Below are 72,089 nucleotides of genomic sequence, written 5' to 3' on the forward strand. Positions count from 1 at the left end.
CCAGTATCTTAGATATTTTCTTTTTCAATGAAAAAAGAGACAGATTATCAGACTTCTAGCTGTGAAGCCAGTGTTTCTGATCCAGATACCTTCTGGGCTGCAGAGGGAGTTCTGTTAAATCACTAGCTGGAGCCCCAGTTCCATTCTCCTAGCCCTGAAGCCTCCTCGACAGGGTTCCTTCCATACCTGGTCAGCTCGGGTGCCTGGGTCTGGCACCCAGGTGGCTGAGGTCGTGGCTGGGCTGGCACGTGGGTCAGCCTGAGTGCCAGTTCCCATCCCCAAGTTCTGCCTTTGACTAGGCTGCCACCGTCAGGTGTGTTTGTGGGTGATGAAGTGAGTTAGGAGAGGAAAGCCGCAGTGGAGACTGTGCAGCATTCTGGGTACTTCCTCCTGATCTCCCCCTTCTCATGTTTTATGATTTTCCATCAGCAAGGAATACATCATCTCCTGCAAGTGAATTGGATTGTCCTGTTTTTCCGAAGGAAGAGAGAGCGTAATAGCTCAGAATTTCGTAAGATGTTTTTGGTACCATTTGGAGGTCAGCCAAAGCTGTATTGCCAGTGAGACTTTTGCACTTTCTTCCAGGCACAGGAGAGTTGCTTCTGGCATCAGGATGTGACCCCAGAGAGGCACTTTCAGGGTGACAGCATGCTTCAAAGAACATGCCGTCTTGGTGGGTATGTGAGTCTGTGGGTGTGGGTGTACTTGGGGAGTTGGTGAATTTGGCTCTCAGCATAGCAAGTTTCCTTTTTCTCTTCTACTTACAGCTGATGCATTAGACCTTCACCATAATTGCCCTCACTCTTGATTTTCCTCAGGCCAAGGCCTTTGGGAGCCTGGTGGGCCGGGGTTGGGTTGGAGCCCATGGCTGTGGGTGTGGAGGCATCTTCACAGGCATCGCCCTGCTGGGCCCGGATGACGATGCTTGGACCACAGACGAATTCAGCACTTGCCGGACACATCAGGGACTTGCTCCTTCACGTTGATTTCCCTCCTTTGGCGAGTCAGTTGATGTGCCACCTCCAGGGTGTTTGTCTGGGCCGAAGGCCTGGGTTCAGCCTCATCTGGAATAACCAAAGGGTCTTCTGGGTCTGTTGAAGTTTACGGGATCCCTAAGGGATCCCTAAGTATTTTAAGAACCAGAGAATGACACAGGAAAGGACACAACGGGAACAGTTAATTTTTAAAACAACTTTATTGATGTATGATTTCTATACCATAAAATGTACACATTTTAATACTATCCAGTGATTTTTCGTAATTTCACCAAGGTGTGGAGACATCACCATAATCTAGTTTTAAAACATTTCCATCACCCCAATATTAGATTCTTTGTGCCCATCTGTAGTCACTCCCCAGATAACTGCTCTTCTACTTTCTGTCCCTGTAGACTTGCTCATTCTGGACCTTTCATAGAAAGGGGCTAATACCACGTGTGGTCTTTCGTATCTGGCTTCTTTCACTTTGCATAATGTTATTGAGGTCTGTACTTGTGGCATACTGCTGAGTAGTAACGCACTGGATGAGGGCCACTTTCTTTATCCATTCATCGGTTGATGGCCACTTGGTTCGCTTCCACTTTGTTGACTGTTGTGAATGATGCTGCTGTGAGCATTTCTGTCCAAGTCTCTGTGCGGACATACGTTTTCATTTCTCTTGGGTAGACTCCCAGGAGTGGAAATCTGGGTCATATGGTAAATTTGCATTTAACTTTTTAAGGAATTGCCAAACCGTTTTCCGAAGTTTTCCCAAGCTGCATCATTCTGCATTCCCGCCGGCAGTGAATGAGCAGAACCGTTCATTTCTGATCTTACTGCGAACTGGACAGTGAAGGTGTTCATGAGAGACCACTGCAGGTGAAATCCAAAAATTGCCCCCGGCGTGTGGGCAGCAGGCCCTCAGTGGGATCTTGACAACACACCAGAAGGGTCTTGACCCCAGTTTCCACATAAGCTTCCCCAGCAGATGTCAGAGCTTCAGCCCAGAGGGGCCACTGGCCCTTACTTCCACTTCCCTTCCCAGCTCCAGCCTTGCTAGCCACACTCCCCTGCAGCCCATCTCATTCCAGAGAGGATTCGCTCTTATGAAAAAATGTTCTGCATTGCACTGGTGCTAATTTAGCAACTTTATTGGACAATGTGATTTACCATCCGTGACCTGCTTTCAAATGGATTCATTTACCTGCATTGATTGGTATATGTTAACTGCCGCCAGCAAATGCACAGCAGTCCTTAAAAACTGTGTAGCATTTTGCTTTCTGGTAATGATAGTTAACTCCATCCTTGATCGCCAATGACATGGTACTCCCCTCTTGGAGATGGACTTAAATTGCATAACTCTGTTCCTTGATGATGAGAAAATAAATTACTCTTCAATACCGTATTCTGCTAAGAACTTCTTAAATTTGCGTTCTTTGGTAGGTGTTCCTTCTTTTCTTTTCTTTCTTTTTTGTTTTGTTTTGTTTTGTTTTTTTGCGGTATGCGGACCTCTCACTGTTGTGGCCTCTCCCCTCGTGGAGCACAGGCTCCGGACGCGCAGGCTCAACGGCCATGGCTCACGGGTCCAGCCGCTCCGCGGCATGTGGGATCTTCCCAGACTGGGGCACGAACCCGTGTCCCCTGCATCGGCAGGCAGACTCTCAACCACTGCGCCACCAGGGAAGCCCTCCTTCTTTTCTTTTTGGGTATACTCTCCTCGCTATTCAAAGTGCTGTCCTTGGACCACTGGCATTGACATCAACTGGGAGCGTGTTAGAAATGCAGAATCTCAGGCCCCACCCCCAACTTCCAGAATCAGAATCTCATTTTAACAAGATCCCCAGGTCATATTCATGAACTTTGAAGTTTGCAAAGCGCCACTCTAAATCTGGAGTCATCAGAATAAGACCCTTGGAGCAAATCTGGCCAGCTGCTTGTTTTAGTAAAAAAAAAAAAAAAGTTTTATTAGAACACAGCCACGCCCACTCTTTCTGTATTGTCTCTGGCTCACTGGGAGTCGAACTGCAGAGTTAAGAGCTATGACCGAAAGTGTTTATGGCCCGCAGAACTGAAAGTGTTTACTTTCTGGACCTTTACAGAAAAGGTTGCCGACCTTTGCTCTGGAGATGGTTTTATTCTTATTTACTTATTTTTATTATATAATATATAATTAATTGTGATTTACTTATATTTTTGTTTACTTAATTTCTAAAAATATGTTAGTTTTTCTTATTTTACTTTTTTCATCTTCCATTTACTATAACCTTTGGGTCATTCCACTTTTTTTTTTAACTAAGTTGTGAGTGCTGTCCATCCCCAGGTTCTCTTAGGATCCTGCCTCTTAGAATAAAGTGACAGAACTTAAATGAAGCTTAGGCTTCGGGTTTCTCATCCACAAACTGGAAAGCTCTGAGGTGCCCTGATTTCTCAGATGCCATCCCACTCTGCTTGAAGAGTGCTCTGGGTAAGCTCTGTTTTATGTCATTTTATTCTTTGCAAAAGAGGAGATTATTTGTGAAACAGGAAGGCCATATTTGTTATTTTTTGTAAAGGCTTTAAAATGGAGATACAAAGTAGAAGAAAGAAATGAATTCCTTTGTCAAATCACAGGGTCTGGTTAGGGTGGGAAAATCTCACCAGAATGGTCATGGGAGGCACCCAGAAAGGGAAGTGGGCAGGACAGTCTTCGTGGGGTGCACCCTATGCACGGGGTCCCGCGCTCAGGAGGGCCCTGTGCTTGTTTCATGCTCTGTTGTCACCATCTTGAAATTCTTAATAACTTTAAAACCAGGAGCCCCCACTTTTGTTTTGCATCAGGCCCTGAAACTTAGGTAGTTGCTGGAAGCTAGTGATGGGGTTGGAAGACCCGCCCAGTGCCTGGTTCCTGGAAGCTGAGAGCTACGTGTGTGCCGTCCCGTTAGCCAGCACTGAATTATCCTGAACCAGTGATTCTATCACTGCCGAGCTGTCATCACCAGCCCGGCGTGTGTCTGGCTCTTTCTCTTACGTTACTTTGTGCCAAGGGAAGAAAGACCACTTTGGATGATTTCTTAAATTAAGCACTTCGGTAAATCTGCTCGAGCAGAGGCAACTCAAAGTGAAGTTCGGATTATCTCCAGTTAAGGTCGGTATTTGAGCCTCACAACTCGAATGTGATTGCTTTCAGGGGTTGTATGTTGCACTTTTCCCTGCAGAGCCAGTGAGAGATGCCGCTTTTCTGACAGGGGTGCTTCTTAAAGAAATTGGGCTCCCACCCGGTTTAGGTTAAGGTCTCTGGGGACATCTAAGCAGTCGGGGTTTTCAGGCCACAGGTCACTGGTGGAAGCCTCCCAAGGGTGCCACTTTCACCTGGTCCCTGTGGGGAGGAATTACATCCAGTGACCCTGCAGGTGGCTGACTGAGTCTGAAATAGCAGCCTCCCAACCCAGCAGGGACCAGAACAAGGAACATTGCTGTAATTTCTTTCTTCCTCCCCTCTGAACGATTGTTCATAAGGAGCCTTTTGGAAACAAAAAATCAAAGGAAAGCAAGAAAAAGGAGACTTAGTTTGGTGAACCCAATGGAAAACTATACTGTCCAGCCAAGAGGTCCCCAAAGGGTGATGAGTGAGCCGGACACTGGGGATGTCTCAGAAGTTTAGACATGTTGGTGACAAGATGCTTTTAGCACTTTTTGAGAGACCAAAGGACATTTGATGATCATAATTATAGCCCTAAAATAATTATGTATTTGTCATCACAGGTGTGGTCATTTATTGAGCATCTACTATGTGTCAGGGCCTGGGCCGAGTCATGCATATCTCTTAATTCTTACCCTGTGTGCGGCCCAGCTCTTTGTTACAGATGAGAAATCTGAGGCTCTCAAGGTTTGACTTGGCCCAGAGCTCACAGCTGGTCAGTGACAGGGTCAGATTTAAGCTCTGTCTGACTCCAGAGCTTGGGCCAGGTTCCCTAAGCTGCCCTCTGACCTCACCGCCCCCTCTGAAACCACTACAGCACTCCCTCCCCAAAGTCATGTCAGGAGCTGGTCCTGGGTTGCATTAAAAGAAGTTCCGGCAGATTTGAACGTCAGCACTTGTTTCCCAAAGAGTAGCTGAGATGAATTTAGGTGGTAGACAGGTGAACATTTAAAAGAATGTCTTTATTGTATTTTAAGGAAAAAGTATATTTTTTACTGGTATATTAAACCTGTGATTTTAGAGAGAACTAACAGTTTCTTTTAAAACACGAATGTAAGAAAAGAAACAGTCTTTTAAATAAAAATAGTGTGGGCGAGATGTGTACGGCCCACTGGTTCAGCTGTTCTAGAGACCCAGAGAGATTTAGCAATGCACCCAAACTCGCAGAGCTAGGAAGTGAATGGATTTGAACACAGATCTTTCTGGCTCTAAAGTCCGAGTGATATGCACCAGCTTCTCCGAGGAAGAAAAGGAGGAAGGGTGTCCAAACATTCTCTGGGGTGGGTGGACAAATTTAAAGCTTCTCAGGACAGGCACAGATGGTAAGGCCGCTCAGACCTCCCGCCCCTTCTTGGGAGGCAAAGACAGCTTCAGCCTCCGACATCTAGTTTCCTCTGGGTTTTGGCTACGGGACCTGCTTTGACTAAGAATTGTTCTTGGGACACTGTCACCATGGCACGGTGAGCCTTTAATCATCCCCTCAAATAACGGTGATCAATATTGACTCCCGCTGAGAAGCCCAGAAGGGTGAGGTGGGGGAGGGACGGCACACAGGACAGTCCCCACAGAGACACTGCCCAGCGCCCGGGGTGGCGGGAGTCCCCTCCTTTCTACCGGAGGCTCATTAGTAGTCAGTCCTCACGCAAGGACCTCGGAGGAAAAAAGTCATCTTAACAGGTTCTGAACAAGCCGAACCGGCGGTCGTTGTTGGACGGTGACAGGAAGCAGACTCGGCTGCCCTTGCCCTTGGGGCCGGGCAGTGACGGCCGAGCGCTGAGCTCTGCCCCGGGTTGGGCTGTTTCACGTGGCTTCGATCAACAAGCACCACCACTGAGTGAGCAGACCCGCTGGGCAGGGAGGGCTTCAGCCCGCATGTGGGGTTTGCAGCTTACGGAGAGAAGGAGGAAGGACTAGATTCAGTGGGCAAAGCCCAGCGAGGCGGCCAGGAGAGCAGCGGGAAGGATAACGGCAGTTGGCTGCGGTCATCACATTCTTCCTTAAAACTCATAAGTTTCCAGGGGTCAAGGTCTCAAATCTGGACAGCTGGGCTTGGGGTCAGTTCTGGTATATAGGGGCCCTTTCTCCTTGCTGGGATGATAAAGGCACCCTTTTCGTGGAGGACTAGAGAGAGTGTCCAGCTGGGCGAGGGCCGTCCTCCCCGGGCACAGCTTGGTGAGGGGCACTGGCTGGATTTCAGCCACCACTTTGCAGTCCGCACACTAGATGGCCATTCACAGTGGCCTCGAATGAACTTGTTTACAAAACAGAAATAGACTCACAGACATAAAAAAAAAAAAACTTATGGTTACCAAAGGGGATAGCAGGGTTAGGGGGGAGATAAATTAGGAGTTTGGGATTAAGATATACACACTACTATATATAAAATAGTAAACAACAAGGACCTTGAGTATAGTACAGGGAACTATACTCAGTATCTTATAATAACCTATAATGGAAAAGAGTCCAAAAAAGAATATATAGATATATTTGTATAACTGAATAATCACTTTGCTGTACGCTTGAAACTAACACTGTAAATTAACTATACTTCAGTAAAAAGAAAAAACGCAAAATATAAATATAAAAAAAATCTACAGGTACTAGTTCTCTAGTATAGTTTAACAAGCTCGCTGAAAACCTAGTGGCTTGAAACAACCGTTCTGTCTTGTTCATGATTTCGTGGGTGAGGAATGTAGGAAGGGCTCTGTCGGGTGGTTTGTTTCTGCAGCTGGGGCTGGAGGACCCACTTCTAGGATGACTTTTCCATTCATGTGGCAGGTGTCTTGTTCCTCCTTACCTTGTTCCTCCTCTCTGTCCGTGTGGCATCGTCTGCCAGAGACTCTTGTGTGGCTTGATTTTCTCACAGCTTGATGGTCTCAGAGGAGTGACACTTCTTCTGTGGCCACTGGCCTCCATGAGGCAGGAAGTGGAGGCTGCCAGAAAGCACAGCGTCGCCCTTGCCAGTTGTCCTGCTCAGAGCAGTCCAAGGGCCCGTGCAGATTCTAGGGGCTGGAAAAATAGATCCCACCTCTTGTCAGGATGGGGAGAGAGGGTGTGGGGGGCAAGGTCGCCTTGCAGAAAAGCATATGGGACGGGCGATACTGCATTCATCTTTGGAAAATACAGTCTGCCACTCCTTAATTGGCAGGGATTTTTCAGGGACCTCACAATGATTCTTGGACTCCCCTCAGCCTCCCATCAGAAGAACAATGAGCAAGACACAGGCGTATTCTTTTAAGATCAGAATATATGTCTAATTCTTAATTGTGTTAATGGAGTCCAGTTTGATCTGAAAGATGATGCTAATAAGGTAAACCAACTTGCAAAGAGAAGAGAACCCCAGCTGTGAGCACTGCTGTGGGGGAAAGGAGGCCAGATGCATGTCTCTGGTGGTTCAGGAGCGCCGTGGCAAAAGCAGCTGGCTTGGGTTTGGTGAGGTCTCAAAGATGGGGCCATTTGACTTGGAGCAACTCAGCGCCTGTCCTGGTGTTTAAATTCGAAGTGCATTTTACTGAGTCAATCAAGAAAGATTCAGTTGTTGAAATGGAGGCAAATTCAGACAGTAAATTGATGTTTTCAGTGGAAACTTGCTTCCAAGCCAAGCCCTTGGGTCATTACTGGACATTCGCCTCCCTTTAAAGATATGGTGTGACAAATAACATGCACGCCCATTCAATTGAACATTTGAACCCTTAGCTAAAAAAAAAAATCTGAATAATTAGCCAAGCACATTTTTTTTGGATGTTGCTAAACTTTGCAAAGAACGATGGAAAGAGATGTTGCATGTCAGTTATAACTGGAGAGGAGTTATCCCGTTCTCCTGAGGTGTTCCACGTGTAAGGGGGCTGGGGCTAGAAGCCGTGGTTTGCAGCCTCTTCTCTGCCACTTACGAGCTGTGACCTTGGGCAGGTCACTGGTACTTACTGTGAACGTCACTTTCTTTACCTTTCAAATGAAAACAGTTATACCTATGCCATCCACTTCTGAGTCTGATCTAAGAATAAAATGACACCATAGTGTTTTTTAAAATTGCTTTGTGAGTTCAGAAATCCTTTACATATTGAGTCATCATTGCTAATAATAATTAGCGTAGCAAATTTCTGTTGCCTGAGAATAAACACAAACATGCCTTTGTGGCTCATTTAAAAATTAAATGTATAGAGTCTATAATTATTTTAAAATACAGAGGTTGAGAAGTTAACTGTATAACTCTGACATCTAGAATTTGGGTACAACTCAGAATTTGTGCACTGTGCCTAATATGTTCATAAGTCCGGTTATTGTGCCAGTTTGGGCTAACACATGTAGTACTTTCTGAAATTAAAGGCTTGAGTCTACAAAGACAAAAGAGTAAGGAAGCCATTAGACAATGTTTCGCTGCTTTGCATAAACTTCACACAGCAGTTGAGCCCTATTGTTGAATGGACTAATGGTAATGAGTGGATTACTCCTATTCTAATAGACATAGATTCAGTTATTTATTAACAAATAATTTACTGAGGGCCTATGAGGGAAGTTCTCTTTGCCATTAGCTGCCTCAGTACTTTCCAGATGTCGTTCTCATGGGACGTTGCTCTCATGAGCTGGCCAAGGGCATCCCATACTCAACTCAAAGAAAGCAAGCTCACCCTCCCCCAATTTACAGACAAAAGAAGAGGTCAATGGATGAGATTTTCTCTACATTAATTTTTTTTACTGTATCTTTTTCTTACATCTTTAGCACCTGAACCTACTTGACCATGCTAAAATATGGTGAAAGATGCCATCTACAATGCAGTATTGAGTACTGAAAGTCATTTTCCATCACAGGTGTTGCCTGTTTCATTGGTCACTCCCAAATTTAAGGACCACTGGATTACACTCTATCCAGGGATGGGCAAATCTGGCCCGCTCTCTGTTTTGTAAATAAAGTTTTATTGGAACACAGCTGTGATCATTCATTTACATATCATCTATGGCAGCTTTCACCCTATGGCAGAGTTGAGTAGTTCCAACAAGAGGCCTTATGGTCTGCAAAGCTGAAAATATTTATGTGGCCCTTGACAGAAAAAGTGTGTCGGCCTCTGTGCAAAATACCATGGTGAGGGCGTGACGACACAAGAGCAAGCTCTCTTCAACTCTGAACTTTCCCCTGGCTTAGACAGCTGCTGAGGCTACCATTTTGTTGTGACAGGACTCGATTTGAGCATTCCATTTTTCCTCCCAAACCTGTAGCAAAAAAGAAAGGCAGGGGGAAAAAATGACGTTTTCCTTTCAAGGGAACATGAGGTCATGGTTAAAAAAGAAAAAAGAACGGGGATTTGGAGTTCTGCAACCTAGTTCAAATCCAGACTTCACCATTAGTTAATTCACATATTCAAGTTCGTATTTAATCCACAGATAATATGTTTATTAAGCACCTACTCATAGTTGCTGCCCCAAGAATGTACACCTAAGGTGTACATCATCCTGGATCCTATGGGATCCTGGTTATCTATTGCTGTGTAACAAACTTAGTGGCTTAAACAGTTACTTATTATTATCTTTTCAAGTTTTTGTGGGTTCACTGGGCTTAGCAGGATGGTACTCCCTTGGTTTTTCTCATGCGTTACCATCAGCTGTGGGCTGGGGCTGCCATCACAGGTTTGGCTGGGATGGAGCCCAACGTGTCTCATTCCCAGGGCTGGCAGTGGGTGCTGGCTGTTGGCTGGGAACTCAGCTGGAGCTGTAGACTGGAGCACACGTGGCTTGGGCTCCTCCAAGCATAGTGGCTGGGTTCCATGAGGATGCTTCCCAAGAGTGAACGTTCCAGGAGTCCCAGCAGGAGCTTCTTATAACCTAAGCTCAGAGCTCCCAGAACATTACTTCCACCACATTCTATTGGTCAAACAAGTCACTAAGGCTAACTCAGTTTCAAGGGGAACGTGACTGCACCTTTCATTGAGGGGAACATCAAAGAATCTGTGGCCTCTTGAATCTGCCACATATACATGCAGTGGGGAGCCAGCACACAGTGGCTCTTCTGTTAAATTGCAACATAAAGAAGCCCTGATGATAAGAGAGCTTTTAATAGGGTGGTTTGGTCTGGAAGAAAGCCAGAGAAGGCTTCTTGGTGGATGAATAAACTGAGATGTGAAGGTCCAGTGGAGTTAACCAGATGAAGAAAAGAGGACAGGAAGCAACCTGTGCAAATGTCCTGGGGCAGGACTGTAAGAAGGTTGGTGTAGCTAGAGCTTAGAGTGTGAGGGAATTGCAGTAGGAGTTAAGTTTACTAGCTTGGTGATGTCACAATTCCTCATCTCTCCAGACTTCTGTTTTCTCACTTAGAAAACAGGATAATATTTGCCACATGAGGCTATTGTGAGGATAAATTAAGAATGAGTCAGTAAAGCCTTGCACAGTGGAATATTTTTTCCTCTTGGAAATGGCCATTAGCAAATGAGAAAAGCATCCCCCTGGCCCCTCTTCTCCACCTCCTTGTCACTCATCATCTCTCTCCAGGGTCAGAAGTGAGCCTGCAACTCATGCCTTTAGAGTTGCAGTGGATCCATGAAGTCTCACCTAAACTGTGAAGTCCTGGGGCTTGTGAAGAGTCCCAGTGAACTGAAGCCATTGCCTGGCCGTTATTTGTTTTAAAGTGACACCAACCACCGCCTCAGCAGCACATGTGGGTACTGCACAAAGGGTACATTTCTTTGCCTGCCCTCAGTGCTGATTTGCATAACTTTTCCCCCAGCCTTCACCACCCCTCCCCGACCTGACCAGCTGTAGTTAACACGTGAATTCACTTACAGTGCACGGGACAGCCCCCAATAAAAAAGTATGTTCTGGTCCAAGATGTGAGGAATGCTGAGTCTGAGAGACCCCACTCTACTCCCATTCTCTATGGCTCTCCTCTTGTTACTAATTCGTCATCACTCTGGCTCCCTGGTAGTTCCGCCAACACGCTGACCCCCGTCTTATTTCAGGGCCCTCGTACCCGCCTTCCTTCTGCCTGAATGTGCTTCCCCAGGGACGCCTTCCCTGGTCTCTAGATTTCAGTCAGCCTCCACAGCAGCTCTTGCTTCCCCTTCATGGCTCTTTTCTCTGTCCGCAATGCTCCACTTGTGTCTGCCGCCAGCCACCATCCCCTATGACCCTCCCTCCCACTACCCTATAAGAGTCGTAAAGACTTGGTGTCCTCAGCTCCCTGCCCAGAGCCTGGCACAGAGCTCAGTATATATTCATTGAAGTTGGGGGACAAGGAATGGGAGAGGTTGAAAGTGGGGAGAGGAGAGGACTGTTTTTAGAATCAGAAATCCTGGCTGCATGCACCAATTTCTAGCTTTGTGATTGGGGAATACTTGCCCAACCTCTCTGAGCCTCGGTTTTCTCATCTGTATAATGGGGATGATAATCACTTCTACCTGGTTGGCTTGCTGTGTGAGGATGGTTTTCAGTGTTTGTACCAGATGTAGTAAGTGCTGAATCAAGGGTATACACATTGGGATGATCTTTCCTCCACAGAGGGCTGGCACCGATGCCCTGAGTGCCTGATTTGAAATGGTAGCAGTTAACACCCGGACGGCACTCTCTATGCGCTGGGCACCTTCGCTTATTAACGCGCTTTCGTTCTCACCCCGCTTCCGGTGTCACGAGTCCCACTGAGGAAGGGCAGTTCAGGATGGGAACAGCTGAGCCGGGCCCACGGTGAGTAGGTGGCAGAGGTGGGGTTCAAACACATCCAGGCCATCTGGCCCCAGAGTGTTAACCAGGACTCTGAGCTGCCCGCCTAGGATTTGTTTCTCACCTCACTTTGTGGAAATGTTTTTTTTCTCATTTCTCATTGCGTGTGTCAAGACTTCCTGTGGTTGCAGTCCAGACAAGCTGATTAGTCAGATGGAGTCGAGGCTGGGGGTGCGGGGAGGGCAGGACACTCATAAGGAGACCCACAAACACGCCCGCCCCATTCTGTGGCCTGGTCTTAGTTCATGAAGGTGACTGAGTGATGACCTGGAGAGGCCATGGAGAGAAGAGTTTCATGTTACTCACTGTTTCCCTAGAAATGAGATGCAGGAAGTGGAAGACGGGAAGGAGGGGACCGTCTAGGCCAGAGCCTTTATTGGGGTTTCTGAGGGAAAGGCGAGGTGGGGCAGAGTAAACAGCTTAGGATTGGCTAGTTTGATCATTCTGAAGGGCTCTGGGCTATAGGACCTGTAGTTGCCTAAAACCCAGCCCTGGGGCGATTTAGGGCAGGGGAAATATTGTCTCATTAAGGTCGTTGTTGAGGGTTGCAGACGAGAGGTCGGGTGGTGTGTATGTGGACCCAGGGCTGTCTCTCAGAGCTGGCTCGCCCTGGGGCGGTGGGGGGGGGGGCAGGGGACAGTCTCTCCCCGGGTCTGTAAGGCCATCACATGCTAGAGCATCAAGAATACAGAAAGTAAGAAAATACAGTTAATATAACTGGCCCTGTGCTGGGGATGCCAACTAGACAAAGAAAACACAGAGCATCACTTTCCCTTGCTAACGTGTGGGCACCTGGAGTGACACTGGGGAGTCCAGCCTGGGCCCCCTGAAGTGCAGAGCTGTGCGGTGTTGATTCATCTTGTCATCAGAAATGCCACCTCTTTTCTGAGTAGACTGTCAGGTCCCAGAGGCACAGACAGGCCAGCTGTCGCCATGCCGTTCTGCGGGCTGCATGCCTTGAGTGCCTGCTGTGTGTCAGGCTCCGGGTGAGGTGCTGCGGAGCAGTGGTGAGCAGTTAGGCTCATTCCCTGATCTCCAGATGCTCGCAGTCTAGTGGGGGAGGGGGAGGTTAGTGAGATTTGGCAACAGGGAGATCAGTCTGGGAGATCATGGAAGTCTTCTTGGAGAAAGTGACATCGTAGTTGAGTTTGGAAGGGTGTTTTGAGAATGTCCGGTGGAAGCCGGAAGAAGGGGGAAATGGATGTAGCAACGCCCAAGTACACTTTTCTTCTAGCTCTGAAGGACCTGTGAACATCTCTGTGCCAAGAACCAGGACCAGCGCCTCCTTTGGGGGTTCAGATCTGGCCTTTTGCGAAGGTTGGATTGCTTTGTGGGGTGTGCTTTGCCTCGTGGTCTATCTAAGCTTGAGCGATAATGAGTTTCGGGGAAAAGAGGAGTGTCATCACTGTATGTATTCACCCCTCCAGCCACACTCAGCCCATATTAGCCACTGGAGTAAGTGACTAAACAGATACGAATATTAAACATGGGCTGGATTGCGAATCAGGTGTAGGATTTGACAAGTTTTATACCCCTCCTTGCTTCACCCCAACAGTAGGACCATCAGGAAAACAGCATTGCAGCTGCAGACACACCCCTGTCCAGGTGTTTCTTGTCTGGGAAATCAAATGTGTTTAGACCTCCTCGGAGCTCCATCAGTTGGGCCACCTTCCAAGACGGCGGATGGTACTTGACAGGGAAAACCAAAGTTTGAGACCACCCTATTTCCATCAGGGCTGGAAAAGAACTTTGATTACTTCGATTCATGAGAGCCTCTCTGCCCTTCCCTACTCCCCTGAGAATTGATAATCTCAACGTGAATCTTTTTTCCCCCAATCCTTGGTATTTGTAAGGTTGGAATTTGGTTGTCATGGCATTTAATCTGTTTACATGGGTTTTATTCTGGCCTCTAAGTACACTGTGGGCAGTGGGGTCGAGTCCAGGCAGGGTTAAGCCTGGGGTTCTGGAATCCTTGGGTTGTGTGTGTGTGTGTGTGTGCGCGCGTGCCCGCATGCTGGGTGCTTCTCACATGGATGTGAGTGTTATGGTCTCCACACCTCCAGAGGTGCTATTCATGTAGTTTCTCACGTGAGTGATTCCCTTCGACTAGGGGTGAACTGTAGCCATGAGAACGCAAACTCCACCTCATCAGGATATGGACCTTCACCTCCAGGATCTGTGTACAGCATTTGTGGGGGGCGTTTGGGGACCCAGAGAAACAATCTTGCACGTACTTCTCACACATGCCCTTCACGGCAAGTTGGTGTGAGATAAGAGGCTCTGGACACCTGCGCATTAAAAACATGATTATATTACGATGGGGGCAAATCTAGTTCCCCCTTCTGTATCCTCCCCCCCGCCCACCCCGAAGAAGTTTGAAGGGCTTTCTAAAAGTCATGTGCCAGTGGAAAGGAAACATCCTTTTAGCCTTAGGCCTCCTTGCCACCTACTGTTGAGAGCCAGGCTGAGCGCCAGAGTAGATTTCATGGTTTAAACAGCTAGATCAACTGTGTCCGTCTAAGTCCGACAGAGGCCTCCAGGCACTAGGGTTTTCTTCTTGGATGGTCTCAGGAGCCCTGACTCTGTTTTACAGCCAGGTAAGCAGTTGGTTACCCTCACAGATGTACCCTAGTTACACTCTCTGACCCAGAGCCGCTAGAGATTGGAGGTCTCGGAAAAGTCACCCTCTTGAGCAGTTACCCTCCAATCCAGAGCCAGCCAAGGAGTGTTTTTATCCGCTCTTCAGATGTGATTTTTCTCAATTCAGTGTCACGAGGCCTCGTGGCCAAAAGACTTCTTCAAAAAGTAATAAACTTTCATCAAGTGAGTTGACAGGGATGCCTTCTAAGCAAGTTCGTGGTGGCAGGGCACTTTTAACAGCCCGCGGTGACACTGCCAGTATTCCTCTGAGAGTGAGATGGTATAATTCAATTTGGATATATTATAATTAATAAATTGGGGAGCAGATTGCATTAAGTAGATGGCTCTTGGCTTTAAGGGTACTCTGTCAAGAAACTAGCACCGCGAAGGGGGTTGTGATATTATTATTTTAATTTTTATTATCAGCATCAATAATAGCAACTCCAGCTAATATTTTGCACACATTTATGTTACAGGCGCCACTTTGAGGGCTTGGCTTTAATTCACTTGTATTCTATAAACCTCACAACTAGCCTGTGACAGGCGTGCTCTTGTGATGCGCGTTCTGCAGTGGGGGTTGGATTCATTGCCCGAAGTCCTCCAGGTCATGAGGGCTAGATTGCAGGGTTCAGACCCAGGCAGGTTGGTTCCAGCGCTCAGGTTCTTTACTGCTGAGTGGGCAACCCAACGTCTTTATTAGAATATTTACATCAGGGTCTGGAATATGCAAGAAGCCTTATGCAAGGCGTGATGGTCGGCAAAAGAGAGCCGAAGTGTGGTGGACCCGGTGGCCCGGCGATGTTCAGGTTTTCTCTCTACACACTTAAGGCTCTAATGTACCTTTCGTATCAGCATTTCTGGATTTCACGCGGAAGCAAATGAAATGAGGAAGCGGGCCCAGCACTCTGGTGTGAAGGGCAGCAATGGAGGTGTTGGCTGCAGGGCAGCCAGCCCAAACTCATGGTTTGGGTTCTGTGCCCGGCACAGGCGGTGTAAACTCGAGAGCAGCAATGGCAGGGTCTGTACGGGCCGGTCCCAGTGTGGTTGGGTCATCGTCTCCCCCAGCAGAGCCTCCAGACTTGACTCCCGTTGTCCCAAAGGCCCTGCAGATCACCTGGTATCATTTAGTGCATTCCTTTTGAATCTGTGTTTACAACTGCAACCTTATTGTACACACACCCTTCAGATATCAAAACTGCAAACACAACTGAGTAACTCAGGCGGGCATTCTTTCTCAGTCTGTGGCCACCCATCTGGTCTCCTAACTAGAGGAGCTAGGACGGTAACTGTGGTTCAGAGTGAAGGGCACGCACATCGTTGCTCATTGGCTTGTGCCCAAGGGGGCTTTGAGGGGCTGTGAAGATATGGGGAACCCAAGCTGTTGGATTTATGAATTCTTTGGTCCTAATATGTGTGTTTCAGTTTCCTCCTTGTCTTCAAACTGCCGGCCTCTCTCAAATCCCTTTCTTATTTTCTGCTTTCCAGTAAATTTCAAAATAGAATTAAATTGCAAGTTGGAATTTGACCCGTTACTCTTTCTAGCTCTGAAGGAGGAGGTCTGGGCTCACTTTGGCAGCTCCTCCTCTTTCTGTTCACTTTTAGAAGGTGGTTCGGAAGAAGGTCTTTGTAATTTTCATCTCTTTTTCCCCTTGACTAAGGCTTTCTCTGGTTTTAATGTGTGTCATTATGGGCAGATCCTTTGGCCCAGTTCCTAGAGCCCAACTTGGGTCCTGAGTACTGTCTAAATCTGGCATCTGAACTCAGAACAGGCCTGGGGATGTCGACCAAGTGCCTCCCGATGTCCCTCCCCACCAAACATCTGACGCTTCTTACTCTTCTAGCTAAAAACATATCAACCAGGGTTATTGTGGTCCCATCTAGTGGGTTTTGAATAAACTGGAGGAATGTTTCCAGTTTGAGGCTGGAAACTGGGTACGTGGTCAGGAAATTTCTGGGTGAGCTATTGTGATCACTCAGATGTGGAGCTTAGGAGTGAATGTCAACCACTCAGGAAGCCGAGATTGGTTCTAGAAGATCAGTGTGGTGGCCTTCCCGACAGCTTGGCTCTGAAGACTTCATGAGAATTTGTGATATATTCGTAGAGACCATTTAGTAAGTGCTTACCAAGCGCGTGTCACTGGGCCCAGTAGGGACTTTAAAAAGCAAGATCCCGTTTATTCCTTAAAAAGAAATCTGTGTGATTTCCGTTTTGCAGGAGAGGTAACTGAGGCCCTGAGAGGCTAAGTAACTTGCTTAGGATCACACAGCCTGTACTGGCAGGATTAGAATGCATACCTGCCTGATTCCCAGGACCGGGCTCCACATTGACCTTCACAGTGCTTGTTTCAGCAGGAGTCCCACAGATGGGTGGTGAGCAGGCAAAGAAATGAATGAATGAACGCGGCAAAGGGTTTCAAATAAAGAGGATGACTTTGAAAGACTGCGTGACTCTTGCAAGAAGAGACACTCTCCGTTCTTTTGTTTTCCTTTCGCATCCCCACACCCAGCCCAGTGTCTAGCATATTCTAAGCACACCACATAATTTGTTGAATGAACCCTGAATTCATGAGCAGAAGAAAAGGCCACTTCTTTTCTTTTCTTTTGAATTAATGATTTAGCTGTTTAACATCTTCCTCCTTGTCCTAAAGGGCCCTGTGGTCCCTTTTGACCCCCAGCTTCTAAGGGCTGTTGAAGAAGGTTGGCGTGAACACAGCTTCTTTTCCCCAGGACCTCCTTCTCCCCATCTGCTTTCCAGATGAGCAGATGACTCACCAACTCCCTGCAGCCTTCCCAGACCAGCTTTTTTGTCTTCTCCGCTCTCTTTCCTAGTCTCCTGGGCAGAACTCTTTTGGCCGCAAGTGATGGAAAACAACTCAGTGTTGTTCAGACCCTAAGGGGGAACTTGGGAACTTGGTCCCAGATGGTGGTTCACAGAACCCTAGGAGAGAATTCACTGAAGCACAGAGAGGGGCAGTGGTGTGCTCCAGATCACCCAGCTATTAACTGGGGGGAAGGCTGGGGAGAGCTTAAGGATTTTGAGAATAAACTGCATTAGTGTGGAGACTCTTTCATTCACCATGGTGTGTGCTTAAAACAATAACCCCCCGCCACATAGTAGGTGCTCAATAAATATCGTTGACTGGATGAATGAGTGAATGAATATGTGAATAGATGAAGTCGTAGTCTTAGAACCTCCCTCCTCCCCATGGTGGAGTCGCGGGGGAGGGTAACTGAGACCATGGAGGAGGTTCGGGAGGGCCGTTGCCAGCCCCGCTCAGCTGCCTCCTCCCCATCACGCCAGGCCCCGCCGCCTGGCTTCTGCTGGCTCCCGGCCCCAGGTTCTCTCTCTGCCTTGAGTCCATATCAGCCCCTGCCGGTGATGCAGAGCCTGCTCGCCTTAGTCCTGGCTTGAGTGTCTCCGGGCTCCCAAAGGCCCCACGGTGAATGAATGGGCTTTCAGTTCTTTTATCAGCCTGTCTCGGCTGTGACCACAGCAAGCTGTGGCCCCTGAGGAAGATGACAGAAGCGAGGTCTACTGCCAAGGGCTCTCCGATGCCATCCCCGGGAATTCCAACTCCCTGGGGCTCCCAGCCGGCGAGAACAAGGGCCTGCTGTACCCAAGCCCCCCAGTCTTTGGGTGGGGTGAGTGCTGAATGGAAAGTCAGCCGCCTGGGCCGCGTGGCTTGGCCTCCGTGAGCAGGGATGTTTCATAAAGTGACTTTTCAAGGCCTTCTCCCTCCACCGGGCCTTGGCAGCCACGCCGACTCTGCAGAACTGAGCGGGCCTTGTGTCTGTTGGGAAGAAAGACGTGAAAATGAGGGCTGGAACGGACGCGGGGCTCCGATTCCAGGAGAAACAGGGCTCCGTGTCGTGCTGCCCCTGAGGCAGGGCCGACAAGCGGCACATTCATTCCCGGGCAGGAGGCTCTCCCTGGGTGGCATCCCATCCCCCTGCACAGCCGCTGTGGGACAGCGGGGTCGCCGTGTGAGAGGTGGAGCTGGGGGAGCCCTCAATCCTGACTTCTCGTCTGAGTTACTCCTCCGGGAAGCTCTGTGCTCATGCTTTGTATTCTGTGTGAATGGTGCCACCTGGAAGTGTGCAGAGCGGTGGCCCTGGAATGGAGACGGGTGTGCTTCTTACAGACTGAAGGTTTGTGGCAGCCCTGCGTCAAGCAGGTCTGTCCGTGTCAGTTTTCCAACAGCATTTACTTACTTCGTGTCTCTGTGTCACGTTTCAGTAATTCTTACTGTATTTCACACTTTTTCATTATTATTATATTTGTCAATGTGATCTGTGGTCAGTTATCTTTAATGTTACCACTCCGACTTGCTAGAGGCTCAGATAATGGTTACCATTTTTAGCCATAAAGTCGTTTTAAATTAAGGCACGTACTTTTTTTTAGACTTTATGCTATTGTACACTAGACAATAATAAAGTATAAACATAACTTGTACTGGGAAACCAAAAAATTCGTATGACTTGCTTTATTGCGATTTTTGCTGTATTGCGATGGTCTGGAACTGAACCAGCTGTATCTCCGAGGAAGCCTGTATTTACGCCTGTCTTTTGTGTGTGGACACAACGCTTCGTCTTGTTTGTGTGCACATTACTGTGTGCACGAGTGTGGCTACCTAGATTCAGATCACAGCCGCGTGACCTTGACAGAGCAACTTAACCCAGTAAGCCTGGCTTTTCTCACCTTTGCAAAGGGGATGATGATTGTTCTTACCTCACAGGATAGTCACGGACAGTAAATGAGGCAGTGCCGGCCCCCAAGTAAGTGGTGGATAAATGTCAGTTCTGCCACTGTTACCGTGTCTTGACTGTGTGTGTGTGGGAGTTTCTCTGTGGCTCACTTCACATTGTCAGCTTTGACAGGAATTGTGTCAGCTTTTTCTCTTTCTTTCTGAGCTAAAGGTCCAGCACTTTGAGTTCTGAAGGGGAAGTGACAGCATCAGAGGCTCTTTGGGTCTCACTGAGGCTGCCCAGCCTGTTCTGTCTCACTGGACAGGGGACAGGTGTCCGTCCCGCTGGTGCCCTGTGTCCTCCTCAGCTCACTCATGCTTGTCACCCTCTCTCCGAGCCCTTCTACACACACACACACACACACACACGCGCGCGTGTGCGAGACTACAAACACACACGCACTCACGTGTGCGCGGGACTACACACACGTGCGGGACTACACAGACACACGCACGCACGGGAGTACACACACACGCGCGCGCGCGCGCGCGCGCGGGATCTTTCTGATATCACTGCAGTTTCCAGGGGGCCTTAAATAAAATTTTCCATGGCTGTGGTCTCAGCTGCAGAGAGAACGTCTTTGTCCTGATCCATAGAGTGGACCCTCCTTACCCAGCCTCTGGCTCCTAAGAGCGACTCTGGTGTTTCAGGCGGCCTGTCTACCCCCAGGGCTTGAGGTCTGGGAGGCCAGCTCTCAATGAGACCTTGTGTCTAAAGTAGAGACCGGGGTGAGCTATTCTGGGATGGGCCTCTGGGCAAGGGACCTCTCGCTTCCTCCTGCTGTGAGCAGCCTTCCTGGCTGTTCATCAGAGATGGATTGGTGGGTTGGTTGAGCGTCTCCCCGCCTAGACTGTAAACTTGACGAGGGCAGTAGGCACCAGAACTGTGTTATTCTCCAAGGTACCTAGCACCTAGCACAGTGCTGGTACATGGTGAGCTGTACCCACTGTTGGTTGACTGAATGCTTGATGTACCTCCTGGCACCTGTCCTTGCCATCAACATGGCCATAGACTAAGAAGACTGTGAGCGCCAGGGGAGAGTTTGAGGTTGTGATTTCCTTGTTGCATAATGAATGTGAACCCCAGAGAGGACCAGTTAATTTGATGGCAGCCCCTGGGGGAAATCTGTTGACTGGTCCTTGGTGCCTGGATTTAGAATACAGTGGTTAGGTTTTTTTCCTTCCCAAAGAAATATTTGCTTTATCTCTGACAGTGTGTATTTTATTGGCATAGACCAGGAGGATGTTGACCTGCAATGTGAAAACATAGTTTCCAAAGAGACTCTGTCAATGGCTTAAAATTAATAAAGGCTCAGCGGTGGTGGGTGGGGACGGGGAGGGCAGGGACCTGGTGATTGAAGTGCTGCCATTTTGCTGTGGGTACACAGTGCTTTTCTTTTAAAGGTAGGTTAAGGGGATGAAAATCTGAATTGGCCTATCTATAAACAAGTTATTACTTCAGCCGTGAGATAATTTGTTGAGAAAATGCCATTATTTTCCCAGTCTAGGTCCTTGGGAGTCTCTGGGTTAGCACGCTGCCAGTGTTGCTCCTGCACGTAGAGGCTGAGAAGTCGCCGAGTGGGAGAATGAACCTCGGGTTAAAGCCTGTTTGTTCTCAGATAAATCGAGTTTTCTGTTTTCCACGGTGTGATGAATGGGGAGAAGGGCTTTCGCTGCTGCTTGCAGTGCGGGGACCTGAGTTGTCCACCCTCTCCCTCAACTCTCAGGATCCTTCTGGCCGTATCGAAACTTCAGGCGGCCCTGGTTCTGCTCAGAAAAATCCAAGGGCACCCAGGTCCTTATTCTTCTCAGGGAGGAGGCTCAGAAAGGGTTCTGAGACTCTCAGCTCCTTGACCCCATGCTTTCCCGCCACCTTGAGGAAATCATCTCTTATGGATTGAACTGTGTCCCCCCCAAATGCGTTATGTTGAAATCCTAACCCTCGGTACCTTGGAATGTGACCTTATTTGGAAAGAAGGTCATTGCAGATGTAATTAGTAAAGATGAGGTCATTCTGGAGTAAGGTGGGCCCCTAATCCAATGTGATTGGTGCCCTTATAAAAAGAGGAAATTAGGACACGGACATGCACACCGGGTAATTCATGTGAATGTGAAGGCAGATGTTGGGGTGATGCTTTTATAAGCCAAGGAACCCTGAAGATCACCAGCAAGCCCCCAGAAGCTCAGAGAGAGGCATGGAACAGATTTTTCTCACAGCCCTCAGAAGAAACTAATCCTGCTGACACCTTGATCCCAGACTTCCAGCCTCCAGAACCGTGAGACAGTACGTCTCCATTGTTTAAGCCGCCCCATCTGTGGTGCTTTCTTACAGCAGCCATGAGAAATGAATGTGTCATCCAGGCTTGGCTGACCTAACATCCACCGCTAACTCCCCACCCCTAAAAAAACCACTCCTATCCACTCAAACCTCTATATCCACCCTGTGCCCGGGGTGGGCCCTTAACTACCGCTTGGTCTACCTAGATTTCAGCCCAGGCTGCCCTTCGCACTTTCCAGAAACACAATCCGCCTTGTATTGTTCTGTGCAGGTACCGGCCTCCCTGTGAGATTCTGAACCCCAGAAGCCCAACCAGGCCTCTCTCTCTGTGACCTGCTTCCAGTAGGTACCTAGTCAGTGCTGGTCAGATTCATTAGATTGTTGACCCTGACCCAGATCTGATACCTGTCCACTTGTCCTTCTTTTTCTGGAGTTTTAACCTCTTTCCTCATTAATCCCTTGGTGAGCATATGCTCCTTAATCTTTATGCAGCCTACGTGGATCCAAGATCTTCTGCCTTCTCTAATGTCTCACGTATGTGAAAGACCCTGCAAACTGTAAAGTGCCCTGGAAAAATCGCAGTGATGATGGATTCTTTTGTTCGAATGTCTGAAGAGGGGCAGTGAGCTGGAGTCAGAGGCCCTGGCTCCTGTCCAACTTTAGCATTTCCCAGCTGGGTGTCCTTAAGGAAGGCACTTAACCCCTCTGAACCTCAGTTTTCCCATCTGCACAGTGGTAATGATTACCTTGTTTATCTCCTGGATTAGTAGGGGACCGAAGAATATGTATGGGAGACCTTTGACAGCAATGGAGAGGAGGCCAGGTCTGTATAAACTGGGGGCGGGAAGTGGGTCCTCCAGTGAGCTGGAGAGGCTCTGTAGGAGGGCAGGCCCACAGTGTGCTAGATACTCAGAATTTTACAATAGAAGCCAGAAAGGCAGCTTAGCATGATATAGCCCAGTCTTCCAGTGCCATCTCAAGTACTTTTAAAGCCATACAGCAGGTTTGCAGACTGTTTCTGGTCCTATGAGCCACCGTTTGGTGGCCTCTGCTGTAGAATTTAATATAAGTAGGGGTTGGTGGCAGTCCTTGCTTGCTTTCTTTTACCCAAACCTTCAAGAACTCTGTGAAAAGCAAGAATTAATACTGACTGAGGAAAAGTTAGGATGTCACCTCCTTCAGGAAGACTTCCCTGATCTCATTCCCACCAATTTGAATTGGATGAGGGGTTGGTACACCTTTTCTTAAAGGACCAGGTAATAAATATTTTAGACATTGAGAGCCGTTCAGTCTCCTTGGTGACTAATCAACTCTGACTCTGCAATGTGAAAGCAGCTATATGTAAATAAATGGGCATGGCTGTGTTCCAGTAAAACTTTATTTACAAAAACAGACCACCAGCCGGATTTGGCCCATGGACTGTAGTAGCTTGCTGACCCCTGAATTAGATGCCTCTTTTATACATTATCCTAACACTCTGACCTTAGCCCCTTTCAAGCAGTCTACTACTACAACTAAGAATAAAAACATTAATGGAGCGCTGTGTGCCAGGAGCTGTTCTCAGTCTGTCATTTGCAATTACTCAGTTCTCACAAGTTTATGTGGAAGGTTTAGCTGCTATCCCCGTTTCACAGATGAAGAGACTGAGTCTCCGGGAGGTTAAGCGGCTTGCCCAGAGTCACCCAGCTCACAAAAAGCTCAGCTTTCACAGTGTATTAAAGTGAACTCTCTGCTTCTCTGGCTCACCCAGCAGAATGGTCCTCTTCACCTTTGTCTCCTCGGTGCCCAACACGGACCAGCTCAAAGGATATGCTCAGGAATCACTGAGCAAGTGACAGGCATTGTTTCAGGTCTTGCAGACCTGTCCAGGAGGGGGATAAAAATGCCACGTTTCGGGCTTCCCTGGTGGTGCAGTGGTTGAGAGTCCACCTGCCGATGCAGGGGACACGGGTTCGTGCCCCGGTCCGGGAAGATCCCACGTGCCGCGGAGCGGCTGGGCCCGTGAGCCATGGCCGCCGAGCCTGCACGTCCAGAGCCTGTGCTCCGCAACGGGAGAGGTCACAGCAGTGAGAGGCCCGCGTACCGCAAAAAAAAAGCCACGTTTCCAAATAGACTGCAACAGTCCGCCTGTGGCAGGAACCTGCCCCCAGACTTTTCCAAGCAGGTCCCTTTGCCTCCCTGGCACCAGGAATCTGGCAGCGACTGCTGGGGGTGGAAACCCTAACTTGGGCTTGCATGGGCCTGATTTTGAACATCTGGTTCTCTTAACGGCCCTAAAATCTGACAGACCTGTGACAGGGTTGATCTCTCTGCCTCGTTGCCTTGAGAACCATCACAGCCTCCTGCCCCTGATTGGAGGGACTTGTGAGCGGAATCTCCCACTAACCAACAAACAGATGAGCGTAACAGAGAAGACGCCGGAGGTCTGGGTGTGTCCCTGAAGACTTCCGTGTCAATGTGGTAAATTGATTCTATTTGAAAAGCCCTTCAGGTATTTCACCATGTTTAAAGAAGTTTCCGACGGGAATCCTCTGGACTATAAATGATCTCCTGGTAATTTCCCTGCTTTAGGAGTCTGGCTTCGGTTTAACTGGGGCACCTGTATTGTCCTGCATTTCTGCCAGCAGAGCTCCAAGTGTCCTAAAGAGTAGTAATAGTGAGTACGATGATTTTTATTGAGACCTTCTGTTTACCAGGCACCCCGCCAGCTGCTTTCTGTACACTGTCTCATTTGACCCTTTCGACTTTTCTATTAGCTTAGGTGCTGACCTGTGGGTAGATTGAGGCATGGGAGTTAAATAATGTGCCCAAGGGCACACAGCTAGTGAACGCTGAGACTTGAGCCCAGACGGGCCAGCTCTGGGGCCCAAGCTCTTCACTGCCTGTTGTGCTGTTCCCTCTGTGCGCAGTCTTATTAGCTTCCATAAATGATGTCCTTCTCCATGGTCAGACGCAGAGGCTCGGGAGCATGGCACACACCGGCCAAGGTCATGGCAGAAATCAGTGAGGATGGAGTGACCACCTTCTGTTCTCCCGAACACCTGCCTCCTTGGTGGAATGATGATTACCCCTGGGAGTATCACTACCTGTGTCACCCAGCATTGTGGCCACCAGCTATGGGCGGCTGTTGAGCCTTGAAATATAGCTAGTATGATGAGAAATTTAATTTTATTTGATTTTAATTAATTTAAGTTATAAATCGGATACAGTTATTGGAAAGCTTCTAAACACGTTTGCAACAACTTGGGCCTGAGAATTTGTTTTTCCATCTGACATTTTTACGAACCAAATACGGAGCATGTATTTTTCATGAAAATTTATCGTCTAGATTGAGATGTGCTGTAATGTAAAACACACACCGTGCCCTCCACATTCAGCTATTTTCTCCCTTAATGTAGCTCAGCCATGTTTTCTTCCAATGAACATTTATTCATTGGACAGAGATTTCTTGAGCACCAGCTATGGGCATGCTGAGTGTGCAGCAGTGAACAAAATGAGAAATCAAAAACGAAGAAAAAATTCAAATGATAAGCATTGTACGTAGAATTAAAGCCAGATGATATGATGGAGATGCCGGTCACCAGAGGGCCCTCTGGGGAGGTGACATTTGACCTGACATCTGAATGACCAGAGAAGCCATGTAAAAACCTGGAGAAAAAGCATTAAGGGCAGAGGGAATAGACCTTAGGCTGTCAGGGAGGGTGGAATGTTCTAGAAACAGAAGGTCGTCAGGACCGAAGCACAGAGGAAGAGGGCAGAGTGGTGTGAGATGAGCCTGAGAAATAGGCAGGACTCAGGGCGGACTAATAGCAGTCCAGAGTGAGGGGTTTAGATTTTATTCCCAGTGAGATGGGAATGTTGGATGGATGAGTCGCTATTTTGTATGTTATTTGGTTTATAATTTTACAGAGGTCCCTCCGGCGGCTGGGTGGAGACAGGACCCCAGGCAGGGAAGAGGTGTTGATCTGATGTGACCTTGACTTGGACTAGCATGATGGTGGCCGAGACCAGCAGTGGATGGTTCTGGACACTGTTCGGTGGTGGATTCTGCCGGACTTGCCAGCGAACTGGAGCTCGGTTGGCTGTGGGGGGCACGTGAAGGACAGAGGAGTCAAGGGGACTCCTGCATTTTTGGCCTGAGTGCCAGGGTGGGTGGTTCTGCCATCGACTTAGGGTCCTTCATGTTGCTTCCAACCTGCAGTATTGTTTTGATTTCCTTCCTCCCTCTGTCTGTCGAGCTCTTTCTGGTAGCTGGTAAATGTATATATAGCCTCAGCCTTTTTGGATACATCTGCTGTGAGTGGGGAAAGTGAGACTTGCTTGGTTCAGGGCTCTGCTTCCCCCCTGCCCTCCGCAAAGTCTGTTCCTGCTGTTGGAAATGACGTTGGCACTAAGAACAGACCTCTTAAACCTGGCGTTGACTTTCCTGGTGTTTTTCTCTCTGTGGGGAGATGCTAAAGATGCCAAAGAAGTGGGGGGTGAAGTGATTATTTAATTGTGTGCAAATGAGAAGCCACAGACAGAGGGCACGACGGGAATTCTGTAAGAGCAACCTGACACGATTCCATTTCCTGACTTTAGGGTCTAAATGAATTTCTAGCTGACTAAAAATACCTCAAGAGCTAGGTGGCAGCTTAAAATGCTGTCGGTAAATTTAAAACAGGTTTACATGCCACTGATAATAGCAGAGCATAAAAAGTTGGGAGAGAATTGTCGGCTGCACGTTTTAACTCCTGCTTCTCCAGCCTGTCTTATGTCCTAACCACTCTGATTATCTGGGGAGTTGGGATGGCAGGTTGTATATTTAACTTTCTTTTTTTTTTCTTTTAACTTCTTGAGGGCCAGGGACTCCATTGAATGTATTATAGGCTTTAGTTCTGTCCTGCTTAAGAGAAGATGAGATGCAAATGTCCTGGGGCTGAGTCCAGGGCAAGTTTAGTGTCAATCAGGCACGTCTCGTGCCTTGCTGCATAAACACTCCCAGGCTACATATTTATCTGCAGGACAACTCCAGAATGCCTCCATCCCATTCTCTACCTTCCAGCTCTAAGAGCCATCCTTCTAGATTATCCTGGAAATAAACCATCATGAACCAAAAACTAAAAGCAGCTAGTGCTGATGGAGTTTGTTTTAAACACTTTACGTGCGTTGTCTCATTGAATCCACACAACAGCACTCTTGAGTGTTGACAGGGTTGAATTTTACCTGAGCCCTGTGCTCCTGGGAAAGAGCAGAGGGCTCTCCCCACCACTTTGTGTTTTTGAAAATTGCTTACTGCAAAGAGCCACCCTTCTCCGTTTGAAGTATACGATGCACAGGTGCCCCCTTGTTTACCGGTGAGAAAGCCAGGCGTACCCTCCGCATTCCCATTCTTTGTCTCATAAATGATTAGCTGAAATGCTCGTCACCTCTGATCACGCAGAACAAAATGCTCGTTAACCAAACTTTGCTTAAGCTTCTCTCCTTCCGCCAGCCTCAGCCTGAGCCAGCGGACAGCCCCTCCTGAGAACAGGCTGGCTTCAGGATAAAACATCCTCTGCTCTATCAATCCCTCCACCCTTTCATCTGGTTTCCCCACACCCAGTTCTTTCTGGTCTGTTTTACTCCTGTCTAGAAAAGAAAACCCCCAGCTTTTGAGATGCTTGCAGATCTTACGGTTCAAAGCAGCCTTCTTATTGCAAGAGTCCCCATCCCCTTTTTGCAGTAGCCCCTTTCTCACCCTTGCGGTAAAGCCTTCAAGTAAAGCCTGTCCTTACTAAGTCCAGATTTGTTTTCTCTTGGACAGTACCCGTTACAAAGATCTCAGCTTTGCAGAGGAAGAAGTTGAGGTTCAGGGAGGTGGTGAAAGGCAGAAGAGGGAGCTCTGGTCTCTCTGAACCCAGATTCTTTGCCTGTGCCGCTGACGATTTACCGAGGCTCTGTTCGTGAATTTTGGACTTCATCTGAACTCCACCTGGCCCTCAACGTGCTTAGTATCTAGCTGGAAACTTAACACAGCGAGTTTGTGCAGCGTCTTTGTTTTATAGCTCTTGGAGGAGAGAAGAGCGTGCAAGATGCTGACTGTGTCCCTGCCCTACCCCCATCCCCCATGCTGAGCTCCCAGCTGGGATGTAGGAGGAGGTACTTGGCCCTGGAGGATGGGTCCGTTGGGACGATGTGGGGTGGCAGGGCTCTCCCATAGGGGATCATCTGGGATGAACGTGTGGGTGTGAGAAGTAGGATGAGGAGAAGGGCAGCGGCAGTGGCACCCGTGGCCTTGCCTGCCAGGCTGCCAACTGCACCATCTCTGGGCAGTGGGGAGCCACGGCAGGCCTTTAGGCAGGTGCGTGTCATGATGAAAATGACAGTAATAATGATCGTGCTGATAATAGCCTGCTCCTCCGTGTTTTTATAGCTGCTCTCCCAAGGTGCCCTTCTCCACGAAGCTGGGAGCGCTTCGCAGATGTTATCTAATTAATCACCAGCACTTCCCTGCCGAGGGAGGCGAGGGGGAGCTAATATCCCCATTTTTCAAGGGAGGAAAATGAGGCATGAGAAGCCCTCAGGTAGCCTCGTAAGGCGGTGTCAGCAATGGTGGAGCCTGTGCCGAGAGTTCCTCGTTCTCCCTTTATCCCCAAGGCCCACAGCCCACCTCTGGGGAGTAGAGGCTCCCAGGAGAGACTGGTTTGTGCTCAGAGAGGTTCTGATGTCAGGATCCCTAACATTAAGGACGGAAGAGAGGGTCTGGGCATTGAGTGTTTAGAGGTGCTGGAGCATGGACAACAGGGGGTCACATCTGGCTTTGGGCACAGCCTGGACCCTGCTTCTGCTCCCCGTCTTCTGCTCCCACAAAAGTCTCTCTTAGGGCCTTTATCATCTTTCTCTGTATCTGTTGGCCTCCTCGGCGATCTTCTGTGTCCTCCTTGAGGCAGGGATCCTGCCTTTTATAATATAACCTCAGTGCTTGGTTCCTGGATGTAGGCTTGAGTATTCACTCAGCCATCCACTGGCTGTAGGAGAATCACCTTCCCTCTCTTAGCTTCAGTTTCCTCATCTACAAAATGATGGTAACAATGACACCCTCTCCACTGGGTCGCTTTGGTAGCTAGATGAAATAATGCATGTCGTGTGCTCAACAGCACCTGGTACATTACAGGGACTTACAATGACATGTAGTAAATTGTCAGTGTTTTTATAGTAGGGGCTTAAGAATCAACATGCTGGATCACTGCTTTAAACTGGCTCATGGATACAAGTGCATCTTCTTTCATGCAGTTGACGCACAACCAAAATACTGGGTAGGAATAGGGTTCTTTGAAATGGAATAGTTTTCTGTTGTTGAAGCCCATTATAATTTTAAAGAAAGCATGCACACTTTTACATTTCTGGTTGGGCGTAATCAGGCCTTTGCTTCGAGTTCCTGGGCCCCTCTACCTCTCCATCAAGTATTTAGTAATCCATAAACAAGGCTTAAGCCGCTATTTAAAGCAACTCTGCTGTTAATCCTTTTGTAAGAGCAAATCCTTTTGGAATGTGAATAACCGTCTCTCCCCTGCCCCCCAGCTCCTCCCTTTGAGTCTCATTGTGTAGAATCTGGTTTTCCAATTTTATTTCTTTTTAGTTAGGATCATTCATGGATTGAGAGTTTGAGATTCCGAGCTGGAAGGTGGATGGAATTTTAAGAGTGTCTAGCCCAGAATTCTCATTTAAAAGATGGGAGGATGGGGGCCTGGGCCCAGGGGGCTTTACCCATCTGGGTAGTAGCAAAGCAGAGGCTCAGCCCTGTGTCTCCATAAGCGTTTTTTAGCTGCTACATCAGTGACTTTTTCTTTCTTTCAATTGTCATATAATTATTTTAATATGTTAAATGATACTGTTTGGTTTTTTTTTTTTCCTATAAAGATCCTAATACAAATAGTACTCATCGTGCTTACTGTGGACCAGGCACTTTTCTAAGCACTTGCTGTGAATTAACGTTACATGTTTTAGTTCATTTACCCCTAACATATGGAGGTAGCGCTCATTAGTCTGTCTTACAGATGGGAAAGTTGAGGAAAGAGATTTGCTCCCTTTTCCAAGGTCACACAGCTAACAAGGGATGGTTAGCTCCCAAGCTCATTGATTACAGGGGTCTCTCGATTGCCTAACTATAGTGTCAGAAAGTTTTATTTTTAAAAATAGACATAATTCAATTTAAAAAAATGAGAGTTGGTCAAAGAAAATACTCAATTGTACAGGTGGCCAGAGAAATATGGCAAGAATCATGAAACTGTCGTGTAAGCTTTGGAAGCGTGGACATGTTACAGGCACCATACATGATGTCAGAGAGGTACTAAGCAGGTTTTCAGTAAGGACTTGTGTGGTGCCAAGTACTGCTGAGGCTCCAGAAACACACAGCTGTTTGGAAACAGACCATGTCTGTTTCCTGCCTTCCCTGGAGTGTATAATCTAGTGGAAGAGAGACAATGCACAAGAGAACAAATAAGATATTGCACCTTGAGGGGAGGGTATTACAGTGCTGGGGAAAAGCAGACGCGCGTGTGCGCGTGCGCGCGCGCGTGTGTGTGTGTGTGTGTGTGTGTGTGTGTGTGTGTTACGGGGACAGGGACAGAAAGCAGGGGCCTACTTTTACCAGGTGACACTTCAGAAGAGACAGGAAAGTGACATGAGCGTGCTTGTGTCTTCACCTGCTTTATCTCCTTGTTCCATCATTTCCTCTTTGAACTGTGAGTAAATGCAGAGACCTTGCAGGCCCAGGTCTCTCGGCAGCTCCCGCAGCCTTCAAGGACTCTGCAGTCACCTAAAATCAAGAGTTCTTCCAGGCCTGAAGCTGGGAAAAGGACGCTCGCCTGACACCCGACTGTCAGGTGTAGATTGATATGCTGAGCCACGAGTGATTTATTTTTAGCTTTCTCCGTGAGAGAGGCGGCGAAGACATGCTTAGTTTATTATTAAACAGAACCATTTATTCATCTGTGTCTTTACATATTGGTGATGTCAAAGAGAAGTCAGGTGGGTTTGGAATACTGAGTTTTACTCAGACTCAGATCTGCTCCTTGCCTCCAGCTAAACCAACAGCGGGAGGACTGTTTCTGGCCAGATCCCTTCTCATAGGGCAGGGCTAAGTCAGATGCCTTCTGAGCGGGCAGGTGATGAGAACGAGGGTGGCGGTCACAAGGGAGCTGAGAGCTCCCACACCCCATTGCAGGTGGACACTTGCTTCTTAGCTCTGGCTGATTGGGAATGCAGACCCAGCATGGCCAGATTTTCTGATTTTTCAAGCGAGGTGGGATACCCAGAATTTGAATGCATGGTGTCTTCCTGAATTTTAGATATTGGCAACCAATTGAAAATTTTTAAAATGCTTCATAGGCCAAAACCAAAATCCATCTGAGAGTCAAAATATATCTGGCCGCTCAGTGTCTTTTGTCTGAGGGACCCTCAAAACCCAGGCCTGGCCAGCTGAGAAAGCCAAATGGGTGCAGTCTTCCAGAACTTAGTGAGAAATGAGGAGGAAGACATTGGCAAATCACCTGTTCGCCTGGGACTGGCTGTCCAGTGCCACTTCCTTCGCTCTGATATGCTTTCATTCTGAGACGTTGGGCCCAGAGCTGGCTGGTCTTTGGGGTCCGCCTGGATGAGCTCTGATGCATAAGCTGTCCTTTTAGGTGACTTTCCAGTGATCGAGGACATTTACCTTGTGTCTTATCTGAGCTGAGGTTCCATGCCAAGTGTTTTCCATATGTTGTCAGCTCAGGTGACCCTCACAATATCCCCTGCAGGTAGATCCTAATGGCATCCCACCTTATAGATGGGAACTGTGGGCTCCAGGAAGCTGAGATCCTTTGCTTAGGGTCACCCAGCTAGAATGTAGCCGAGTTGGAAAACTCACCCTGGTCCGTCTCCAGGGCCGGAGACGTTGAAACATTCTCACAACTCTCTCCCTTTGACATAAGCCAGTTCTTAATTCACCTCCTAAAATTTAAATCTTCCTTTTGTTTAAACCATTTGTCTTATCATTGCCGTTCAGAGTCTGAAGTGCATGGGCTCATCCCCCATGGAATTAGAAGTTCAGTTCCTTAGTTGCACCAGCCACATTTCAAGTGATCAGCAGACACAGGTGGCTAGTGGGCGCCGTATTAGATAGCCCAGATATGGAACATTGCTACCACTGTAGAAAGTTCTATGGGGCACTGCTGCCTTAGACAACTCCTGGACCCTTGCTGAATCTTTCCCTCAGAGGAGCTCTGTGTGTGCCTGTGATGGGGGTGATAGTGCTTGCCTACCCTAGAGGTGAAAAGAAAAGGTACCAGGACTGGCATCTTTACCTGTCCCTTTTTGCAAACTTATGGCTGAAAGTGGCTTCTGTCACTGTGAATCCAGCCTTAGAGAGGGCCTGACATGCAGTAGGCTCTCAATAATAATTGACAGAGGGGTCTGGCACAGTGGGTAAGAGCATATGTAAGAGCATGGATTCTGGAATAATCCAGCCCTGGTTCAAATTCTGGCTTCTCTGTGCCTCAGTTTCCTCATCCATTCAATGGGAAGAACACCAGTGATGTCCTCATAGACTTGCTGTGAGGATTTATGAGGTAAGGTTTACAGAGAACTAAGCACAGTGCCTGATGCATAGTTAGAGCTCATTAGATGATAGCTCTCACTGTGATTAGTTGAGTAAATTCCTAGAAGTCTTTTATTTTCTTTTGGTATTTTACCTGGACTTAGAACTATAATTCATAGACTGTCAGAGTTAGAAGGTTAGAAATTTTCTAATCTAACCCCTTCATTTTGTTTTATTTTATTTTATTATTTTATGTTGTTACCTTTTTTTGAAGAAGAAGAAGAAGATGTTGGGGGTAGGAGTTTATTAATTTATTTTATTTTTGCTGTGTTGGGTCTTCGTTTCTGTGCGAGGGCTTTCTCTAGTTGCGGCAAGCGGGGGCCACTCTTCATCGCGGTGCACGGGCCTCTCACTATCGCGGCCTCTCTTGTTGCGGAGCACAGGCTCCAGACGCGCAGGCTCAGTAGTTGTGGCTCACGGGCCTAGTTGCTCCATGGCATGTGGGATCCTCCCAGACCAGGGCTCGAACCCGTGTCCCCTGCATCAGCAGGCAGATTCTCAACCACTGCGCCACCAGGGAAGCCCCCATGTTGTTATCTTTTATAAGTTCTCTTTTGTTTAGTTGTATAGCATTAAATTTTTTTTTTTTTTGGCCACGCCCTGCGGCATGCAGGATCTTAGTTCCTGACCAGGGATCGAACCCGGGCCCCCTGCATTGGGAGTGTGGAGTCTTAACCACAGGACCACCAGGGAAGTCTTGGCATTAAATAGGTTTTTAAAACTTTTTTTGGTCCAGCTTTATTGAGGAATAATTGACCTGTGATAATTGACTTGCACATGTTTAAAGGTACAGTTTGATGAGTTTTGATGCATATGTCCACCTGTGACACTGTCACTGCAGTAACTGGAAAATGAACATCATCCCCAGGATTTCCTTGTGACCCTTTGTAATGCCCGCCCCGCCCCCAACCCATTCCATGGCAACCGCTGATCTGCTTTGCGTCACTATAGATTAGTTTCCATTTGCTAGAGTTTCGCATAAGTGGATTATAGGGTACGGACTCTTTTTCGTCTGCCTTCTTTTACTCAACATACTTATTTTGGGATTCACTCGTATCAACAGTTCATTCCTTTTTATTGTCAAGTAGGCTTCCGTTCTATAGATGTACCACAATTTGTTCATTTTTTCATATTTGGAAATTTGGGTGACTACTTACATGGAAAGTTTACAGAAGAAATAACAAGTTATTTATAATTCCCTGGCTCCAGTAATCCCTAATGCATTTGCTTTAAAAAAATTTTTGTTTTGTTTCTCGGTAAAACCTCTATCTGATTCCAAAGTCAAATCTACAAAACAAGAGGCATTTGGAACAGTCTCTCTTTTTACCACCAAGTACCAATTTTTATTGGTTTTTGTCTTCTATTTTTTTTGTCTTTCACATATTTTATTATGGAATGATATATGTAACATAAAACTTACCATCTTAACCATTTTAAGTGTACAGTTCAGTGGCATGAGTACGTTTACATTGTTGCACACCATCGCCATCACCCATCTCTAGAACTTTTTCATCTTCTGCAAACCCAACTGACACTCTGTAACCATTAAACAACAGCTCACCGTTCTTACCTCCCCAGCCCTGGCATCCACCATTCCACTTTCTGTCTCTGTGAATTTGACTGCTCTGGGAACGTCATATCAGTGGAATCATACAGTATTTGTCCTTTTGTATCCGACATATTTCACTTAGAGTAATGTCCTCAAGGTTCGTCCACATTGCAGCATGTGTCAGAATTTCCTTCCTCTTTAAGGTTGAATAATAGTCCACTTTATGTGTAGACCACATTTTGTTTATCCATTCATCCCTCTGTGGCCACTTAAGTTGTTACCTGCCATATTTTGGCTATTGTAAATAATGCCATTAGGACAAGGGTGTGCAAATGTGTGTTTGAGTGTCTGCTTTCAGTTCTTTTGGGTATAGACCCAGAAGTGGAATTGCTAGGCTCTATGATAATTCTATGCTTATTTTTTTTATGATAATTCTATGCTTATTTTTTTTGAGGAACCATATACTATTCTTTCATTTTTAAGTGACATTTGCTTTTTAAATAAAAGGAGTTACAAGCATATGACAAGAAAATTCACCCATGAGAGAAGGATACAAATAAAGTAGAATTCTATCTCCCCCATTTTTTCCAGTCTCTCTTAAAAGAAATCATGGCTAACAAATTCTTGTGTATCTTTCCAAGGGAAATATCAACATTTTCAAGTGTGTCTTGAGAGTGTGTGTGTGTGTAACTGAGTCATATCCCTCACTTCAAGGATGGGGAAACTGAGAGGGTACACTTGGCTTCTTGCCAGTCCCGAGAATGACATGAGCCTCAGAGAACGTTTAGAGGTCACCGCAGCCCCTGGCGCACAGATTACTTACCCACTTCCGCCTCACCACCGCAAGACCCGCAGCCCTGGCGTGGCTCCCTCCAGCCTCCACCCACTGCACCCTGTCTAATTTCACTCCAGCACCCTCCCTGGGATAAGCTCTCGTTTTCTTGCGGTAATAGTTTGCTCAGAAACGCTGGGGCATCACTGCTGGGACAGGCTGTGCTAACGCACAGGGGTTTCCATCTCTCAGCCGGCCTTTCTGATTTCAAACTGCCTGTGAGATGCTGCAGATTACATTAGAAATTAGCCGTTTGGGCTGAATTTTGGAGAAGCTGCCGCCAGATGGGAACTCTGGAGTGTTTTTTTCTATGTATGGTCTTTATGATGAGCTAACTGAAGTGAGCATGGTTTATTTTAGGAGGTAACTCCTTGGAGCAGGGCAAGGTAGATGGGGCTGCTCGCCCAGGAGAGCATTTGAGAGATTGGTAAGACCGACATCCTGCAGGGAGATCTGGCCTCTGAAACTTCTGTGGCATTAGTACATTTACACTAATGTGTAAGAAGAAGATGCACTTTGGCTGCACTCTCCTCTGTAGCTGGCAACAGTCCTGAGAGGTGGTTGAGAATTACACCGATTTAACAGATGAAACAGTTGAGACTCAGTGATTTTGCAATGTGCTAATGATTGCGAAGCGGTTGTAATAGAGCTGAGTCAGGACGGAGGTTTTCCAATTCCTTGTTTCATATCCTTCTGGTAAAAGTTAAGTTCCTTGGAGTGTCCTGTGCATGGAAAAATACTAAGAAAAAGTAGAGGGTGGAAGTGGGCTTTAATCTGAGATGAATAGGACATTGTGTAAAGAACTTGGACTTCAGAGTAAGACCCAGGTTCAGTCAGCCTCTTACTAGCTCTGTGACACTGGAGCAGTTATTTTACTGTCTCTTAGCCTCAGTTTTCTCATCTGTGAACTGGAGATATCTCCTTATGGTGTCATTATGAAGGTGAAAATGAGAATCCAAAAGCGTTAAGGCCAGGACTTCCCTGGTGGCACAGTGGTTAAGAGCCCGCCTGCCAGTGCAGGGGACATGGATTCGAGCCCTGGTCCAGGAAGATCCCACATGCCGCAGAGCAACTAAGCCCGTGCGCCACAACTACTGAGCCTGTGCTCTAGAGCCCACGAGCCAAAACTACTGAACCCACGTGCCACAACTACTGAAGCCCATGTGCCTAGAGCCCGTGCTCCGCAACAAGAGAAGCCACTGCAGTGAGAAACCCGCGCACCACAACGAAGACCCAATGCAGCCCAAAATAAATAAATTTAAAAACAAACAAACGAAACAAAACAAAGAACAAAAGAGTTAAGGCCAATAGAGTACCTGGCACATAATATATGCTTAATAAAAATAGCAGCTCATTACTTTATTTGAAAGAAAGGAAGCCTTTAGCAATATCTGCCTAGAAATTACTTTAATTAGAAGGAGGCAGCTTTGCTAGAATACTAAGATTTTAGGTTAAATTATGCAGATGTGTATATAGGGTCACCTTTTGGAAAGTGGCCACTTACTGGTGGTCTGGCAGAAGGAGACTTCCATCAGGTTTCCCTGCGAGGGCCTGGCCTCTTTGAGCAAATCTAATAGACATAATCGAGATTATAGAATATATTGTTTAAGAGGTGGTTATAATAAAATGATTTTTTTGGTAAAAACAAAAAACAAGAGAACACCCATTTGGTATGGGGACCGCAGTGTCTCTGTCTCTCTGTCTCTGTCTCTCTCTCTCTCTCACACACACATACACACACACACACTCACACACACACACACACACACACACACATATTGTCCCTCCAACAGTATACCTACTAAATGCTTGCTGAACATTCACTGAACATTTATTGTCAGCTGTATGCCATGCCCATTGGTGTGAAAACTCCTAGCAGTTGAGTAGTTATGTTTGACCTGCCCTAATTCAGCTGTGGAGAAGGAAGCAAAGGAGAAAAAGCACAATGCGAATCGTCTGAATGTCTCCTTTGTTCTTCTAAGCCTCAGTTTTTCTGTCTGTACAATGAACACAGCTGGATGTAACTGTCTCTAGGTTCTTTGTAGCTCTTTGCTTCTAGAACTTTGCCAAGGTCAGGAGTTTCTTTTCCTTGATCGGCACCCCAGCAGGCCGATTCAGAGCTGCTGGTGAGGCCATTCCACCATGTGATGGAATGCTCAAATGCTCACACTTGCAGTCATCCTGTGGTCAAGCCAGAGACAGGAAGAAAGTCATGTCTGGGCTTTGAGGGCTCCCTGATCATTCTAGTTGTCTTTAGAAAGGGAGTTAAGGATAGAGTGGACTGATGGCATGGGATTGTATCTTCCATTGCACAGAAGTTACAGTCATTCAGCCTTCTTAAGTGGGATGTGTGTGTGTCAGGTGGGGGTGAGAGTCTTTAAGGGTCTTGGGAGGGGCAGTGATCCAACTGAATGGTTTTCTAAGTCCTTCCCCAGGAGGTGGAGCAGGCTGGCTGTCCTGCACACCAGATTTGAGCCTTGGTCCCCACTACTTACCTGCTGTGTGAAGTTAATAAGTGTCTTTAGCTCTCTGAGCCTGTGGTTTCCTTATATTAATACCTATGGTTATGGTGGGTTGAGTGACCAATTCATCCTAGTTTGGGACTTTCCTGATTTGAGTACTGAACACCCAGACAAATTGGGACGGTGGCCACATTAGTTACGAGGTTAAAGTAAACCAGAGCACAGGGCACGCAGTAGGTGTCAGGAAATGGGAGCTTGCAGGAATTAGCATATACAGCTTTGGTGTGTGTGTGTGTGTGTGTGTGTGTGTGTGTGTGTGTGTGTGTGTGTGTGTGTGTGTGTGTGTGTGTGTGTGTGTGTGTGTGTGTGTGTGTGTGTGTGTGTGTGTGTGTGTGTGTGTGTGTAGGGGTAGGGGGGACGTTTTTGCTATTCATCTCTTTTAACTGAAAATGCCTCTGGCATTTTCCTAAGCCATAGAGCTCAGAGCTGCAAATTGACATTTGTATAACCTAGATCAATTTCTTTTTTGTAGACGTACGAAAGATATCAGACTTTCGTATGCTGTGACATAGCAGCACTTTTTTCACTGTCTATAACAATAACGAGGATTGAATAACTCACGAGGTTGGTAGGTCGTAGCCACCTATGGCTTAAGCTTTATGGGCTTTGTGACTCCTAAAAGTGGGAAATAGAAATGACTTGAAACTCATCTTGACTCTTCAGCGTGTTGGTTCACTGAGTTGGTTTTCGGAAATACCTGTGGAGCCGATACGGAAAGCCAAGTATATGTGATTTAGATGGTGGCACTGAAAGCTGGCTTCTAACGAAGATACGTGTCCCTCCACACTAAGCCTTGTCAGCGACTCACCATGCTCTTTGGATAAGATCCAGACTTCTTCCTCGGACCCCGCGGGACTCCATCACCCAGCCCCTACACCAGTCTTCCCACCTTGTTGGCCACTCGCCCGTTCGCATTCTTAAGTTCAGACCTCCTCTCTTTGTTTCTTAAAAGTTATGTGTTCTTTCCCACCTCAGATCCTTCACTAATGCTGTTCCCTCTGCCTAAGATGCTTATCCTTTCTCCCATCTCAGACAAGGTGCCCTTTCTTTGAAGCCCAGTTTAAGTCTCACTCCCTGAAAGAATCTTTCTGATCCGCCACAGTGGTCAAAGTCCCCTGTTTTGTGTCCTCCCTCGCTCCCCTTTGGCAGTGCTTATCACAAAATTAACTAAATCACCAATTTGGTCATCAATTGTTTGATATATGATGATTGAATCAGTCGATCCCTCCTCTGTCTCTTTATGCCTTTTGTGTTCATTGAAAAGGTGACGGTCATCGAATTTTACAGCTATTATGAGAAACTACAGAGCAGAGGGTTCAAGATCAGGGGGTCTGGAGCCAGATCTCCTGGATCTGGTCAAATTCTGACTCTAACACTTTGCAGCTGTGTGCTTTGGGCGTGTTGCATAACCTCTCTGAGCTCAGTTCCCTCATCTGTAAAATGGGGGCTAATAACAGCCCCACCCTTACAGGGTAGTTGTGAGGATTAAGTGAGTTAATACCTGACAGTGGCTCAGAATAATGCCGGGCACGTTATGTGTGTTGGCTGGTGGTGGTTGTTACCATTTGTTCTCCTACGAGCAGCAGTAATCGTCTTCAGACATGTAGCTTAAGAAAATGTTAAAGGAGAGATTGTTCATTGTTCGTGCCACGTTATGACTGTTTTATTAGCAAGCTGTGGTCACAGAAGAGTTGTTTAAAGCCTCAGCCTCCTTATCTATAAATGGGTTCGGTGCCACCTGCTCCATGTTACCTATTCACAGGGCTTGTGTGAGTTCAGAAAGATGGGGCTGTGGATGGCTGAGCCCAGGCACACAGCAGGTGCTTGGTGACATTTAGCGGTCCAGGCACTGTGAGAACCTCCTCAGGGGCTCCTCAGGTGCCACAGCCTGAGCTGTGCTTGGGCTCTGAGGAACCAGACTGTAAATCTGGGCTCCCACAATAGCCCTTCAGGGAGAGGTCTGCTTCTCTGTGATTTAAAACAAAACAAAATGAAAAATAATGATGGATGATCTAAGGTGCTGGTTTTAGATGGCAGCTAACGGGATAGAAGGACAAGTAATTGGAGAAGTTATTGCTAACAGACAACAGTAAATACAGCTGCGATTATATATTAGCCATTCTCAAATGTCTCGTAATGCAGTGAGTATGCATGAGGTCAAGAAAGAGTTAGAAAACAGATGTTGTTCACGTGCGTTACAGCCTTATAATAGAGCCCATGCTTTTTAAAAGAAATACTTGTTGGATGATTCTTATGAACCAGACATTATTTTAAGTGCTTTACAAATGTTAATTCAATCACTCCTGATAACAGGCATGGGAGGTAGGCATTATTATTATCCCTATTTCTCGTAGGAGGAAACAGAGGCACCAGGATAGTAAGTAACTTGCTCAAGGTTGAACAGAGCAATTGACTGACCCAGCATCTGAGCAGAGGTCATCGGATGCAAGAGTCCGTGTTCTCAACCACTACTCCATGCTGAAGCCACGTGGAAGAATATGACGAATGGAAGTAGAATAATTGAATGCAAAATACCCCCTTTCTTCTTGCGTGGGCAGGACCAGCTGTCCTTGGTCCTGATATCTACAGGTCTCTCCATTGATGAAACTTGTCTAGTGGATTCTGGAATACTAGCGTCGGCAGAATGTTAGCCCTCAAATCAGTGGAAGCTATACAATCTCTTCTCTTTACCTTTGACACTGTGCCCACCCCCGCTTCACGCCTTCTCCCCAAACTGATTTTCTTTTAATTGGTTAAAATGAGTGAGCCGTTTACCCTACCTGCTGAAAGCAGGGTCTTAATTAGCCTTAATTTTTGAAGTTGGCAGCTGTAAACGGTGTTGAAAGATTGAAAAGATTACTGCACTAGTAATAAGATAATTGTCCCTGAGAAATGCTGTTAGCATGTAAACACAGTTAGCATATGAAATCAGAACAACTGTAATATTTCCCCCTTTTGGTGTTTAAAGATGCTCCTGTATGAATAATTATAGCTAAGTGCAAAGTGCAGAAATGAAATTCTGCATGCTTTTATTCTTTCTCGCTTGTGTCACAGCTCAGAAATAGAAGTCTGCTTAGTGGAATCTCTCCTGATGCTGCTTCCCCGCCCCCAGTGGCCATTTGAAATTAGTACAAGAGTGGGGTGACTCAGGGGAATTCCCCAAAATGAGAGATGCAGGGCAAACGAAATCCACAGATCCCTCTGCAGCTTTTTAGCAGGGCTTTGGATGGAAGAGACCCCATATACGTGCATGTGAATGTTCACAAATGTTTGCATGTGTGCACATACATACAGGCACACAAACATACACACACACTCATATACAGAGCTGGAAAATGGTCTTGGCTACATACAGCAGAAGCAGATACAGTAAAACCTCAGTCTACCTTTTTAGACCTAGAAAAGCTGCAAGAGAATATGCTGCATCTGCCCCGACTCTGAGGGCTACCTTGTCTCTGGTGAGGTTTTGGATCCTTGGATACCTTGGGAACTTACTTTCATTTTACGATGTCAGCACATGTCATATCTTCCCAACAGACCTTATGCTTATAACGTGTATATCAAGTATACTGTGTGTCATATGAAGATGACCTCTCTGCTTCATCATCTCAGACGTCCGCCAACCAGTAAGTAGGTTGAGCTCATCTACTTCTGCTCAGTCTTTCATTCCCAAGGGACTTGTCTTGACTTGCAGTTAGGAAAACATCCTGCACCTCTTAAGTGGGCTGGGTTCAGAGCATATGCGTCTCTTAGGTTCCAACCCAACACGACTTGAGCTTCGGTTGATTTTGGTTCAACAAGAATTTGCCCAGTGCTGTCCGTGTGGCAGGCCCAGGACTTCGTTAAACATGAACACAGAGAAGATTGCCTTGGAAAACAGGACAAGTTGTTAAATAGTGTATAGCAAAGAGTGAGGAGAGCAGAAGAGCCTCACCCCTATTCGTGGGCGTGGACGCTTTTCCTCACCAAGGGTTCCTGGTTGTGTGTTTGTGTACATTTCTTGAGTCGAATTTTGAATTTTGTAGCCAAGTTTGCTTACAACCAGTCCATATCCCATCCTTCTCTCCAACCCCAGGGCCTCTGCTGAGAGCTTTGGGACTTGATATACTAGAGATTGCAAACGTCAGTGCTCACAGCAGCCACGTGGCAGCCTTAGTGAGGGAAGCATGTCAGGGGGTCAGTGGCAAGCTGGAGGGCGCGTGCCCCATTAAGAGAGACAACCTCTTTCCAGATCTGAGCTCACAGTCAGTGCCTTACGGAAATGATGAATTCCTGTTGCAAGATCTTCTGATTTTCAAAGAAATGCCAGAGCTTTGTAGTTTTACATGAAACCTCCTGAACTTTAAGTGTTGGCATCACACGTAGCATTCTTTTGAAAACATCATGCGGGCTGAACAAAACACGTCTGAGCTGAATACTGCCGATAGGCCCCCAGTTTGCTGTTTGCTCCCTGTGCGATAAACCCTCAAAGATGGTGTTCTCAGGGAGCCTGAAAAGCAGAGGCTCGGGGCTTCCCTGGTGGCGCAGTGGTTAAGAATCTGCCTGCCAATGCAGGGAACACGGGTTCAAGCCCTGGCCCGGGAAGATCCCACACGCCGCAGAGCAACTAAGCCCATGCGCCGCAACAACTGAGCCTGAGCTCTAGAGCCCGCGAGCCACAACTGCTGAGCCCGCGTGCCAAAACTGCTGAAGCCTGAGTGCCTAGAGCCCGTGCTCCACAACGAGAGAGGCCACCACAATGAGAAGCCCGCAACGAAGAGTAGCCCCCGCTCGCCGCAACTAAAGAAAGCCCGCGCACAGCAACAAAGACCCAGCACACCCGTAAATAAATAAATTTTATAAAAAAAAAAAAGAAAAAGCAGAGGCTGCTGCTGGGTGGTCAGCGATGAGTTCCCACTGCATCATGAATTTGGTCAACTTGAGACGGCAGACTTGAACTTGCATCGTGCTTCTCCAGTCTCATCCTTTCTCATCCTGCCCTATCCCCTCCCTCCATACAGATGTCTCAGTGAAGTTCGTGAGAAAAGAGCACTTACTATCCTGGGGAGATCCTACAGTTATGCCCAACAGGTCACGCGTGTGAGTGAGGGGCCCCCGCCCCCGTGCAGAAAAGCGTAGAAATCAAAGGGGCTCATTGTAGATGCTGGGTCAGCCGAGCAGCACTGAGCACAGTGGTCATCTCCTGGGGGCTGATATCAGCTTGCTGGGGGATCTCAGGCTCTTTCCTGACCTTGGCACAGGGTCTGGCAAATTTGGCTTTCTGGGTGTAGAATGGGTCGTTTCAGAAACAAAGCCATTGAGGCCGAGTCGAGGAGCGTACTCCATTCACCGCTGAAAGGAGCTCATTGTACAGGATCGGTGGGCCCCACTGGATCCCCTTCCTCTGGCCTCCCCCTCCTCCCTTTCCCCCAGCTGGGGCTTTGTCTGCGGGCCCCGCAGGATGCTCTAGGCCAGGCTGCGCTTTCTTCCCATTTTCCTGTCTCGGCAGCTCTGGGGCTGTCCTGTACAGAAGAAGAGCTGGGCTCGGAGCCCCCGCGCACGTTCTTGGCTCTTTGGGCCAACTCTGTTGTCGTGGGTGATGAGAGCGCTTCCTTCCAGGAGAGCTGGGAACAAACGGTCAGTTCACAGGCAGCTGCACGCCGCGGCCGTGCAGGAAGCAAGAAAACAGTGGGCGCTAATCACTTCTTCCTGTTCCGCACTCTGCACTGAAGCCTCCCCGCCCGCCACCCGCTGTGCCTGATGCCCACCGCCCCCGGGAAAAGTCAAGACCATTGAGCTCCAGGTAGAGGCTCGTAGATGAATGAACTGTAGTGCTCAGCTCACTTGTGCAATATTAGAGCTTGCCTCTTTCTCCTCTCAGGTCTCGGCATCCTGAACTTTTCTTTCTTGGGATCCGGGGTGAGCCTGGAGTCACGTAGAATAAGTTGTCCAGTGGATAAAATGGTACTGTCCTTTGGTGGGAGAAATAAAGTATGGTAGTTAAGAGGTGGGAGGTCACAAACTAAGATGCTTCTGGGGCCAGCCCAGGTGGGCGGGGTAGGGGCTGTAGCCAAGAGGAGGGTGTGTACCCATCGTCAGGGGGTAGCAGCAGTGGTTTAGAACCCGCCTGCCAATGCAGGGGACACGGATTCAAGCCCTGGCCCGGGGAAGATCCCACATGCCGCGGAGCAGCTAAGCCCGTGCGCCACAACTACTGAGCCTGCGCTCTAGAGCCTGCGAGCCACAACTACTGAAGCCCACGTGCCGCAACTACTGAAGCCCGCGTGCTTAGAGCCCGTGCTCCGCAACAAGAGAAGCCACCGCAATGAGAAGCCTGCGCACCGCAACAAAGAGTAGCCCCCGCTTACCGCAACTAAAGAAAGCCCACATGCAGCAACGAAGACCCAACGCAGCCAAAAATAAAAAATTAATTAATTAAAAAAAAAAGTGGTAGCAGCTACTCAGCTCCAGCTGCAGCCATGCCAGCCTGCACACCTACTTGGCTGGATCTTCTGACATTTAAGAAAAGCCAGAAATCTGGGTATTGTGAAATCACCCAATTTTTAAATGTTGGCAACTAGGTTTTTTTTAAACGATATTGTGCACTGTGTAGGTCAGACCATACCACATCCACGTATTTTGGTTACTTTATTTTTTTAACTTAGAAGATATGAAGGTTAAATGGGCCTGGCTCTGACTTTTGGGCAGGTCTTCCTGAGCCTCTCTAAATTAGGAATACTACAGGAAATCCATAGTCTGGAGACAGAAGCAAACATATAACGTCATCAGGAGCATCTCCCAATGGTACGAGCATAAAATAAAATCATCTGTGTTTCCAGACTCTATGGCCATCCTGTAGCCACCCCATGAGGTGAAATAAGGATTTACTGAAATAATGCATAGAAATTGCTAAACAGGGTGCTTCATAAAGACTTAAATGAAAGCTGTCCTAATGGCCATTGTCACCCATCCCGTCATCTTCATCCTCATTACCATCATGAGCATTAAGAAATACAGGAAAAGGCTGGGGAGGCAGGAAGGGGGCAATCAATCCCCCCAGGTCCCACCTCTTTGAAACTTCCTGACATTGAACCTGACTCTCACTGTAGGAAGCCTCTGCCCATCTGTCTCCTGTAGGCCCACCTGTCAGCCATCTCTCTTCCAGCCCAGGAAGGAGGCTCCCCTGTTCCGAGGCACAGCCTGAAGTGGGGGATGCGCCCCCTGTACCCGCTGTAGAGCTCTCCACTCCATCACCATGTGTCCACATCCTGGGATCCATTTTCCCCCAGTTTGAACCAGCAGTTCTGTGTGCACCTCTTGGAAACATTCCAGACATAAAGCACTGCTGGATCACAGTTTTCCCAGAGCTGGGATCCGCTATCTTTTGAACAAAAGATGTCCTAGTTAGAGGCTCTGGTGAGGAGCTGAAGAAGAAGAAATGAAGAAAAGGTTGGGGGGGGGGGCGGGCAAGGACACACGTAGACATTTATTTTGGCAAAAAAGGATGAACCCAGGATTTTCTATCAAGAAACTTGGATTCTAGACTGGGTTTTGCTATAAATGGTGTGTGGCCGTTAGGAAATCCACTTCCCATTTTGGATCTCATATGCCTCACCAGAAAATGATGGGTCTGATTCAGGTCAGGGCAAGAAATACGTTTCATCTCACTGGAAAGCAGGAATCTACTGGTAGTGTCTGCTCGTAGAGCCGTGTCGAAAATTTGAGGCCTATCAAATTTTCCATCATTGCTTAGTATCCACCTTGGGCATCCTATAGAGAAGCTGCTGCTTACCTACCCTACATAAGTATCTTTCCAGCATTCACAGTCTTAGATTCTGGGGCTCAGATCTTTAAACTAGATCCCCGTGGAACAGAAAACCCACTGAGCGGTGCCAGGAGCTGTAGAGCAGAGCATAGTGTCTTTGGAACTCTGGACAGTGTCTACAGGACACCTGGCAACGTTGGTTGCAGTTGGGCCACACGCCATCTTGGCAACCACAGCCAACGGGTGCCAAGTTGGCAGGTGCCGTGCGGCCTGTGCCTGGGAAAAGGTAATTATTGGGCTGAGCTGGAGATGCGCCTTGTGTTCTGAGCTTCAGGAAGGCTTGTGTACAGGCCGAGCCCAGGTGGCCGGCCTCAGAAGGACCTAGAGCCCTGGACGGGCTACCAGAACCTCTTGTCCGGCGTTGCTCAGCTTTTTCTCGGTGTGTGGCAGGCATGCCTTCTTTCTGGTCCGAAATGCCTTCGAGCTGTGAAAAACAGAACGCTGTAAAGTGACAGTAATTGTCCTCCGAGAGGAACTACCATTTGTGGCTTGCCTCCTCAACACCAGGACTAGGCAAGGCTCTGATACACCATCTCAGTCAGTCTTTACAGTGACTGTCGAGATGGTTATTATATTGTTATTATTATCATTATTATAAGTTAAATAATTAGCTGAAGATCCACAACGAGGAAATGGGAAGATCCGGTATTTCCTAAAACCATGTAATCCAATTCCCTGCTCTATAAGGCTTCCTAGCGCTAGCAACTCACAAAACTATGAACTGTGGTTTAGTGATTACGATTTACCATGTGGTTGTCCCGCTGGAAAACAGTGTAATTTAGTGGTCCAAAAGCGCAGCCTCAGGAATTAGGCTGTCCTGGTCCAAATCCTGTCTCTGCCACTTAGTAATGAATGCGTTTGAGCAAATTACTTTCCCTCTGAGCCTCAGTTACACCATCTGTAAATTGGGGCTATTAATATCTACTAATGATACCTATTAATACTCTAAGAGTTGTTGTGAGGTTTTAATGAGATGGTTCTTACAACCCACTAAAAATAATGTCTTGTGATCAGTATGAGCCCCGTGTTAGCTACTATTCTGATTATTGTCATTATTGATCAGGCATGTGACCCTAGGATAACTGCGTGATTAAGGGGGAGGTGACAATACCATTGTTTGCCAGGCAGCAGCCATACGGCCGAGAGCTTTGCTTTCTGGCAGAAATACATGTCCAGTGTCTCAGGCAGGTGTATTCAAAACGTTGTCGTTCTGAGAACTGTCATTCTGTGTACTTTGTAAAGAATTACAAAACCTCTGTAGGCACACACAGAACAAAGTGTTACATATGATGGTTTAGATTTTTGGTAACCGAAGATACACACACCGAGCTGAGAAACACAAAAATCACTGCCGAACTTCCATGAGTCTGTGGTTTCTCCTATCTTCCCAGGCTGGGGATGGTCAACTACCAACTCCAAGGGCTGGAGCTTCATTTTGAGGCTCTGTTGCTCATTTCTGGGGTCTGGACTAAAAAATGTGGAGGGAGTGCAGAAGAGCAAAGAGGGCTCTAAACTTTTAAAACCTTTAAGACAAAAGAGAGACAGACGGAGCGAGGAAATTCCACCCCATTTTAAGGTGCTAACCACATCTGTCACCATCTCTCTGAAGCAGTGAGAGTCCCCTTGCCCTCATTGTGGGGTTTCTGCTTTCTCCCCTGAGTCCTATTTGACGGTGAGTTTGCATTTTCTAACAAGGTGAGTCTGTGTGGTGCTGGCCAGCTTCACATTCCAAGTGCAGCCTTTCTCAGAGAACAAGGGCGGTCTGTGTCCTTGGCATTTCTCCCTGGTCTCCCAGTGCCGCCTGCCATGCACGTGCCCCGCCTTCATCTCAGGAGCCACGGCCGTGCGAGATAAGCTCGCTGTGACATCCCACAGGGACGTCTAGACAGAAAGCCCCATTGTGTGAGCACCCTCATGGCCGTGACCAGATCTCGAGAAGGAGTTGAGAAGGGGTCACACACCCCTGGGGAGGGAATGGTGGAGGGAGGAGGGTTGATGACAGGGTTTCTGGGGCAGGAGGGATACCGTCACCATTTAAGTGGGGAGAAAGGAAGGGGTGGAAGCCACCCTGCTAGAGGCTGAATGTGTGTGTCCCCCCCAAAATTCATATGTTGAAATTCTAACTCCCAATGGGATGGTATTAGGAGGTGGGGCCTTTGGGAGGCGATTAGGTCATGAGGGAAGAGCCCCCATGAAAGGGATTAGTGCCCTTATAAAAGAGACCCCAAAAAGCTTCCTCGAATCTTCTGCCATGTGAGGCCACAGCAAAAAGACAGCTATCTGTGAATCAGGAAGCTCTCACCAGATCTGCTAGCACCTTAACCTTGGACTCTCAGGTTCCAGAACTGTGCGAAATAAATTTCTGTTGTTTATAATCCACTCAGTCTGTGGTATTCTGTTAGAGAAGCCCGAATGGGCTAAGACACACCCATCAGGAAATTTCTTGGGGGCACAGAGCACGAGCACCAAAGTCCTAAGCATGCGTTAGACACTTGGTGGCTGGCAGGCTATCAGAGGTTGGGGTCGTAATAGAAATTTTTGGTTTTTCGCTGACTGTCCTTCTCACCTTGGATGCTTTCAGTCTTGTATTATTCGGGATATAATCAGGGGTTCTCAGGTTTTGGCCTGCGTAAGACTTGCCCAAGAGTATCTAATAAAAATGCAGGTTCTTTGGATCCTTACCCAGAGATCCTGATTCAGTAAGTTCACGCTATTAGAAACACCAGGATATTGGGTAAGGGACCAGTTTCTGGCAGTTTACAAACCTGAGCACCGGTCCAGGCTCCATCCCTTATCAAATCTGTGTTTTAGAGCAAATTGTCCTGCCGGAGCGTCAGTTATCTGATCTGTAAAATGGGGATATGAGACTTCCCTTGGCAGAGCTGCAAGTGGTTCACATGCTTGGCACAAAGTAAGCATTCAGAACAGAGTAGGTAAACTTACCCATTTCACGGCTGTCCAGTTACCTGCAATAACTCTCAGTTCAGAAGAGCTGTGGTTGAGTAGGGTTGGGTGTGGAGGGTTATGTCTTAGCCTTCATAAGCCTGGAAGAAGAAAACAAAGGGAAGGTTATCTTTGAGCTTAATTTTAACCCAGGGACCAGACAGTTAAAATAGCGGGTTTTATTTAATGTTCACGACAACCTGTGATGTCAGTGGTATCCTGTTTTCAAGGCAGGAGGTGACTGTGTATCTGGGTTCCTGTGAGACAGTCCAGGTTTACACCTGTTAAGCTGGTGTAATAGTTATCAGTACTCCTTCTCACTTACAGAAGTGGCCAGACAATACACTCTGTGCTTTACTTTCTTGCAGTAGCTCTGTAGGAGAATACAGACCCACCTGTTTACATTGTGTAAACGAGAAAGGGAAAGCTCACAGAAGCTATGGAGGTCGCTAGTCTAAGTGGTTGTTACCTGCTGACTCGCCAACCCCAGTACTTGGGAACATGATTGCATTTGGAGACAGGGCCTTTAAAAAAGTGATTCAGTGAAAATGAGGCCTTTAGGGGGGCCCTAATCCAGTCTGACTGGTGTCCTTGTAAGAGGAGGAAATTTGGGCACACAGAGACACATAGAGGCTCACGCACAGAGGAAAGAGACCACGTGAGGACACAGGGAGAAGGTGGCCGTCTGCAAGACGAGAAAAGAGGCCTCAGAAGAAAACAACCCTGCTGGCATCTTGATCTTGGACTTCTAGCTCCCAGAATTGTGAGAAGATAAGTTCCTCTTGTGGAAGCCACGTAGCCTGTGGTATTTTGTTATGGCAGCCTGAGCAGACCAAAACAGTGGTTATGCATGATTTGAATCCAGAGCTGACCCCAAACCTGCACTTTTTTCCCGTGAATGAACCTTCTTTGCCCTATGCCAGGCTGCAGTACAAGTGACCTTATCCGTTTAGGTCTCTGGCCTGACATCCAAACTCAGCTTCCACTGGGTGGTCTCCAGTGAGCCAGTTTCTCCAGCAGGCAAGGGTGCTGAGTTTTTGATCCCATGAAGAGCTCATTGCATTTCCCAAGGCACCTGGTGTTTGACAGTGACCAGAGTAAGGTCCAGTCTCTGGATGGTGGAAGCTTCCTCCTTCTATCGCCAAGCAGAGGGCTCCCGGGGAGAGCACCACCCAGCCTTCTGCAGTGTTGTCCTGGGTGTGTCTGTGCTGAGGCTGTACTATTGGGGCCCATTGTCTATATGCTGACTTGATGGGCCTCGGGGAAACTGGCTCAGAAGGCTTGAATCACAGGATTGTCTCACCTGTACACCGAAGTCATCACTCAACACGCAAGAGCAAACGCTATCTTATGATATCATCAAAGCCAAGGAGGAGAACGCCCCTTCCATTGACTAAGGCTTACGCAGGTCTCAGCATAACCAGGAAAGCCAGAAATGTTTGATGCATGCCTGGAATGAAAATGAACAAATTCTTCCTCCTCTCTGCTTTCTTTATGAAAGTTTAATTGCTTGTTAAAATTAGGGCTTTGGCCCTGATGGGCTCGAAAGTTTTTGAGCCTGGCTTCCTGGTCTTACGGGCAAGACTCGAGGTGCAGACAAGTTTCAGTTCTGCAGGAGCTGTAATCAGGCTCTTGCCTCTCTTTTAAACAGCTTTGGGATGGAAGGGCACACAGGGTCCCTTTAAACTCATTTTTGTCTCCCTCAGGGTACCTGCCAGGCATAGCGCTAGCTGCTGAGTTGGAAGACGGTAAACATTTGTGGACGGGTTTGGCTAACCCTGCATGGTTCCTGCCGTGGCACAGTGACTGCATTTTGTTTTTAGTCACGACACATGTACTGATTTCGATCAACCATGTCCACTACCTTTTTAAAAAAATACAGATACTAAAAAAGGATTCCAGTAGTTGTTAAGGTGGTACCTTTCATTTGCTGTATTCTTCCTTTAGATAGACATTCTCTAGGTTGCAGGATTACATTGTCTAAGGTGGGACGATATTCTCAGATAAGAGCTGGTGTAAAATAGTGGAGCACAGGTTTCCTGAGTGTGGGGCGCTGGGATTGAATCCGGGCTTCAACACTATCTGTGTAGCCTTGGACAGGTTATTCAGTCTCTATGGTCATCAGTTTCCCCATCTCTATCATGGGAGTAATGGTGGTTCCTACCATAAAGTTGTTACAGTGGTAAATGGAAAGATGCAGGTATAGAGGTTAAGCCAGTGCCTGGAACATGGGAAGAACTTAACAAATTATTAGCCATTACTTAACAAGTAACTTGGGAAGTTAATAGCTACTACTAGTATTCATGACTGTTCTGAACTGTGGTCAAGTAATATGCCTATGGGATAAAGTTTAGAATAAACCAAAAGAATGAAAAATGTCTTCATCTCAGGGCAAGGGCACTCTGAGTGATGATTTCCATTAATGTGGCTGTAACGGCATCTAAATGAATTCAGAAGGACTGGTATATTTAGCAAAGAGGGCTGAAGGCTAACTCATAAGTAGTGCAAGATCCTGATGGTCGAGTAATTTCTTTGCTTGGTGTAATGTACATCTTGCATGGAGCCTGGCACGTAGTAGGTCCTCAATAAATGATAGCTATCAGTTTGGTTATTTCCGGTTCCTGGGATGTATTTGCAGACTTAGGGAGAGTATGCATCATTTCGTTTCCAAGGCTGGACTGTCTGTACAGTATGTTTTGGTTCTGTCAAGGTCCATGTTTGGAGAGTGTATCTGCCACAGTGGTGCAGTATGACAGATCAACCTGAAACTCAATGACTGGAAAGAACAAGCATATATTTTCTCCATGTGTGAAGGTTGGCTAGGGGTTGGCTGATCTAGGCTGGGTTTAGCTTCAAGCTGCAGATTGGATGGGGTCTGCGCCGACTGTCTCTCATTCTCCTTGGACCAGCAGGCTACCTGGGGCACATTCTTCTTGTGCTGATGGCAAAAGCACAAGAGGTCATGCTCAATCACGCAGCCACATTTCAAGCTTCTCTTATGTCCTGACTGCTAATGGGCAAGCCCAAGTTCAAGGGATGAGGAAGCACGCTTGGCAAAGAAATGCAAAATCACAGGAACAGAGGGTGTGGATCTAGGGAGTGGTGAAAACGAGGGCCACTTATTCAACCTACCCAGTTCCCCAATTGACTTCCTCCATGTAGTCATCGCAGTAGATGATATGAAAGGGCTTTCCTTGCTTTAGGTGGTTCCCTGGTTCCCAGTCCCCACATTAAGATTCTAAAAGCACTCCACGGTAGCATCCAAGCACGTTGCAGGTTCCCCTTTGGGCTCTGGGAGCCTTTCCTCTGACAGACAGGAGTTTACTGTAAACCAAAGAGTCCCAATTTAGACAGACAGGATGGATTAGGCAGACAGCATCAATGACCTGGTTCCACTTCGTTAGCCTTTCCAATTAAGGAGGATGTTACTGAAAGTGAGACCTCACAGAGGTGCTGTCGTACCTTGAATCCTCTGCACTGAGCCTCCGTAGGGAGAGTCTTATATTTCAAATGTGCACAGAGGAGGGGAACACAGCTTTCTTGGCAAGTGAATCCCAAGTGTCAATGACATGGCCATTTGTGAGTTACTTTGTCTTCTTCTTGGCTAGGTGATTAACATGCTGAATAGATAGCATTTTTGCTTTTGTTTTTCAGAAGCTTTTTAATGAATATTAGTCCCCTGACCCTGAGCCCAGAGGGTCTTCCTCTCCGTTGGAACACCAAATAAAGAGTTGGTGCGACACTGTATCCAAGGATCAGGCTCTGGGTTTTGTCAACACAGTTGTCAGAGGTTCCCTGTGGTTTCCCAGGAAGGTTTTTTCCAGTGGAGTTGTTCATAGGGGTTCAGGATGGCATTCTCCCCTCTCCACCCCACCCCACCCAGTGGGATTCTGAGCAGTGAAGAGTAATCCCCAAACAATAGCCGAATGGGCTGTGAAGTACAGCTTAATTAATCTGGGCACGCACCCAACACCCTGTGCAATGCTTTGCAAAGACCTGGCTTTAAAAATGAGGCTAATGTCTGAGTCTGAGAAGCAGCTTCTTCTCTTCTAGTCAAAATCTGGATGGTAGGATCTGAATAAGGAGAGGGACAGGGCTTCCCTGGTGGCGCAGTGGTTGAGAGTCCGCCTGCTGGTACAGGGGACATGGGTTCGTGCCCCGCTCCGGGAAGATCCCACATGCCGCAGAGCGGCTGGGCCCGTGAGCCATGGCCGCTGAGCCTGCACGTCCGGAGCCTGTGCTCCGCAACGGGAGAGGCCACAACAGTGAGAGGCCTGCGTACCGCAAAAAAAAAAAAAAGAGGGACAGACAGACACACGGAGACTGAGCTGAAGCACAGACTTGCCTGCTGTCACTCACTGAACAGCACGGTGGGATCTGACCCACACTGCCTGGCACAGACCAGGATGATGGCCTTGCCTCCTGGCAACTAGCATGGGCCCTGCCCAGCATGCTTGCCTGACACAGGGAAACTGGGAGTACAGGGTCCACTCTCCCTGCATACGAGTGATACAGGAGCTGGCTGGGGGGCTTCGTGAGAGATGCTAAAATAATGAACCTCACTTGAAAAAAAGTGGTTCAGTGAAGGTTCTCCCCCGTCATAGTTGCCACTGCTTTCCCCTTGAGAAGGAGCTAGTAAGGGTTTGAAGACAGAGGCCTGCAGTATTTCTCTTAAGACTTCTCCAAGTTCCTTTATGGGCCAAGGCTGCAACGTGGGAGAGAAAATGCCCCTCAGTCTCTTCCTGAGTACGAGGAATATTCAGTGCCAGGGTGGAATGTGAAAATTAGAGTGAGACGTTCTCTTGGCAACAGTCTTTGAGCTGCACCGTTGGAGAAGTGCTGGGAATTAGAACAGGAATCAGGAGAGAGCATTCCCTCGTCTTGAAGGAAAAGTCAGTACAGACCAGAACGCAAAATGATCCTGGGGTCAGGACTCCACGCTCATCACAATTAGGTACCAAAGAGAAATGAACAAGAAATGAGTGACAGTTCACCTGGGGTAGGGGTTTAAGATGTTCCGCTTTCTCTACACTTCCTTCTTTTAAAGTTGTGGAAAGAACACTTCACATGAAATCTACCCTCTGGGCAAAATTTTCAGTGTACAATATAGTTTGTTAACTCTAGGCTCTGTGTCGAACAGCAGCTCTCTGGAGCTTATTCATCTAGTGTGAACAAAATTTTGTACCCGATAAATAGCACCTCCCCATTTCCCTCTCCCTCCGGCCCCTGCCAACCACCCTTCTACTCTCTGCGTCTATAAGAGTTTATTTTAGGTTCTTCATATAAGTGGAATCATGAAATCTGTACTCTCATGTTTATGGCAGCCAAATTTGTAATAGCCAAAACATGGAAAGAACCTACATGTCCGTTGACAAGTGAACGGATAAAGAAAATACATAGTATGTACATGCACAGAGGAATTTTTTTTTTTTCTTTGTGGTACTTGGGCCTCTCACTGTTGTGGCCTCTCCCGCTGCGGAGCACAGGCTCCAGACGCGCAGGCTCAGCAGCCATGGCTCACGGGCCCAGCTGCTCTGCAGCATGTGGAATCTTCCCGGACCGGGGCACGAACCCGTGTCCCCTGCATTGGCAGGCGGACTCTCAACCACTGCGCCACCAGGGAAGCCCTGCACAGAGGAATATTATTCAGCCTTCAAACAAGAAGGAAGTCCTGCCGTTTGTGACAACATGGATGAACCTTGAGGACACCATGCTAAGTAAAATAAGCCGTTCACAGACAAACAGATAGGGTGTGATTCCTACATCTCCTTCTTGTTGACAGCAGAGGCCAGTGAGCTGGGGCTAATTTGCACGGCTTCCTTGAAGCCTGTGTTGGAAAATCTGCTCGGATAAAGCAAAGCTTCCAATTGAGTTCGCACTGAGGGGCCGTAAAAATCACGCCCATTCTCTGTAAGAGGCAGCTTGAGGTTACTTTCCCAGAATCAGGAATCCAAGATGATGAAGCTCAGAGCTGACATAGTCCAGACAAAAATAGCCTTTATGTGCCGAGCTTCCTGTTTTCTTTGGAATCCACTTGCTGAAAACCATTACCTCCTCCCCAGCTGCCCCTTCCTCCTCCGTACCCACCCTGCCCCCCACCCAAGAGTTCACGTTTAATGACCCGAGACATTACCTCCAAGCATTTCCAGTCAATTGGCTTTTGTAGCCAGTGAATGAATGGGACTTTCTCTGGCCTTCTCTCGCCTGAAAGGAGTCTTCCCCAGCCCATTGGAATGTGCCACACAGACCAGGAATTAAGCTCTTCTTTTCCTCTCAGTCCTTCCCTCATTCTTTCCAAGATCAGACACAAAGTGGTGGCCTTGCCCCTAATGGGGATTTTATATTCTTTCAGGTTTATTTCTAATCCTCTTACGGACCCATCTTCTCCTTCACATCAATGATTTGAACACGCTTTGAGATACTCGGCGAGGGGCCGTTGTTTCTTATTTCTTTACGCTGACACTTCATGGTTGTGCACGATCTCCACGCGGGTGTCCCTGTATCCCCCTAATGAAAGATTACAGCCTCCTTCGTCCTGTGGGTGTGGGAGGAGGTGTGGTGGGGGGAGATTGGGCCGGGCTGTCCTCCTGTCACGTGGAATGGGGGCGACAGAGGGGGGCCAGCTTCCCTGCCGGGGTTGCTTGATGCCGGGGCAGTAGGTTACACTTCTCCCACCGCTCACGTGTGTTTTCTCCTCTTTTCCCACAGGCCGCACAGCCAAGCCCTGTGATCACCCTGGAGGCCCAGGTGAGTACCTTCCCGTGGTGTTTGTCACTTTCTCTGCACTGATGTCCCCGGACCAGCTCTCCAGGGAGCGTTCGTGCATCCTCTTGGCTCCAGGACTCAGGAAGGCTGGACGGACACATAAGGCCATCCTCCTGCCCGGTTGGGATATGTGCGTGCACCCACGTGTGTACACACACCAGCTGATTGTTCATGAGTGTGTGTGCAGGCATGCATGTACCCAGGTTCTGAAAGCACCGTGGGAAGAACCAGACGTGTTTCTTTTGAGTTTTCTTCTGCCCTTTGCTTCCACCCAGCAGTCGCGAGGAGGTGTATGCAGGGGGAGAGGGAAGGCAGAGAGGAGGCATGCAGTGGGGGATGGCTGCCCTTTCATGCCTTGGGTTTGGAGAACTTTCTCCTGGGCAGTTAGTTGTGTGCTTGTGTCTGCTTGCGCGATGGGCCATTCTGAGGAATGTGAATCACGGTGGCATTTCTGTGCGGGGGGGGTGGGGGGGGCAGGTGACCAGTGGGCCTTGTAAGGAGGGAATGGCCCTTACTGTCTACTTTCTGCTTTCCGGGGAGCTAGGACAGCGGGGCAGCTGTGAGTCCAGCAGACCCAGGTAGAGCCCCAGAGCTGTGTCTTCTGGACCTGAGGGTCACTGAACCGCTCAGCCTCTGTCTCCCCATCTGGAATATTATTACCACAGGGATCGTGCCTGCCCTGCAGGGCTGTGGTGAGGAGGAAAGGACAGGGTGTCTGTGAAGTCATCAGTATGGCTAAGTGCTTGTGAGTGTTAGCTTTTTTTTTTTTTAAACATCTTTATGGTGGGAGTGTAATTGCTTTACAGTGGTGTGTTAGTTTCTGCTGTTTAACAAGAATGTTAGCTTTTTAAACCAGTACAACGGTGCTTTTCTGACGGGACTTGAAGGGGGTGTATCTTTGTATGGATGGTTTCCTTAGCTCTGGTCAGACAGTAAACAGAGAAGCCAGGGTGGATGCCACCAGCGCCCCACAGCTAACGGCGTGTCAGACAGGCGAACGCAGCTGAGCTTCTCAAGGCTTCTCGGTGACTCCTGCACATCCTGGGACCAGCTGCGCCCTGCTCTTCACCCTCATTGCGGGCATCTCTGCCCTGCCCCTCCTTCCTTCATCAGAAAGGCCGGACGTTGGGAGGACAGTGGATTCTCAGGGTTTCTTTGGGCTCTTGTGGCCTCTCACTACCCACCCCCGCTCTCCCCACACACACTTATGTCGGCTTCAGGGATGACCAGACAACAAAGCTGGCAGGAAGGAGCAGTGCAGGGGGACTTGGAGGGGATAAACGCCCAGTTTTTAGCCTCTGTTTGGCCATCCTCTGGTCTGGTTTTTGGCAGACTTCGGCCAGTCACCTGTCACCTCGGCCACGTTTGGCAAATGTGAATTGTACCTGTGCCAAGTCACCTAGAAACACATCCTCCCTGAAATGAACATATTTTACTTTCAGAAGTAATGTTAAATTAATACAGTTGAAAAGCTCCTTTGGGTGCCCGCTAAAATCACTGCAGCGTCCTCTCAGAAGTATGGGAGCCATACTTGGGGACACGTGTCTCTCTCCACGTATTTTGACAGAACGTCCAGGGCGGGTTTTTGAAATGCTGGCCCTTCTCTTCTTTATCAGTCTTTCCCCAGAAGGAAAAGTTACTAGACTCAGGGAGACCCCTGGGCGGATAGTCTGCACCCAGAATTCTGGAAGCCAAATCTGAGGTGGAGTGGCTGCAGCCTGGATGGTTCTGTCCTTTGCCCTGCTGTATCTTTCGCCCCACCAGCCCTTCAGAAGCTCCATGGGAAAGAACGGTCACATGCCCTGGCTCTGGGCTGTGACAGCTCACCCCTACCTACACAGTGACCTCTCCCCGAGTCACATCCATCGGCCTGAGAGACCTGAGCCCTGGTCCGCACGCAGCCAGCTGTGGCACGTGGCCGGCTTTCTGGAGCTCGGTCTTTGGGGAGCCATAGGATGCTGTTGTCTTTCCCCGAGTTCTGGTTTCCCCTGTTAAAGGGACGTTGGAACCCAACCAAAGTGCAGATGTTTTATTTTTGTTTTTTTTTGTAACTGTTGGCACAAGCCCGTGGCCAGATCTGACTTTGTGCTGGGCCTCAGCCCATCATGGGACTCAGGATGGGATCCTCTTCAGCTGCCTGCAGGCAGGTCAGATGAGAGGGGCAGGGAAAGGTTCTCTGGCAGGACATGGCACCCCAAATATTACCCATATAGCACAAGCGAGGTGGCAGATGTGGCCGAGCTTGGAAGAGCCAGCCATGCAGAGGTGAGTGGTAGATGTGCTCTGAGCCCTGGGTCAGTTCCCACTTCCTCCCCCTGTGCCCTTTGCTCCCAAGAAAGCCATCACCTGCTCCATCCTGGAGCACAGGTGCCACAGGTGGGCCTGAATTTGATATTTCACCGTGAGCCATGTCCGTACGTCATGCTTCAGTGGCGTGCCTGTCCAGGGTCCAGTCTGCATAGGGACATTGGGCCAGCCAGGGACCCTTCCCTCCACGCGTTCCCTCTCTCCCTAGTCCTCACTGCATCAGCCCCCGCCCAGTGCTCAGTGCATCTGTCCCCGGGCAGCTGTTCTGAGTTGGAGGGGGCGTGGAATTGCTTGGCTGCTGAGGCCTCCTCTAGTGCTCTGCCACTGGCACAGCAAAGCTTCGCATCTGTTGGCATCAGCAGGACTGTCTCTGCTTAACGGCCAGATTAATAGGATGAGGGCGTCGAGTAAGGTTTAAATCCCTGGTGTCAGCTTTCCCTCAGCAGGTTGCCCCTGGGCGGTACCGAGGACTCCCTCACTTGCAGTGGTGAATACTTTTCTAGTCTCCAGGTGGTGGTTACCCGGGAACCAAGTGACCTAGAGATGAAAAAAAAAAGTGTCTGAAAGGAATTTGAATTTGGTTAGCAGCATCGTCAATGATCCCCGCTCTTACTGATATTTACCACTTGCCAAGAACTGGCTTCTCCCACTGAATCCTCAAGTGCCGTTATTACATAGGTCGTTTCATGATACCCGACTTCCAGATGAGGACCCTAAGGGTCAGAGAGGTTAAGTAACTTGCTCAAGGTCACACAGGACCTAACATTGGTGAGTGTCAGACTTGGGGCCATATGACATCAGAATCTACCTTCTCAACCTCTCTCCTATTTTTCCAGGGAAAAAAAAGTTGCCTAGAAAGATTTGCTGATGCTCAGAAAAGCTGGAGGGACGAGCCTGACGTATGCACCCCAGGCTCAATATAGATAAATAGATAGACGGATGGATAGTGCTTTGTACAAGTATCCGCAGATGTACTTAGGTAAGTAGGTAGAGGGATGATAGATAGATGATAGGTGGATGGATATATAAATAAATAGATAATAATGCTTTACATGGTGAGTGATTCTTTGACCGATAGTTTTGCCACAAGGCTGGTAGGTAAAAGGGTTTAAGCCATGGACCCAATAGAAAATTTATTTTTAAAACAACACAAATGAAACATCTCCCCGTGCATCAGTAGTGTTTTGGTAAATATGAATGCTCATTATTTGATTCTCATTGATCGCCACGATGGTTTATCATTTCTGAATTCACTCCAACTGGCAAGGCCTCTCGTTATTCAATTGTAGCTTCTGTCTCCCTTCCTGCCACCCCTTCCCCCAACATCTTCACTGTCAAATTACTTCATGGCCTCTGCGCCAACAGTGAGATCCCCTGGGAGGTGTCATAAAGGAACTCTCAGGACCTGAAGATCAGGGGCATCAGGAGGAAAACTCCTGACTGCTCAGCTTTCAACAACCAACCAGGTACTTGAATTTCTTTGATCAACCAGCTGGGGGTATAAGGGGAGGGAGTTACATTCACATTATTTAATGATGATGCTGGGGTCATTGAAGATTGTGAGCAAAACTCACGAAGAAAACGAGTAGTGGGTGGAAGGAAATCAGTCGGTGAGAAATTCATCCATTCATCCAGTTGGTTATTTAATAAATAGTCTGGGGTCCAGGAAGAGGCCAGGCCTTGATGCTAAATGTACAGCAGTGAACGAGACAGAAGGCACCTTGCCCATGGGGCCCCCATTCTGTCTGGGGGAGTCAGACAGTGAATTTAAGAGCAAATAAATAAGCCCATGGTTTCAGGGAGTAATGAGTGAACGAAAACAAGACCAGCGTGTCTGTAAGTGGGAGTGACCGGGCGCCACAAGGGGGAGAGTGTTCAGGGAAGTCTGTCTCTGGAGGTGAGTTTTAAGCTCAGGAGGTGACATCTGAGCTGAGAGCTTACAGTAGAAAGAGTTAACCAGGCAAAGAGATGGCAGTAATTGTGTTCTGAGAGTTTTGCATATTATATCTGGGTTCCTGTAACAATAATGCCAGTTCTCCGTAGAATCAATTAAAAGTTTTAGCTCCTTGGAGCTCCTTCAATGCCTTGGTATCATTAGAACGTCAGGATGAATAAGGAATTACCTTATCAGACAAGGGTGAAGGGCAAGGACTGAGGGGGTGGGACAGAGGAAAAGGGGCTTAAATTTGGGACCATCCAGTCAAACTAACACCTGCGGTGAGCATTTTGACAGGGAACTTCTGACCTGAACAATGTTGTGCTGTGATAATGGGGCTTATGTGAGAAATCGGCTAATATTCATCATTAGCTAATTAGCTGGCTCCCTTTCAGCTGAACTGAAGCCTGAGTCTAAACCAGTGGTTCTCAACTTGGGGCAAGTTTACTACCTTCACACCTGAGGACGTTTGGTGATGTCTGGAGACTTTTTTTTTTTTTTTTTGGAGACATTTTTGATTGTTACAGCTTGGGGGCTGGGGAGTGCTACTGGCATCTAGTGGGTAGAGGCTAGGGACATTGCTAAACACCCTACCATGCATGCAGGAAAGAATTATCTGGCCCCAGATGTCAGTAGTGCCAAGGTTAAGAAGTGGTGGTGTAACCTCATGTGCTACGCGGACAGCTTATTTTACAAAGACAGTCCCAGCCACATAATTGTGACCGTGTAGAAGGGCGAAACTTGTTCCTTCCCACCTCCGCCTCCAGGCTCTTGGCCGTGACACCTCCATCCCCCAAAGCCTCTAGGTCTGAGTTGCCAGGGAGTGACTGCACACAGGGTCATGATTCATGATGTGTGTGAGCATGTGCACAGTGTGTGGAAAGGGGAAAAAACCTCTTAGAGCTAGTTTTCTGAGAGATGCTAGGGCCCAACGGCATTTGGAGAAAAATGCAGCATTTAAATAAAAAAAATGAAAAAGCCCATCTACGTGGCTGAGTTCAGAGAGGGTTGGGCTAAGGTTTCTGGACCAACAGAGTAGGACTTGTGAAAGCCTCAGCTTCAAGGCCCAGTTCCTTTTTCAGAGGCAGACCACAGCCTCTTCTGTGCAAACTTCTTTCTCCTGAAGCTCTTCCCCCACTCCCGGGATTAAAGCAATTGCTGTCTCCTCACCTCGCTTCCAGCTCTGGGCTTCGATTAACCTTTTCCTCCGTGGAGAGCGGTTTGGGGAGTGATCAGGGAGCTTCTGAATGGCTCTTACCTGAGTCTCCAGCCCATTAATTCTTGTGGTGCCTGGCATCTGTTGAGAGGACGTTGAGACCAAATTGCTTGTCAGCCCATCTGCTTTCCTCTCCAGAGCAGACAAGGCTGCTTTGGGGACAAGGCAAATCCCTCCGCCACAGTCTTTTCCTCTGGCTCTGATTTGCTGGGTCTGTAATTAGACCTGGTGGGAGAGGTGGGGCAGGGAGGTGACCAGCTGGACCACTGCCCGGGCCAGGACTTGGCTTGCCAGGCAAGGAGGCCGGACCTGGCGGTAGAAACGTTCTCAGGGAGGATTTGCGTTCCTATGGCCATGGTGCCTCTCTAGTCTGTATGACTCAGGGCAAACGAAGTGATGCAACATTCCATAAATAGCCGGCAAGTTCCCCAAAGTGTAGCCACATGCGCCGTTTCAAAAAATAGATCGTGTTGAGGTCATTATTCCTCTATTCTCCATGCGAGATGGCTTCTCCCGAGACATTGGAGGTTTGAGTTTAGCTGTTGACTGAGAACACTTCAAACTATTGCTCTTGTCAGTAATGACCAACATACATCGACTATAAGTTTACTATGAGCCGAGAACTGCACACTGTATGTGTATTTGTAAATTTAGTACATTTAGCCAGTATCCACTAAGCACTGGTAACATGGGCTGGGTGCTCTTCTAAGTAAGCGCTCAGATTTCACAGCTGCCCTCGATGGGAGGTATTAAATCCTTCCTGTTTTACAGATGAGAAACTGAGGCATCACAAGACTAAGCTCCTTGTCCAATAGCTACCAAGTGGAGCAGCCGGGATTTGGACCTGGCAGTCTAGCAGGTACAGATCTTAGCCCCATTTTACAGACAAGCCGACTGAGGCCCAGAGAGACCGAGTTTCCTATAAAAGTTATACAGTCAGGGCTTCCCTGGTGGCGCAGTGGTTGAGAGTCCGCCTGCCAATGCAGGGGACACGGGTTCGTGCCCCGGTCCGGGAGGATCCCCCGTGCCGCGGAGCGGCTGGGTCCGTGAGCCGTGGCCGCTGAGCCTGCGCGTCCGGAGCCTGTGCTCCGCAACGGGAGCGGCCACAGCAGTGAGAGGCCCGCGTACTGAAAAAAAAAAAAAAGTTATACAGTCAGTAAGTGGTTGAGGCTGGATTAGAGCCAGGCTACAAATGAAGCACCGTCTCCTTCGCTGCTATGTTGCTAAGACATAGATGACATATAGACAGAGAATAGATACAGATGATAGATAGGTATAGGAGGTAGAGATGTAGGCGTAGTTATAGGTCTGTAACTTAATTACATAATGTGTATGTGATGTACAGTGTATACAGTCAGCCCTCTGAATTCCCCATCCACAGATTCAACCAACCATGGATCAAAAATATCTGGAAAAAAATTCCAGAAAGTTCTAAAAAGCAAAACTCGAACTTGCCATTTGCTGGCAGCTCTTCATGTAGCATTTACATCGTATGAGGTGTTGTAAGTGATCTAAAGATGATTTAAGGTGCACAGGAGGATGTGTGTAGGTTATATGCAAATACTGTGCCGTTTTATATAAGGGACTTGAGCACCTATGGATTTTGGTCTCTATGGGGGTCCTGGTACCAATCCGCCTGGAAATACTGAGAGACGACTGTATACACATAATACATATATACATTATGATATCCATTATACATTAGATGTCATATATTATACACTGTACATTAGAAAATATAATTCTGTATCTATCAATATATCTAATTTATATCTCTATATCTGAACCTATGTCTGTCTAATCTATATCTAATGTATATATGTATTATAGTGCATATATTATTATAATTCATGTATGTGTAATGTATACAAATAGCATATATATGCTACATATAGATTAGAAAGATACAGAGATTAGGAATAGAGAGATAGATTAGATAGAGAACATATACAGATATGATGTAGCAATAAATGTAGATATAGACATAGATAAGATTTAGATATAGATACAGCTACAGATATATGTATAGTTACAGATATAAGTAGAGATAGAGACAGAGGTAGAGATCACTCCCTTGGCCATCCCCAGCAGACGGGTTTGGAATTATCTGTCCGTACGGAGTGAATTCCAGGTGCGGAGCCGAGGTTCCATGCAGCGGGAGGGTCCCCCTGCAGAGAGCAAGCAGAGTGGTCTCACAGTGAGAAGGAGACACTCACGTTTCCCTTCCAGCAGATGCACCTTCTTGAAGAGCACCCGCCCACACAACTTCCAGCACTGAGGGGAAGCCCACAGTGCCACCAGCTGAGCAACATGGCAGTGTCTCCAGATTTGCATCAAATTACAAGCTGGAGTCTGGGTGAGCAGGCGTTGCTCCTGTCTGGCATCCGTAGCACATGGACCAGGATCTTTGAGGCTTAGTGTGTCTGCTCCGTGAGGTTTCCGGGCAGGGCGGTGTGAACCCAGGAGCTTAAAAAGAGAAGAATGTTCAGGCTGGGTTTGAAGGTTCTAGCTGTCGAGATAATTCAGTCAAGAAAATCGCTTTCACATAAAATAGCACGACAGAGGTCCAGGTGGAGGAGGGACATCAAAGTCAATACCCAGAGCCCAGACCTGGAGGATTTAGGAACCAGAGGGGATCTGGGTGCTGCTTCTGCAACATCGCCTGCATGTTTGCTCCACACCAGGGACTTTGCTAAGTGCTTTTTTTTTTTTTTTTTTTTGCGGTACGCGGGCCTCTCACTGTTGTGGCCTCTCCCGTTGCGGAGCACAGGCTTCGTACGCGCAGGCTCAGCGGCCATGGCTCACGGGCCCAGCCGCTCCGCGGCATGTGGGATCTTCCTGGACCGGGGCACGAACCCGTGTCCCCTGCATCGGCAGGCGGACGCTCAACCACTGCGCCACCAGGGAAGCCCTGCTAAGTGCTTTTTATGTATCATCTCATCTAATCGTGATGGCAGCACCTGGGGAAGGGGCTCGCGTTCCCCTGCTTTGCAGGTGAAGACACTGAGACATTGACAGGTTAAGTACTTGGTTCAAGGCCACAGCCCTCCTGAATGGCAGAGGGAGGACCGAAGCCAGACCTCCGTCTCCTGCAGCGTTTGCTGTGCCCCCTGCCCCTCAGGGCTCACCTTTGTGCTTTATATTTGGAAAAACCCAGAGTGGCTCCACAGCTTTCATGGTCACCCAGCACGTTAGTGGCAGACCCGGATTCAGGTGACACTTCACCATTGCCAGTCAGATAAGCCACACGTGGTTCCTGGCCACAGGAAGTTCAGGCTCCGTGTGGAGGGTCAACAGCCCCACGTCTCCCTCACGTACCCTCTTGCTGATGCCACCTCGGATGTTAGGCCTCAGCTGAGATGAAGCGTGTTGGCTGTATTCTGTCCCCACCCGCCTCAGATCCACTCTCCACCCATCCTCCCTTCCCTCGGCCCCCAGAGGCTGACCTCGATGGATTTCATCAGCATGCACTTCTCATTGCTTGGGTCCAGGGGAGGCCATGGCAGGAGATGGGAGGAGGTGGGGACAGTGGGATGGGGTCATTTTCTGTGGGTTGGCTGAGTCGCCTGGGAGGGCCACAGCTCCTGTAGGGCTGCCCTGTCCCACAGCTACAACTGTTCTCTCCAGGACCTGATCACTCGGATCAGGTGGTGACAGCTCCCCGCTGTGGCCAGAGCTGCTTTGTCGGTCCCCCTTAGAAAGTGTCTCTTGGTAAAGTGTCCTCAGCTTTCCCTAGGAGAGTGGCCTCTGTTTCCTCGGGGCCTGGACACGGAGCCTCCAGCCCTTTCTTCCCATAGCACTGCCAGTGGGTTTTCCCAGGGTGAGTCACTGTCGTTTCCTGTCCTGTTGTGATAAAGTGGGGGGGTCTTCAAACCAAGGGGTGGTCCCAGAAGGGGTGGGAGGGAGCAGTGATTCTTTTGAAACTGAATGCCCAGTTGTGGGTATCTGAGCATTTTTCTGGGCAGAGGATCAGAGCTGTCATTCTATTTGTGACAACCTCCCCCCAAAACCAAATCGAGAAGCAAACATTCTCAACACCGCTGTGCTAAGTAAAGCACGAGAGGACCCACATGCGTGAGAAAGATGCCCCAGGCAGGGGCCAGTTTGCTCTGAGTCTTGTCACTCACACCCCTCTGTCTGTCTTGGCTCTGAGACAGTGAAGGACTCCTTCACCCGGGAGGGACCAAGGTCTAGGCTGACAAGGCGGGGAGGGCAGGACTTCAGCTCCTCCCTGTAACCCCAGAGCAGACAGGCAGACAGAGACAACAGGCTATTTCTGCTGGCAGGGAACGCCTTTGCAAACTCTCCTTTTCTCATTCTCCATCACACCTCCAGGAAATTAACTGTCTTAGCATTTGAAACTGATTTCTCAAAAGTGCCACCACCTCGCCTCTGCCTCTGAAAGGCCCTGGGAGGTCCAGCACGTGGCCATTTCTCCAGTCCAAGTGGTTCTGGCTGGGGAACTGGGCTGTCCTCTCCCAGGAGGTTGGAGAGGTGGGGTCCCAGCTCCAACCTCAATGCAACCCTCCCTGCTGGGTTCAAGTGCCTTTCTGAAAAGGAACATCTTATTAATAATAACCCCTTCTGATTTTCTTCTGGGAACTATAGCACTTATTTTTCCACTGAAAGGAAGGGGACTGGATGGAAAACTCAAGTTAGCTGTGGTACCAGATGGGTGGGGCTGAGGACAGTGGGACAGTTTTATCGTCTTGAGAAGGAAGAGCCCAGCCAGCTCAATGCTAGAAGAAAGAAACTCCAGCTATACAAGGGGCCTAAAGCAACTTCTTTGCCACACGCTCCCTGCCCCAATTATAACCGGCACCAGTTATGCGGTGGCAGGAGGTAACTTTCTCATGACATCATCCTAGACCCAGAGTCATACACAGGCCTCCTGGTGGCATCTCCAACTGGCCCACGGGGTTTTGGGGGGCAGGGAGGGGGTTTGAAAGGTTTTTGAAAAATTGGAAGGTAAAACTACATTGAGCCTTTAGATGTCAGCTAGTGGCAAGGACTAGCTGCCCCCTTTGGATGGAGCCCAGTGTCCTGGATTCGAATCCTGACCTCTTCACTTACTGAATGCATCACCTTTGAGAAGGTATTCAGCTTCCTGAGACTCAGTTTCCCCACTGGTGAAAGCAACCACGTCACCTACCTCCTTGGACTTTTAGAGGCTGGGGTGATGATGCCCACTTGTCACTTATAAACACTAACCCCACCCCGCTTTCTCTCTTGTGTCAGGAGCAGACCCCAGAAGCAAGGGCTCTTCAGTCTCCTTCCATTGTCTCCCCGTGCAGGAATTTGCTTTGTCCTTTTTCTGGAACATTCTTCCTTCTCTGTTCGGATGGCTGCTTCCCTCTTTGCAGAGAGGGAAGTAGCATTAGTTAAATTACTGGAATGTTTCTGGCAGCTGAGCCAGGTGCTTGCGTCCTGTGAGTGGGCTGGGACGTTTGCCTTCACGCGGGACAGGGCAGGCTGTGTTGTCACCACATAAGCAAAGCCCAGGTCTGCCTGGACTCCGAGTGGTCAGCAGAGTGGCAGAGGCAGGCACAGTTCTTCTAATGAAAAAGCGTCTTCTGGAGGGGAGGGGAGGGGAGATGAGGCTCTCCCACTAGCCCGGCGAGTGGAACTGCCCCTGGTTAAGAGCCCCACACAGCTTCCTTAGACGGCTAGACGGCCAGACGTCGAGCATCTCAGTAGCCCTCAGGCCGAGTGTGGGCCGGGTCTCATCAATTCTTCTGCCTCCCGTCTGCCCATCACTTCAGGGTCTCCCTTCCCCAGGGCAGCCTCGTCGTTCACCCTGCGCATCCACCAAGCTTGCTCAGCCGAGGCACTCCTGCCGTTTTGGACTTCACTGTGGGCGCTGTTCTGTGCAGCGGACCTGGGCTCTACCCACTACGTGCCAGCGATGCCCCCTCCCCAGTTGCAACAACCCAGAATACCTCCAGACACAGCCAGATGTCCCCTAGGGGCAAAGTGGACCCCAACTGAGAACCACTGGCCTGAGTGTGGTTTGCAGGGACCATGTCATGAAACGGTGCTGGGGAGGGTTAGGTGAAGTCCATGGGTTGGATACCTCCTATAAATATCATTGGATTTGACGTCTTTGCTCTCAAGTGACTTTATATGGGTGGGGCGAGAGGGAGAGTTTAAACAAACCGGCACATGCCAAGCCTTTCATTGCTGGCTAGATGAGATACGAAGGAAAACTCAAATGTTCCAGCAAACTCTGAGCACAGAAAGGTGAAGGGCCCGGCGTGCTCCTGGGGCCTGGAGACCCTAACCCCAGCTCTGAACACTGGCCGAGTTGCTTTTAGGCTGGGTGCCTGGTGAGTGAGGGCCAAGTTCCAGGCAGGGCTCCCGAAGCCTGCAAGCGTGGGGTTGGCAGATTTGCTGTGGTTTGGCGCTCTCAGGAGGGCGTGGGCTTGCCTGACACCCGGAAATAGTCTGTGGCTTTGGGACTGACTCTGTAACGTGTTCAAACCGGCTGGTTTTACTCCCCAGTTACTAACTCTAACTGTAACGCATTCATACAAGCTGCTCTTCACTCCCTGGACTCCGTGAAAGGGTCCTATGTGCGGAGCATCAGCTTAGAACAACCAGGCTGCTGTGTGCCGTGCCGGAGGTTACTTGTTTACGTGTTAGTTTGCCCTTGAGCGTTTCTCCACCCTGTTCTCTATGGCTAGAAACATGTTGGTTTTTAATTTTTATTCATTTATTTATTTTTAGGTTTTCCTTTTGGGACTTAAGATCTTTTTCTGGATTTGTTTTTCATTGTTGCTATGATCAGTAGTATATTGTATTCTCCGTTTAGTACTATATTATTGATTAGTTCATTCATTGAATATTTATTGAGTGCCTCCTCTGTGCTAGACACTGTTTCAGGGGCTGGAGATACAGCAGCAAACAAGACAGGAGTCCCTGCTCTCACGTGCCCTCATTCTAGACAGATGGTGAACGAGAGATGTGTGTTTCAGTGTTATGTCAAATGGTGACAAGTGCTAAGGAGGAAAGTGAGGCAGGGGAGGGGTGGGCCAGGCCAGGTCAGTCGAGGAGGGATTGCCCTTTGACTGTGGTGGGGCTGGGGAGGGCCGCCTGGAAATGAGGCAGCGTTTGAGCAGAGTCCTAAAGCGTATGCGTGGGCGAGGAACCGAGAGCAGCCAGTGCAAAGGCCCTGAGGTAGGTTTTGCTTGGCGTGGTTTTTGCACCGTAGAAGCCAGTGTGGCTAAAGCAAGAGTGAGCAAGGGAAAGAGGGGTGGAGGTGGGGCCAGAGCGTTAGGATCTTATTGAACCTAGAAAGGACTTCGCTTACACTCCGTGCTGGGAAGCCTCTGGAGGAATTTGAGCAGAGGAGCGACATGGCCTGACTTTTGAAAATGGGATTGGTTGCTGCCCTGGTGAAAATGCACGGTTGTTAGTCAAGGGCAGGCACAGGAAGACGGGTGAGGGAGGAGGCTTTGCAATATCCAGGGCAATGCAGTGGCGGTTGGGACCAGCATGTTCACAGTGGAGGCCGAGAGAAGTGGTTTGATTCTGGACACTTCTGAGAATAGAGCCAACTGGACTGACTGTGGGTTGAACACATATAAAGCGATACAGGCACACAATAACAAATAAATAAAATCAAATAATACAGAAGAGTATCAAGTGAAAGGTAAATCTCATACCCCTTTTTCCAGTGTTCAGAGGTAACCACTATTAACAGTTTTCTTATTTCTCCTTCCAGGTTTTTCCTTTGCATATTAATGTAGGGGGGTGTGGGGAAGGGTACATAGGCAGGGATTTTGTTTCCTTTAAACTGAATCTGAAGAAACATATTTTATAATAACTTGCTGTTCCTCTCTCTGTATCTTAGACGTCAATTTATATCAGCACCCATCACTCTTCTTCATTGTTTTTAACTGCCTTCCATTTTCTCCAAGTATTCCCAGCACCCAGCATGGTGTCTGGTATGCAGTAACTGTTCAATAAATATTAATCAAATGAATTAAATATCCCATCATCTATTTAACTGATTTCTTGTTGGTGGACATTTAGATTGTTTCTCTCTCCCTTTTTTTTTTTTCCTGTCTTAATGCTGACATTCTTGTACACGTACCTTTTCACAATTGAGCGTGTACGTCTGTAGGGTGAATGCCTAGATCTGGGACGGCTGGCTCAAAGGGTATGTGCGTTTTAGGTTTTGGCAGGCATAGTGGATCTGTCCTATACAGAGGTTTCTTCAAATCACCTATCGAAGTGATTTCCTGTTTCCTCTCTCAAAAGCACTGGGGATTATCAACCTGTATAATCTGTGTCAAACTGATGGGTAAAAACAGTACTTACTGTCTTGATTTGCATTTTAGATATGAGTGGGCCGGAGCATTTTTAAAAAGTCGTATCTGTTGATGAATCCCTTCACTCTGTTTTCCTGGGTGCCGGAGGCAGCACTCTCATCCTTGGCCTCCTTGAGATGTGCCGGGTGATACCCGAGACTTGCCGGGCGCTTGCTGTGCCAGCACGGTGCTGAGTGCTACACGTGCGCTAACTCCTGTGATCATGCGCCATAAACGCTGTGAAGGAGCTGTGGTTATGTCCTCCCTCTCAGATAATGAAAATGAGGCTCAGGGAGGAGTTAAATAAGTCCTCGGAGGTCGTTTGTCATGTGGAGTGTATGTGGGGAGCTTGCAGACCTCGTTTTATTGCACTTTGCTTTATTGCACTTTGAAGATACTGTGGGGTTTTTTTCTGCTTTTTTTTTTTTTTTTTTTTACAAATTGAAGGCTTGTGGTAAGCCTGCCTTGAGCAAATCTGTTGGGGTCGTTTTTCCAACAGCGTTTGCTCACTTCACGTCTGTGTCATATTTTGGTAATTCTCACCATATTTCAAAATTTTCATTTGTTATGGTGAGCTGCAATCCATGATCTTTGATGTTACTATTATAATTGTTTGGGCACATTTTAGCGATAAAAAATTTCAAATTATGATAGGTACATTGTTTTTTTAGACATAACGTTATTGTACACTTAATAGACCACAGTATGGTGCAAACAACTTTTATATGCACTGGGAAACCAAAAATTCGTGTGACACGTTTTACTGTAATACTTGCTTTACTGTGTGGTCTAGAATCAAACCCACGACATCTCCGAGGTGTGCCTGCATTGGACCTGGGCAGAACTCTTACCTGCCGTGCCAGACAGATCAGTGGATTTGGTAATGGCCACGATCCCCCACTTTAAGACTTGGCCTGATATTTGGAAAACAAGCCAAAGCATTCCCTGGCTTTAGGGAATAAATGGACTGGACCTGGCACGTGGCCGCACGTGGGCCTGGGGCCCCAGCCCGTGGGGTGAGAGCTGGAGACACAGCTCTGAGCCAGGCACGCCCTGCCCAAGGCCACACAAGAGACCGGGGTCACCTTTTTCCCCCCAGGAACACATCTCCTCCTGGAACTGGATCTGGGGGCTGACTGCAGAGATGTCAGTAGTTAGAACTGTGGCTTGGATCAGGTAGCTGGAGAGACGAATGGAAGATGACGGAGGGACAGATGGAAAGAAGGAAGGATGGAAGGAGGGGAAGGAAGAGAAAGGAAAGTGGGAAGGATAGATTAATAGATATAAGATCTCAGTTCATATTAAAAAATCCCTACTATACACTGACCACTGCTTCAGGTACCTGGGATTGGAAGATGACGGACCCAGTGCCCTGCACCCAGGGAGCTCACATCCAGAGCAGGGTGTTTAAACCTTTTGTGTCGTGGACTCCTCTGGCATCCGGCAAAAACCTGTGGCCCCCTCTCCTTAATAATCTTTTTAAATGCAAAAAAATAAATGCATAAGATTACAAAGGAAAGCAGTTATATTGAAGTACAGCTATCAAAATATATATAAAAATAACATACATTGAGAAATAATGCATTTGCATCTTTATTAATACATTAAGTAACTAGATTTGGTGGCAGGTCTAATAACTATGGTAATTTTGAAGTAGTGACAAGTGTGAATAATATTTTGAGACATCTGGTACCAAAGCAATGTGATATGAAAATATCTGTAATTTCTATTGGTGTCGGAGTCTCAGGTCTTGCTAATACCTCTGCAGCCTGGTGCCTACATTCATAACTGAAGGACATGCTAAATTTCAGTTAGATTTAGTGAAAATAATTATGAAAATAAATACGTACACATTCAAGACCCCCGGAATTCTCTCCACAGACCCCCAAGTCCATGGACAAGGACCCCTGGGTTAGATGGAGAGAGAAATCATTGCAAGGTGGTGTATACTCATTTCACTGAGTGCAGTGGTGGACAGGATCACCTGTATTATTTAAATGAGTTGTCTTGCTGTCTCTCTGTCTCTCTGCCCTTTTGTGTTTTTCCTGACCATTTATAATTGAAATTGTTGTAAGATAAACGGACTTTTGATATTTCTTCCTGTGGAGTGCTGTCAGGTCTATAATAATGTAGGAGCACCCAGTACAACCCAGAACACTCCTGGAAGGCTCCCTGGAGGAGCCGTTGCCCACACCATTGTCCTGAAGGGTGAGTGAGAGTAGGCCAGGAGAGGCAGGGATGAGGGGATGTACAGGCCATTGCCAACAGAGAGAACAGAGTTGAAATGATGGGTTCTATCAGGAAATTACAAGAAATATGATATTAGTGGTGAACAAGGAGAGGAGCAGAGAATGGCAAGAGATGGGCCTGATGAGATGAGAACAGGCCCGGATGATGTAGACCATTCAGGGAGCTTGAGATTTATCAGGTAGGCAATGGGGAGCCATTGAAGGTGTTTGAGCAGGAGAATGACATGGTCCAAGACCAGTGTGAGAAGATCACTCTGGCTGCTGCTTGGGGAATAGATTGGAAAGGTGAGCCTGGAGGCAGGGGGACCAGAAAAGGGGCATTCAGTCCAGAAGAGCTATGATGAAGGCCCGAACGGGGCAGGGACAGTGGGAAAGGAGAGGAGGGGACAGGTCTAAGGGCCATTAATATGTAGAGTGGACAGGGCAGGATTTTGGCAAGCAGTTGAGGGGAGCACGGGATAGGGAGGGCACAGAAAAAATTGAGGTAAGGATGTGTAAATAAAGGACCAATTTGGAGGGAAGATGAAATCTTCTTTGGACACGGGAGTTTGTGCAAAATCTTGTGGGGCTGTCGAGGAGCAAGTGGAGTGGAAAAGCCCTTCAGGAGCCTCCTATGCCTGTTTGCCCAGAAGCCCAAGCCTTGGAAGGGGGTCCTCTCTGGACTTAGCAATATGGAATCTTGCACCTAGGACCTATTTGGGGTGGCATTGCAGTGCTGCAAGTTTAATACAGGCCACTATCTCCCAGGAATGAACCCAGGCAAAGGGTAGTAAGAACTAAACCACTTTTTAAAAGAAAAACCTGCACTTCGCAGGGATTTATATGCCTTTCTGTGGCTGAATAATAAATTTTTTACAGCTACAGCTGGCGTTATATATGACCTTATAAAACGCCATGATAGCGTCTAACGAATATCGTATCGTGGAATATATGAATTTCTTTTCCAAGGGCTTTTTAAAGCATCGTCTGTGGCTTGGGCAGGCAGGAAAGCCTCACTGCACTTCATCCGAGTGGGCAGGCGAGCATCTTCTCTGGGACTGCTTGTCACTGTCAAGGTCTCCAGGCCCTGAGGAGGCAGCCACTGGCAGGGAGCGGGGTGCTGATCTGACACACATGCAAAAGCCCTCAAGTTTGGGGGATGTCAGCTCAGCTGGATCAAAGGTCAGGCTGGCTCTTCCCCATGGCATTCAGCCTGGCTGGACTTTCTGTGACCAATTTAGAAGTTGACCTTTTACAAGATATGAGTGTCTTTGATGGCCTGGAGGAGCCCTGGGAGAATACACACACACACACACACGCACGCACGCACGCACGCACGCGCGCGCACACACACACACGCACACACACACACACACGGAATGGGATTCCAGTGTCAACATTGTCTCATTGGCCTTTGACTACCCCCGCCTTTTTCTCCATTCCTATCCCCCCCACCCCGACCTTGGACATCTGCATTCAGAATTCACCATCCTCCAGAAAACAGGATTTTTTCCCTGCCAGAAAAGTGCAGTCTAATGACAGTTTTGGGAAAC

Source organism: Globicephala melas, unplaced genomic scaffold, assembly GCF_963455315.2.
Source record: "Globicephala melas unplaced genomic scaffold, mGloMel1.2 SCAFFOLD_80, whole genome shotgun sequence".
Taxonomy (NCBI): Eukaryota; Metazoa; Chordata; class Mammalia; order Artiodactyla; family Delphinidae; genus Globicephala; species Globicephala melas.